The sequence below is a fragment of the Corvus kubaryi genome, unplaced genomic scaffold, assembly GCF_017639235.1.
Source record: "Corvus kubaryi isolate FWS band 111438036 unplaced genomic scaffold, C.kubaryi_AGA036_p1.0 137, whole genome shotgun sequence".
Lineage (NCBI taxonomy): Eukaryota > Metazoa > Chordata > Aves > Passeriformes > Corvidae > Corvus > Corvus kubaryi.
Window position 1 is genome coordinate 29,941,593 of NW_024580671.1, and position 72,089 is coordinate 30,013,681.

At 41.9% G+C, this 72,089-nt stretch overlaps 1 protein-coding gene across 1 annotated transcript; it reads right to left on the bottom strand.

Moving 5' to 3' along the window:
- Positions 1-12,223: 12,223 nt before the first annotated feature.
- On the bottom strand, positions 12,224-49,228 carry CDHR3 (cadherin related family member 3). Its single transcript, XM_042018362.1, has 19 exons — positions 49,098-49,228; positions 44,288-44,490; positions 39,427-39,595; positions 37,074-37,159; positions 35,276-35,370; positions 35,067-35,171; positions 31,359-31,507; positions 29,834-30,023; positions 29,400-29,568; positions 27,836-27,935; positions 27,592-27,690; positions 26,761-26,987; positions 24,932-25,103; positions 23,236-23,480; positions 20,494-20,666; positions 19,112-19,125; positions 17,633-17,664; positions 16,189-16,237; positions 12,224-13,438 (listed from the first exon to the last, which is right to left on the bottom strand). The coding sequence occupies exons 1-19, from the start codon at positions 49,165-49,167 to the stop codon at positions 13,125-13,127; spliced, it is 2,661 nt and encodes an 886-aa protein (XP_041874296.1). The 5' UTR covers positions 49,168-49,228; the 3' UTR covers positions 12,224-13,124.
- Positions 49,229-72,089: the final 22,861 nt, after the last annotated feature.

Here is a 72,089-nt window from a genome sequence, read left to right on the forward strand (position 1 = left end):
ACTGTTTCAACAAAAACTTAAGTTTCATATGCACTCAAAGACATCCCTAGTCTCCTTAGGGCTGAAACTTACCCTCATGCTTTTTGTAGAAGAAACAGGTGCATCCCATCCCCAGAGTGCTTTCCTTCAAAAGACAAGGAGATAGAACGTGGCAGGCAGGACTATAGCTAGCAAAATAGAGACTCACAAGTAAGTGGTTGTGTTTTGTCGAACAGACACACAAGGCAGCCTGAATTTCTACAGAGCTAAATGCAGAGCCAGGTTGCTGTTAACAGGCCAAGGTAAGTGTGATGTGTAGTCCACAGCAAGCAAGATTTTGAAAAAGGAAAAGTAACCCCATGTGCGCTTCTGGTTCATTAGAGTAAAGCTTGTTTCCCTTTGCAGGGGGGAGGGATTGATGCAGAATACTGCAGGCTTTGATGGCTGCTCGAGTCCTGCAGCTGAGATGAAATGGAAAGCATCATGCAGCAGGAGCAAGCAGCTGCTCTCATTTACCCTGGACTCCCACAAAGGGCTGAGCAGTCTTTGCCTTTGAATTAACATTATATTTGTGCTGGCAGCACCAAAACATTCAGTATCTTATTTACTCATGGCAGGGGAGGGGGAAGACTGTCTGATTTACCAGCTTTATCTTGACTGCACAAGAATCACCATTGCTATCAGGAGATGCAGTTTGCTTGATCCCTCTGTACTGAGGGAACAAAGGGCCTGGATCTCTGCCAGCTCTCTACAGGTAAGTAATCCTCAGCTGGCAGCAATTTTTCTTGCAGCCATCAGTGGAGCAAGCTCACAAAAATCCTCTCATACTGCAGGAATTATTCTGGTAGCAGGCTATAGTTATGCAGCCCTAGCAAGTCAAGTGCTGTATGATCCCTGGTGTGATGCTAGAGAGGGGGATTTTGATCAGAAACCCATGGTGGGAAGAAAGGCTGTAAGGTGGCTGTGAAGGAAAATAAAGCTGAGGGGTCAGCATGGGGTAGTAATGAAGATCTCCTCAGTGAAGAATAGAATCCATTAGCATTAGGAGGTGTTTAAGGAAGCAAGTATGTTGTGGTTTAGGCTGCTGTGACCAGTGATGTGATGGTCAGGCCTCTGTGACAATGCCGAGAAATGTATATTCTGTGTGTGCTAACTCCCAGGAGGGTCCCTGCCGTGGGAGCTGGTGTGGTGTCAGTGTTGGCTGACAGCTTTGCCACCAACCTGCAGGAAAAGCAGTCAGAAATCAAATCCAAGAGAGATCTGGCAATGTCAAATCCCCAAGAGCCAGTGCTGACAGTGCAGAATGGAGTTGCTCTGGGGACTGTGTCCCTTAGGCCCTGTCACCCCAGTGAGCAAACCCATCTGCAGCACAGGCTGGGGCTGGGACACTGAAGCAGCAGCTGACAGGCCAGCAGCACTGCTAGATTTGATTGTACTGGAGCCAAACGGTGCTTTGTGATGGGTGGTGAATTCCTCAAGGCTCTGGCTCTGCAACACACTTGGCTAGCAGTGGAAGCTGTGAATGTGGAGTTTGAGAAAGAAGACAGATGCCACTTAGATGTGAAGAGCTGTAAGACTGTGGGTTCATCACCTGCTCATGGACACAGGGTAGCTGCAGCCTGTTCATTTTTCCCCTTTGCCTAGAACTGAGCAGCCCATAAGGCTGGGACCATGGCAAATAGTGGGGGGTGTATTTGGACTGTGGTTCTCTGTGGTGGTTTGGCTGCCTGCTCTACTGCAAACTCCTGGGGAGCTGGTAGGGTACCTCACGCTTGGAAACTGCCTGAAGATGGTCCCTGATGCTTCCACAAAGGCCCACTCTTAAGCAAGTCATGACAGCACATCAAACACGGGTCATGGATCATCTACTTATATTCTTGTAGCAGTATTTTGTATGTGTTCATTCCTAACATATTTGCTGTACTGCCTAAAGCAAAGTTGTTACAGAGACCAGAATCAGAAGCAAGATTTTGCTGCTTAATCACCTTGAAATACTAAGCTGAATAATTAATTAGTCAGAAGAATGCTACAATGTAGGAGTGCATCCCCATCCCTTAAATACTCGGGGATGAGGGAGGCTTCTTCAAGTTTAGGATCCAGTCCATGTACATTAGCAACACTACAGAGTTGCATTTTAGAGGCTGACTGAAATGTGGAATTCCCTTCTGTGATGTCGAGTGAATCCAGGTGTACCCTTATAAACACTGCCTTCCTACAAACTCTACATATTTAGACCAGGGAAAAAGAAAGGAGAATTTCAGACTTGTGTTTTTTACAAATATTCCTTATAATTTTCAGTTGCAGTTTCCAGAAACTTGCCTGTACTCAGTAGCACTCCTCTTCCCTGGTTATTTTGTTCATCTCAAGTTGGGAAGGCAGGAATATAGAGCTGTGTTGTGCTATCCTTAAAATTTGTTCCCACATGGACACAGTCAAAGGTTTTGCCCTTTGTTCCAGGACAAGCGCTCTAGGTGTTATGGAAATATGTGCCAACACTGACCATATTTTTCTTTCCTTCTTTCCTTAAGGAAATCTGCCTCTGCCAGCCCCTATTCTCAGCTATCCACGTTTTCAGTTAATGTTTCACTGTGGGTTCTGCTTAGCTGACACCGGAATGCTCCCTCAGGCTTTTTTTTTTTTTTTTTTTTTTTTTTTTTTTTTTCTTCTCCTTACCTCCTGGACCAAACCCATAATAGTAAGAGTATTCTTCTAGCTGTCTAAGTAGGTTCCCCGTCATTCTGCTACATCAGCATTTTCTGCAAATAGTGGGGGTGTATTTGGACAGCTGGTTGTGATGCCTTAAGAGGCCTCCTAGAAAACAGAGACTAGATAGGAGTAAGGGAATAAAAGAGGTATTTATTTGAAAGGCCTTCAAAGGTACACCCTGGGGAGCCTGAAGCTATTCTCAAAATGGACCCCAAGATGGACAACAGGTCAGGAGTTCTTCCCCCTTTTATAGGTTTGGTTCATCTGCATAGCAGGTTTAGTTCTCCAATTAAAGCTTCAGTTTGCCCCTCAGCTTACTCCCCCCTTAGTGGCTCTTTGGTTTATAGTTTTGGCCTAGGACAGTCTTGGTGTCCTTGGAAAGCAGGGCTGGAGAGGCTTTGTTATGTCTACCTAGCATGAGAGCAGAAATTAACAGGCTACAAGAAACTTCAGAGTCACACACCAAGCAGTACAGAATTTGAAAAATACACAGGCTAAAACCTAAGGCGTCAGTTTTCATAATCCATCAGGCCCATGGAATCTGGTTGATTTTTGTTGCTGCCAGGTGATTGTACCTGTTGCTTGCAGGTACCTGTGCCCTAGCAGCAATGGGTGGTTTCTACTCACTGTTAAATCCTGTCAACAATTGAGCAACTCCTCATTTATTCATAAAACATGCTCTGTCTTTTCTTGGCTTGTGACTTCATGTTATCGCTGTCAGCTGTGTTTCCTCCTTACCTGTCTGTGCAGCCATTTGGCTTAATGCAGTCATGGAGGAGGCTGTATGCTGGAACTTCACTCACAATCTGAGTAAAAACCAGTATTAGCACAAGCTTTAATCAATTCACCTGTTTCATTTCAATTTAATTCAAAGTTTGAGGTAGCCCACACTCAACTCCAGAGTTGTTGCTTTCTGTGGCCTAAGATTAGTAGCTGAATCCTCTGGGTTATTTCTTGTCATGTAAAGCAGTAGTCATTTTATGTGCTGTGCCCCCCTATCTTGGGATGGTATTCTATCTGTTGTTATACGTGCTGCTCGTATCAGCTTCTTTTTATTCTCTCATTTATACATAACAGCCCCTAAATCATCTTCCTCTAGTGACTTCAAATCTAACTCTCCACCACTTTCTTCAGATACAGCAGCTATTTTTAATTTTTGCATCCCAATCTGCTTTTGCAAGCATCTAATTTTAGCTTCACATTTAATATGATCAGGTTCCCTTAGAGCTCTCCTTTGCTTTGGGGTGAATGGCTGCATTGTGCATGCTAATCCTTCTGCTGGATTCTCCTGCTTTATGCTTCTGTGGCTTTTCTTTCCCTTTTTCTGAACTGGAAATACTATATTTCACTATTACCTTTATGAGCCACTAGACTGTACTCCTTTCCAAGTTTTGTAGAATTTTCTTTTTAAACAGCTTTCAGATCAGAGAAATTATTTTCTGCTTTTACATTGGCTCTAGCAGAACAAAATCTTTTAGCTGCTGCTTCAACAGTCACATTAATACAGGAATTGTGTCCTCAGGTTTCATTTCATAATGACTCTAAAGTAGCTAGAGAACACTTATTCTATATTGTGCCTGATTCTATGAGCTGAAATGGCACACCTCTTCTTCCATAGGGAGGTGGCTATAGCATGGAAGATCTTGGGGGTGTTTTTTTGTAGATTCTCTTATATTGCTCAGATTTTCAGTTGGCATCTGGGTGGCATTAGTGGCTCGTCGAGGTCTCTGCCTGCAGTGACATAAAGATTGCTGTCCAGCAAAGAAACAAAAGACTGTGCAAACTGTAAAGGACAGATGCTGGCCATTCAATGAAAAAAAATCTTTTTCTGGTACTATGAACCAGCTTAGTCTGCACACAGCAAAAGGAGATTACGATGCCTTGAGACTGAGTTTGACCTACTCTTACAGATGGGCTTCATGGAATATTGCATTGGGAGATTTCCCTCTCTTCAAAAGGGCCAGCGTTGGCTCTGGGCCCTTTACTGACATGGTGTACTTCTACTGCCCTGGAACAGATCCTGTTTACACCATGGAAACAGCCAGCAGCTCAACTGGACATTTCACTTTGAGCTGACCGGCAAACAAAAGATCCCTGATCACAAGCAGAAGAGGAGAGAAAAAGACACAATATTCTAATAATGAGTCCAAAGGAGAAAAACTGTGATAGAGTTCTTCAAGATGCAGCAGCTCAGAGCCAAACTTGGGGTTTTCAGAGGTTCCCAGTAGTGACTGTGGCACTTAAGGCATCTTTATGACAGTGTACAAGCCGTGATCCCAGGCACAACACCAGCAGTACCCCTGGAGAGGACTCATACAGAAATTGGCATGGTACTGGAAAGGTCTCTTCCTAGAAGATCATGAATGCAGGTAGATCAAGCAATTATGGTTAGAGAATAAAATAGTATGTGCTAGTAGAGGAGATGAGAGTGATTATTTTTAGCTTTAGTTTCCACAGAGACTGTGCATCAAAAGTAATGAGAAAGGACTGGCAGGCACAGGAGGCTTTTTGCATTCAGCTCCACGAAGAGCATCTCAAGAATGAACCTAGACCAAGAAATGAATTTGAGAAATACTTTGCTGAAGTAAAAAAGCCAAAGGGCATGTATTTCCTTCTTGTCCTGAGGCCCTGAAAGTTCTTAATCAAGGAAGTAATTTAATTTTGAACTTATTGTCTTGTTTAGTATGTGGGCACTTCAGAGCTTTCAACATTTTCTTGCTGGAAATAGAGCAGGACTGTGGGAAGCTTGGAAGATCTCTTCTTTCTTCTTCAAGAGACCATGAACTTATTTTTCCATGAGCTGAGTAGTTACTTGTATGGATTTACAGCAAGTGCAATAGGCCTCCAGGCTGGAATGATGGAGTTTTACTGGCCACGCATATGCGCTGGTGCCCCAGAATGGGGAGGAAGGATCAGTCCCTTCTGGATTAACCCCTTGAGCTACCATTTGGTTGCAACCCCCTGTCATGACCTACAGCTAACAAAGCTGAAAGGACAGTGAATCTTTCATGCAAGAAGAGCCAGCAGAGTGATTACAGCCAAGTTCTGGCTGGAGGCACTCTGGGGCTGGCTGCTGCTTTGTTTTGTTAAGCGGGTAAGTTCACGCTCTTTTAACTCTTTGGGAAAAGCTTCTGGTTCAGTGATGGGGCAGGGTCTCTTCAGGAGCATGTAAGAACATGGTATTGATTCAACACTGGCTCTGCATCAGGAAATCCCTGTCCTGACTTAAGTGTCAGAACAACACTGAAGTGCTGTCCTCAACTGTTACTTTAGTTCTTTGTTGATCATCTGAGCTGGCTCCCTCACTCCATGTGCAACAGTGGTAGGGAGGGGACAAAAGGGTATAAGGTACAAGCTGCAGCTCTTCTGGTCCTGGAGGGCGCACTGAAGTGCGTTAGCTGTCAGCTGTCCCACGGACACCATCCACCCTGTGCGGACAGACAGGGAGAGCTACACCAGTGCTCTGCTCACTTCCCCCTTCTCTCTCATTCCCTCCAGCACCAGTGGGGTTGGTAGGATGCCAAAATGCATCCTGGCATCAGGCAAAGTAGTTTGGGAAATTCCTCACTGAGGTTTGTATATCACTGAGGTTTGTATACCACTGAGCTTGACATGTTGCTGTTGGACATTGGTGGGACTCTGGGCAGGCTCAAATGGGGTGTTCAGATATTTGGGGAGGCTTTTGGGGTAGTGATTGACAGAACAAGGTGTCAAACTTCTTTAGACACTTTCAGAGCTGGGTAGTGGCTGAATAGGTGAGGTTTCATGTCTGGATCTTAGTCCTCACCTTTTAATATTTCATAGCAAGCAAATACTACTGTATTTTGGTATAGGGACTAGGAAGTACCCTTTGGCAGAAGGTCACTGGGGGAAACTGGTGTCCATTTTGATCTCTTTGAATGCTGTCACTTTCCTAAACTGCTTTTCCCCCCCCCCCCCCCCGAAATTTTGGGGGTGTCTGATTTCATAGATGCTTCTGCCACAGGCTGCATGCTTTTACATCTGTAAGGCTGTTTCAGAGTAAGTGTATTAAACAGCTAGCCCTGGTGCTAGTAGTTAACAGAGAAACCTCAGCCTCCTCTCTAGGTGTCAGTGTGGTTATACTGCTTGCATGAAGTGGGAAGATGTGATCAGGCTGGATATTGCAGGGAGGAGTGTTTAGAAATTCAGTGTGAAAATGGATTGAATATGGTTCCCTCTTGCTTTGGTGTCCATGGCTGTGCAGAGAACTGCCAGAGCATCCTTCCCTGCCTGCCGGTTGCATCCAGTCTGTGCAGATGTAAAAGAGTAGGTGATGAAGTACAGGAGCATCCATTCTATGTCTCAGATAAACAGCAAGGAACGGGTCCAGTTCAGTGTGGCAAAGGGAAGAGCTCAAAGCAAACGGAAAATAGGTCATTTGATCGTTCCTGGAGTGACCCAATGTGCTCTGCAACGGATTAATCCTACAAGGGGATCATCTCTTTCTGGATACGGCTGCATTGCTGTGGTGCCTTAGGCTCCGGCTCTTTCCCCTCCCTTTTCTCAAATTTACTCTTCCTTCTGCCTCACCCTGTCTCACGGGCCCTGCAGCCGCCGCCCCTCCGCTGCCCGGGCCCTGTGCCGGTGCGGGGGTGTGCGGGGCAGCCCGAGAGGAGCCCCGGGGCCCGGAGCTGCCTGTCCCGGCCGAGCGCTGGGCTCGGTGTTTCCGCGGAGCTGCGGCAGCGCCGGCGCGGCTCCCAGGGCAGGGGGAGCCCGGAGCCCCGGCGAGGGCCGGGGGAGCCCCGGCAGGGAGCGGGGCTCAGCGGGGCTGCTCGCATACCCCGCAGCCGCGCTGCCGCGGGGGAACGCCCCGCCTCCGCTTCCCCGTCTCAAGTGGTCCATCTCCTGCCTCCCCTCTTTGCCAGCAGCGCCCGGAGAGAGTTTCAGCTGACCAGTCACTGTCCGGACGGCACAGAGCCCTTATCTGCCATCGCTTTCAGTACCTGAAGGAAAGGAGAGGTGGCTGGAGGGAACTGGGACCAGGCCAGCGAAGGGGGTGCTGGGGCTTCTCCTCCCCCTGGGGCCGGTGTGGCCAGGGGTACTCATGTTGTTACGGAATCGCAGAATAATTAGGGTTGGAAGAGACTTTTGGAGAACATCTAGTCCAACCCCCTTGCCAAGTCAGGATCACCAAAATCAGGTTACACAGGAACGTGTCCCGGTGGGTTCTGAATGTCTCCAGAGAGGGGGATTCCATGACATCCCCGGACAGCCTGTTCCAGTGCTCTGCCACCCTCAACATAAAGAAGTTCTTCCTAATTTTGAGGCGGAATTTCTTGTGGTTTTTTATGGCCATTGTTCCTCTTCCTGTCACTGGCACCACTGAAAATAGTCTGGCACATCCTCTTAGCATTGGCCTTTGAGATATTTATGCTGAGATTCCCCTCTCAGTCTTCTCTAGATTAAGCAGGTCCAGCTCCTGCAGTCTCTCCTCATGAGAGGTGTTCCAGACCCCTCATTGTCTTTGTTGCCCTTTGCTGGACCCTCTCCAGCAGCTCCCCGTCTTTCCACCCTCTCCCCTCACACAGTGCTGTGCCCAGAGCTGTGCTATATGGGCAGATACAGCAGCTTGTGTGTCCACCAGCCCTGCTGCCTACATGGACAGGAACCAGCCTGCAGACCCTCCCTGGGTGAGGTTCATGTGCACTGGGATACACACAGCCCCTCTGGAAGCAGCTGGCTGTCACAGCTGCCCAGCAGGCAGTGCTGGGCACAGTGGGGCCAATCTAGGTGTGCCCTCTGCAAACACAGAACTGCTGCTCCAGTCTGCATGGCCCCAGCTGGTATCCACAGGGGAAGGAATCGAAAATGAAGCACAACTGCATGGCCAGACCAAGCCATGCCTTGCCCATGTCATTCACCTACTGCTCTTCTCAAGATTCAGAATTTAAGCACGGACCCTGCCCCAAAATCAAATCCCAGGCATCTATTGACACACAGCAGCTGAAGTTTGGTAGCAGAGAACTGCAGAGTGGTACCATCCTTTAATACAATTCAGAGTAAGATGTATTTATCTATTTGTTTTGCAGGTATGTCTTTCACTCAATAACACAGAGCCTGCAGCAGAAACTTTCTGAAAGCTTGTATTTGTCTTCTTTAATCTCCTGGCCAGGCCCATGCTTTTCTACTGGGCTGCTTTCACGCACATCTCGTGATATCTGCTTCCAGGGGAAGAATTACCCCAAGATAGGTCCCAGAAAGCATCCTGCAGACCTTGGAGCACTAACAAAGTGTGGGTGGTGCCCCATCTCCTGGGATCTGAGCAGGCAGCAGCAGAACCTGGCTGACCTCCATGCTCAGTATTTCCCTCATTTTCATCTTCCTCAGGCACTGGTGCAGTGGCACAGACCTGCCCTCACCTGAACAACCTGGGCTGAGACTCAGCTGATTTACCTTTGTGTGTACTCTGTAGGCATTGATATCTGATCTAGGCATCCAGAAAGAGCTGCTTTCAGGGCACAGTTCATCTGATCTGTTCTAGATGTCTGCTTTTTAATAAGTCACTCCTAATGTCTCTTTCTCCCCTGTGAGAACATGGAGAGCTTGCAGGGACTAGTTCAGACAAGGCATGTGCAGAGAGAGCACAGTGGAGGCTGAGCTTGTGTTCAGCTGTTCAGCTGGAGCTTTGCAAAGGGCCCGTTGTGGCTGGGGGTGTCAGACCGCTAATCAGCTGGGCCATGTGCAATATGCAGTTGCGGCTGCTTGCTGTTAAAATGTTAGTTACATTATGGTGTTGCAATCTGGGTCTCATAAAATAATCTAGCAGCCAGATTCTCTGCTCAGGAGGAGAAGGATTGCTCCCCCTGTATGACCCTCCTTCTCCGAGGGGATCCAAGCACCATCTCTTGCTCCTAGTGAGCAGTCACAAAGTGGCAGCCTCCTGGGCGGACACTCTCCATCTCTGCAGCTGAAGTTGTTCTCATGCGTAGGTCTCTTTGAGACCATGAAGAAATACAGTATCAGCACTTTTATAACTCCTTGGTATAAATGAAGTTACATTGCCAGAAGCTGAGACTTCTGATGGTTATTGCAAGTGCTATTTATGACACCAGCATGAAAGCAGAGCATTTATGCATTAGAAGTACATTCACTTAGGAGAAAAGCACAAAAACCCCAGTAATGTGATCACACATAAACTGCTTTGGGGAATTAGACCCTGTCAGGAAAAGTGACCTGTGCTCTTTCCTAATCTCTCTTGAGACTTTCAGAGCAATGTCAGTCCAGAGGTCTGGAAGCACTTCAGAGATGTGTAATAGGTGGAGACACAGCAATAAACAGCTGTGGCAGACCTCACACTGATTTTTGTAGACTTCAGTTAAAATTATCGCACAATGTGCAATAGGCAGCTGTAGGTCAGGAACTGTTGCCCCCAGCCACTCTGCTTGAACCACCAGGTGCCTTTCTTCCTCTTCTTGTCTCAGCTTATCAGTGTCATCACTCTAAAATAAATGGCACCAAAGTTCACACCTTCTATCTGCATTCACACAAACTAACAGAGCTGTTGGAGAATAGAGAGGCTGTTCCCACCATCTAGTCTGACTCTCTGACTCTCTACAGCACACAGCAGCTGTTCTTGACTTCTGAAGGCTCCAAATGATGGAAAGGGCCCATGGTCTTAGCTAATTATTCCAATAATCAAATGCTTTTATTGTGTAGTGCTGCACTTAATCTTTGCTCTCCGTCCATCTAGTGGCAGTTCTAGACACTGACTCTGTGTTCTCAAAAGACACTTCTGAATAAAAAGAGCACAAAAGCTCATCTGACAATGAGAAGAGGTTTCTAACATTTAAAGCTGTGCTGCACAGTGTATTATAATCTCTATTTTATGAAAATATATATGTTGCTTTTACATATATTCAAAGTATCTTTTCACATGTTATAATATGTAACAAGTGTACATCTGGGTTAGTCAGTTCTACCTTCTCTGCTTTTGTCCTACCAAAGACAAGCCAGAGACATAGATGGATGTACTTTGGCTCAATGAGACCTGAATTCATTCTTGATTCCTTCACAGGGAGGAACATCGATAGTAGTAGGGGCAGCTGATAGGAAAATGGTGCCATTTTAGCATAAAGCTAATGCTCGTATAAAACCTTGTAATTCCTTGATTTTGTAGATCCCAAGCAAGGAAAGTAGCCCTATGCATGTCCAAAATAAGGTTTTATAGGGAAGGTTAGGATGAAGAATGAGTTGGAGCTGGAGATCAGCATTATGCATATGGAAGCAACAGTGTAAGGAAGGATGAAGCTGTGCTCTGTGGTCAGCACACTTGTTCCCTCATGCAGAGAGCTGCATGGAGCTTGCAGGATGCTTCATCTTGCTTAAACTTGCCCCTCCAAATGCTGAGTACACCAGCTAAACCCACCAGGTGCAATCATTCTGAGCAGTGTTAGTGCTTGGATCTGGCATCTCTTGTATCCATGGTTCCTCTGTTCAACTGTCAGGTTTTCTGAGGCTGGAGTATGTGAGCACCACTACATCAACAGCTGTTTTTCACCCAGCTGTTGCACGAGCAGCACTGGCCATGACACTGTGTTTGCATACATGGAGTTCAGAGCTTGCTGTGGTACCAGGTTATGCTGCTGTTGGGGTTTTTTCCTAAGAAGGAAGGAAATAAGTATGTGCAGTTCAGCAGCAGGAACAGTAGTAAAGAAAGTCAAGTACTATCTCTTCGCCAGTTTCCTGGCTGAAACTACAGCCTGTCTCTGCCTTCCCTTAAAAAAAAAAAGTATTTATCTATTAATCACCGAGGTAGAATGAGAATAATCAAGGAAGCAAAGCAGCTGCCCTAGATAAATGCACAGGAAAGTAAATACAAAAACCTGTGTGTCTTCCTGTCATGAAAATAATGCAGTTAACTTCTTCAGGGAATAAAATTTAATGTCTGGAGGTGCCTTGGTGTCAGAGTGCTAGGAAGATCAGAATTACAACAGCACTACCAGTTACTGCACAGTTTCTCTGTCACAGGAAAACCACATGCATAGAAATTTAATGTGTTAAATTTACAGCTGACAAATGCAAACAATGGTGGGTTGGGCCACTGAATGTGTGGCTGGCCCTGTTGGTGCTGGAGGGTCAAACAATGCTATGACAACTGCCATGGACACACTAAACTGATAACGTGCTCAGAGAGTATAAATCACTTTTTCCTACCTGTATCATTGTGGTGTTCATTACACGCTGGGTTTCTGACTGTGCAATGAAATTGGACTCAGGATCATTTGTGTTTGTTAGGGAAGTTGCTCCTGAGTCAAGACACTCCTTTGGAGCACAGCAAAGAGCCACAGCACCATGAGGGGTGCTTTTTTGAAGTGTAGGATCCTTGGTGAAATTACTGTGGATTTCTCCATCCAAGTCCTTCGTTGTATGACAAAAAACAATGTATGTGAGAGACTGAATAAAATCTTCATGGACCGCCCCTGCTCAAGTTAAACCAAGATTTTCTTTTGCCAACTGATAACAGTCCCTCTTTGTCAAAAAACTTTTTTGTAATCAGGAAAGAAAACAAGGCAAGACATGGAGTATTAAGTCATCGTTTATAATTGTTTTTCTTCAGATTAAAATAATTTTATAAAATCTTGTCAGGTTTGCTTATTTTATGTGAGGTTCTTAGACAGAACTTACATTATACATGCTCACACTCAGAAAAGATTATTTCACCCCGTGTATTTACTGTCATTATTCTTTTGAGTATGTTCCACTTGATTCTGTAAAGCAGTAAATGTGCCAGAGGAAATATCAAAGGTGAAGATATTGAATGCTGCTAGTGTTACGAAAGATAAATAAGCTGAAAGTGTTGACATGACAGCCTGAGATACCACAAGAAGCTGTGGGTTTTCTCTACTCCAGAACTGCTTTCAAGCCATGGTTTTTCCTACAGCAAGATGGGAGGGCAAGGAAGGGCTGAAATAAAATACTGAATGAAAAGAAAATATTTTCAGCTTTTACCAGCAAACATTTCTACCCTGATGTGCTTTTCACTCATTTGGTTGCTCAACAGGGACAGGAGATCTCATTCACTGGTGAGAAAGCACATCTGTGTATGCTGCCATTCCCAAAGGCGCTCAGAGGATGTGACCATGTCTGCTGGAGGTGCAGAGCTCTTCTAGGGGAAAACTACCACTGGAGGAGGCAGTGGGCACTGAATGCTTCTGTCCGTGACTCTGCTTTGTTTCCTCTTCTTCTCTCCTGCTCTTACATGCACCTGCCAAAGGTACATCCAGATTCATCCTGCCTTTGGGTCCGGTTTGCACACCTTATGGCCACCTTTTGCTTTACAGCTGAGATAGAGCGAAAAATCTCATCTGACTATTTGGCTGTTCAAATCAGGGGTCAGTTGGGAGGCACCTTGGAGTCTCATGCACTCTGGCTTAACAGCAAAGCAGAGTTCATTTTGGGAGATGAAGTCAGTTCCTGCCTTAAGGGGCTGGTGAAGATAATCCCCTGTCCTCAGACTCCTCTTTCTGCTTTTGCAATCTCAGCCCAGCCTGGCCTGGTGTTTCTGATTGCCATGCTGAGGGCTTGGCAGCCGGTTTTGTTGCTGCAGTCAGCTCTTTCCTCTTCTCTGAAGGCTCTTTTTTGCTTGATGCCTCTGGTCTCTCTGTCCCTTGGCCACTATTGTCTGTGGCACTGGATGTTACCTGCACAGCTAGCATTGGCTGAAGGGGCTCATTGCTCTTCTTCCACCTCCGGGCCCCCGACTGTGTATTGAACTCGTACATTCTGCCAGTAACTTGCAAGAACAAAAAGACAACAGGGTAAAATCATTCTTGCTTTAGCAGATTGGGACATGGCCATTCTCAGCATGGGGTTGAACTGAGAAATGTGAAGCACTTGGAATTCAGCCAAACTGGGGAGGTGGCCCTGAAAGGGAAAGCGTCATTTCTATGGGGACCTGGGTGTCGCAGTGGCTGCTTAGAGGAGACGCTGGCTGTTCTGCCACTATAAGAATTGTCTCTGCAGTTTGGGGAACAGAGATATTTAAAACATTCCCATTCCAAAAAAACCCTCAACTTTCTTATCACCCTATAACTCTATCCAAGTTCCAGCTACCAAGGATTAACATGGGCAGTGTAACAAACACATCCATAGTCATGAGGACAAAACTTCTATCTTTGGCCATACTGAGCACGACCATTATATATGTCTGTGCCTATTTTGTCATGTAGAGTTGCCTACCAGAGGCAGTAAAACCTGCTTAGGAGCACAATATGCCACATACATCTTCAGCTCATCCGGACTGACCCAGGATTTGGAGATCCAGTGAGTCTTGGCTGCATGCGTTCCTTCTCCATTTGCACAAAATGCTTTCCTCCAGGCTTGCCATGCGCATTGCCGTTAATAGAGTGAAGCACTGTGTGTTTTGTACAAGTACATATTCTCTCATTTATAAAAAATATTGTTAAATTTGTGTTGTTTAGCACACATGTCTAGCTTTCCTTGTCAGAAAGATTTCTGTCTCTATTCAGGGTTTATGGCTAATTTCTACTTGCACATTAAAAGCAAATATATCTTCTCCTTCAGTTCATTGCTACTAGAGATAAGTCAAAAAATTGCTGTGTGTCCTGTGTGATTGCCTCACAGTCTAAAGCACTGTATCTTGCTAAACAGAGAATCAGGAGCTATAATGGCACTTTCTGTAAACATTAGTAATAGGAGACAAACAAAAGACCATTAAGGCTTGGAAAGAAACAGTGTCTACGTGTTACTACATGTTGCAGTTTGTATCAGAATTAATGATTTATGATGCATTAACACAATTTGAGCAACTCAAGATGAAACTGGATCTCTTTACATGTTATTTTTTCTGACTGCTTACAAGGCAGACATGTTAAAGCAGCCCAGATCAGAAAACAGCTTCTGACCATCCCTCTTAATCATATTCAACCGATGATGTCCTGGGAATTATTAAATCTCATTTCCAAACAAGCAATTTTGATCCTCTAGGGTTTGGGATGAGCTGTGGAGAAGAGAGGGGAGGAGTGGGGAGCACACATTTCCCTGCTGCCCCCCAGAGCTGTGTTGCAGCTTAATGCTTGTGTCAGGCACAACACGAATGCTGTGGCTCTGCATGACAGTTTGGATGGGCTCAGACATCCTTAAGTCCAGTATGGTCAGGTTTGTTGAGAAAGGGAGCCCCAGCTATCCTGCAAGAGCACTGGAAAGCAGCTCTTGCAGTAGCCTAGAGACTATCCATTTTTAGTATGTTACAAATGCAGTTACTCAGGGAAAAAGCAGGGATTTTGGAGCCCATTCCTCCAGATCTCTATAAATAGCAGGTGAGCTTGGACCTGGATCAAACTGGCCTTGAGCAGCCTTGTGGATGGGCTTAATTGCACAGTAGGGTCCCACTTGTTTGCCCAAACTGTGTTTCAGTCTCCATGCCTAGTGTTTCCCATTAGCTCAAGGCATCCAACAGCCCTGAGCCAGCTAATAAGAAACACAAGTTACAGGCACTTGGGTGGAAATTGGCCAGATGAATCCAAGCCTTGAAACAAGCCTGCCTTCTGGGTGATTTCTAGACCTATTGTTTTAGACCTATTTTCAGATCTATTTGTTAAAAACCTATTTTGACTGATTGTCACATTTTACCAGCTCCCCATCTCTATGCTGGGGCCATCAGCCCATTAGGGACAGGGCTGGGCACCCTAATTCCAGGCCAAGCATCAAACTAAGGGGCTCAGGCAGGGGCTGTGTTTCAGGGCAATGAGGTAAGCCAGATCAACCCTTAGGAAAACAAAAATATTTTTCCTGCAATGAGCTCTGCTGCAGAGCAATGGCCGTCACCTGGGGAGCTGGATAAGCACACACCTCCCAGATCATCCTGAGGTTTGTAGCTTTTGCCTTATTTTCGCTTTTCTCAGCTGGTTAATCAGACATGCTCAGAGTCAGCACAGCTGGAGCCTGGTGACACAATCAGTAGCTGTTGCCAGCTGATGGCCTTCCCTTTTCTCCCCAACAAGCGATGCCTGAGCCTTGGATAAACAGCAGCAATGCACTGTTGCTGCAAGGGAAGAGGTTTGTACAGGAGCCAGTAACTCACCCACCCACCCACCCTGCATCCAGGGAAAGGTTTAGGAGACGAAGGCAGTACTTCTGCAGTGACATTAACCTCCTGGCCATTTCCCAGACATGAGAAGAGTGAGACCACGTAGTTATGACAGCACCAGATCAAGAGACTTGCAGCAAATTCCTCCTCCTCTCCCACCTTCCTATACCACATCCATATATGCCAGTTTAGCAGAGGAGTAGTGAACAGTCTGACCATCAGATGTGTGCTTTCAAGGACCATAAGTATATTCTACCATTATGAATGCTACTAAGGCACTGTCTTGATTCTCACTATCTGTGAGATATAGCTCCCATTCCTTGGAAACAGCTAACCTGAAATATGAAAAACCAATGTTGAACCATATTTAAATCAACTAATCCAGTTTGTTTCCAGCCTAGTATTCATATTCCCTGTTAATTGCTTTTTATTACCTGGGTCTATGGCTTCTCCATCAAAGACAGTGTTTAGCTTTGTCATTGTCTGTGAAGAAACACAAAATGTGAAATGAAACCTGTGAATTCGTCAAGTCAGAAGGAGGAGCAGTGACTTGGAAATGGTGACCTACGTGAATGGAGGTAGATTTGTATGACTTGTATATTGCATTCCTTTAGGATGGGTTTAATCTAAACCGGCAACAAGAGCCATTTGTGGTGTAGGGTTTCGCCACTAGATGTTCAAAGGAGAATTAATAAGACATGCTAAATGCCTCCACGTGTGTAGCCACAAGAGGGTCTCCTCCTGTAGATACAAAAATGCTGCTAGCAAGGATTTTCTTGCTATTTTCTAAGTCCGTGAGAGACTTTTCTCTCTCACAGAAGAGGTAGCAGAGTTCTGTAAACAGCCAAACACCTGCAACCTTGAAAAGTCTTGTTTATGGTACAGTAGAAAAATATTTTGACAATGGATGTTTTAGGATTTTAGACAATCACCCCAAGGGGTGGCTGATCCTTTGTCCAATTAGACTATGAAGAAAAAAGTCTACAAAAGAGTTTGTAAAATAATTAAATAAATCAATCTTGCTGCACAATTCCTGCCTGCTGGATCTTCTCCTCCTCCCTATGGCTGCGGGACACGGTGATACACCCTAGGGCCCAGGCCTGCGGTAATATTTGGTGGGGTAATATCCTCCACCCAGAGTGGGCTTGGGAATCCCCTCTCTGAAAAACTTGGGGGGAGGGAGTTCACTAATCAAAGTGCCTTGCATAGATTCACAGAATATCCTGAGTTGGAAGGGACCCACAAGGATCATCAAAGTCCAGCTCCTGGACCTGCAAAGGACCACTCCAGGAATCACACCACATGCCTGAGAGCATGACAGCCTTTGTGCAATAATGTCTATGAAAAGCAAGGAGCCCTGAGATCCAGGAGCAAAGAAACATCTCCAACAGTGGAAACATCTATGATGTTTTGCTGCAAACAGCTTATCAAGGCCAAACTCTTTACAGTTTGGGTATGCTGGCATACCTTACTGGTTGCACTCAGGTGGGTCAGAGTTGGCTGCACAGGTCAGTGGTGTCTCAGCAGTGCACCACTGCCATCAGTGAAGCTGGGGCACTTGTCATCCCACCTCTGCAGCAAGTCTCCCTGTCCCTGTTGTGGGCACAGCCTGCCTGACCTCCCAAGTACAGCATTTTGGCACTTGGAAGCAAAGGGGCCCCAGGGCAGGTGAGCACCCCGCACACCCCATGTTGTTTCCAAACACAGAGGCCAGTTGGGACAATGAAATGTTTTGCACTTGAGGGAAATCCTTTTTTCCTTGCCTATCATTTTTATATTCTCTGGAAAACAGACACCTTTCATAGAAAGGGTCCTATGATCGTATTGCATGATGAGGCTGGCAAAACTGGGGTTTGTTTTGAGGCCAGCAGTACTTACCACAACCACTTCTTTCTTAGGCTTCTTCTTTTCTACAGAAAGGAAAATGCACATTATTAATAACCAGAATTTTCTGATGATGACTATAGACACTAAAGCCAAGATATCCTCAAAGAAATAGACATTCTTGCTACTCAAATGCTGAGACATCTTAAATGAGCCTTACTTCTTTTCAAATGCTGAGTGACAATCCACAGTTGCCAGTGACTAATCAAAAGTCTAGCCTTGAAAAGTCAGTAATGAATGAATAACAGTGGTTTATTAAACAGGTTTCCATTTCTAAATAATACAAACAAATACAGAAATTCACCTTTGGGAATATCTGAACAAGAAATGTAGATTATTGTTTTCCATGAATGTTTGTAGTTGCAAAGCTTGTGTCAAATATCAGCTTGGAGACAAAACATGGAAGAGCTGCATTTTCAGTCAAGTAAAACTCGGATTGAAGAACAATTTGGTTGTGTGTCAATTTGCCACACTATTAACTCATCCCACATGCAAACAAACACAGCAGCAGTGCCATGGGCATCTCGACAGCATGGATTTGTGGATGATACCCAACTACTTGCTATGATTTCTTCTTGCTCACTCCTTGCCAATTTGTTTAATGGCCTTTCTTTGGAGAACTGTGCCTGACCACAAATGTGCTTTGTGGCCAGGTGTGCAAAACTCTGAGGTGCTGCATGTGGATCTCAACCTGAGCATTGATGGGAAACCTGTTCTGTCTGGCCTTTGCTGCCCAGCATCTGGGAACCAGTTTTTCAGAAAGCAAAAAAAATCATTTTTTGGAAACCAGCCAACACTGAAATGTCTCAAATTGGGCAACCAAGAGAACAGTTAATTTTGTGGGGTTTGTTAGTCCTGTGTTTTTTCCAGTTGGGAGACACTGACTGAGGAAAGGGGGAATTACAAAACCAGGGTCCTACTGAGCCCATATGAGCAATGCTCTCTAGCAGAAACGTAATGGGACTAAAAGGAGCAAGACTCCTTAAAAAAACCATGCTTTTCCATGTGCAATTTATCTCCCTGCTAAGTTATACAACCCCTTTAAAAGGACCAATACTTCAAAATAAATCTTTATGTACATGAAGTAATGGTGTCAAGGGAGAAAATGAAGGGATCAGAGAACACGGAATTAGAGTGGAGAGGACTTTTGAAGGTGCTATAGATGGATGAGATTATTTTTTAACAGATAGCGTATAAATTGTGTGTGAAAAATACAGTTATTCTTTAGCATCTGTGCCAGAATACCAGACTGGGTATTCTGAATCTGGGTTTTGCCTAATAGCTGATAGATTTGAAGACTAAAAGGGCCATGAAATCACTTTGTCAAGCCTCACATAATTGGCCAGGATTATCTAATCTCAGTACCCTTCTACTGTGTCAATTTTTTATCTAGAAATTAATTTACATATTTTACACTGAATCAAAAACAAGGTCTTGTTCTGAAGCATTAAAATAAAGAAAAGAGGTACACACCTGGAGCGTTTATCCTGTAATGAAAAGAAGATTAAGAGTGTAGTTAACAAATGTCATAGTTTTGCCTACACAAAAAAATCATAGTTTTTGTTCTCTTTCACTTGGCAAGAAGGATGTGTTTCCTCAAATTCTGAGATTTGCTTGATTTGTTTGGTTTCTGGTTTTGCTTTCACAGAAAGCCTGTATCATTTAATGCCTCTCTCAAACAAGAAAACAGCCCTGAGCATTGCTCTAACAGTTCTTCAAGAAGGAATGCTATTAAAATAATAAAGTCTTATTGATGATAGCATAATGGATTTATGTAAGCTGGGAAAATATATTTTCAGATATTGTCATTTTTTCCATTCTTGGAGGAAGGTCAATTTTTTGGATCTGATGTGCTCAGAGAATACCTTTTAAAATATTTGAAAGGTTGTAAATGTTTTTGAAAACATAGAAATTGCTTTTTAATGGGAGAGCCCGGCTTCCAATAAATCATTTCCCCAATTAATAAATAATAGCAGTATCTTAGATTCATTTGTCATTTTTTTTCACAAGCTGGTAAATGCTTTGCACACACGATTTGAGCTATAGTCACAGTCATATAGTACCTCTTTACATTTAATCTAACTTCTAAATTGTTGTCCAGATCCTGAGAATACTTCTAGAAATCCCGGGGTTTTTTTAATTCCAGCCACTTAAAGGACTGCTTATCTTTGTTTTGTGAAGAACAAAGTCAATTTAGAGGCAGCCAGGTTCCAGCCCACTGAGAAGGCAGCAAGCAGGGATCTCTGCACTTCCCACAGTGACTCAGAGCTGGTCCCAGGTGCTTCCATGCCTTTTGCCAAGCACGAGCACTTAGAGGTACTATGAAGCTTTATGGGCCAGAGCCTTGTAACTGGCTTGGGTAAAACTCCCGGAAATCAGCAGAAGTTTTGCCAGAACAACAAATCTGGCATGAGAACCAGTATTTGCAAGGAACACTGGGATCTGTAGCTGAGAGGGAGGAAAATGCATCCAGTAACTACCTAGATAGGAGCTCCCTTGGAGTGGGAGTCAAATACAAACCAAAATATTTGTGGTCAGCAGAGTCTGGCACAGGCTCTGACTGAGGCTCATGAGCGTAGTTGCCTTTAGAGGTCATAATTGCTAATTCCACTTCCACCTTCTGCTAACGTTAATGTTACTAAACCATGAAAAAAAAGCCATGGACACATTTCCTGGATTTCATAACATTAACACAAATATCACTGTAGCTTGTATTAGCGTTTACTGCAGTACAGGGCATGCCGCTATAAAAGATTTAAATCATCGATATCATCACGGCTGAAAGGCCTGAGCCATTTCTGTCATTGCCAGGTGCTGCTGGGGACTTCCCCAGGGTGACACGTAAGAGGACTCACAGAGGCGCTCTCCCTGCCGGAGGGCAGCGGGTGCGGAGCCGCGTCAGCAGCAGGAGCCCCAGGTAGCCCAGCAGCCCGAGGAGCAGCAAACTGCCGAGGGTGATGACGAATGGCACGTACCACGCCGACGGAGAGTAGAGGTTTTCCCTTTTTGTCACAACAGTGAAGCCAGGCTTTTAAAACAAGACAGGAAGAGTTCCTCAAGGCTGCGTACCGACACCAACAGCACCTTTCATCTGGCTGAACTTCTGCACTGAGGCACGCGGCCCGAGCTTGCCCTGGGGCTCTGCAGATGATGGGCAGAGGGAGATGGAGGGAGACAGTGATTCATCCTATGTGCCTGCCTGCTGACTGCCAAGGCAGCTCAGATGGCTGGGATGGACCACTGAGCTCCTGGGGCAACCAAAGGCAGGTGAAATGGAGCCCACCCACAAGGAAAAGGGGAGGTTCCAGATCATGTTTCAATATCTTATATTAACACAAGCATGTCATGGAGAAGTTTAAAAGCCTGAGAGGCAGCCTGTAAGCACACTGTTGGAGGGTGGGCAAGTTCAGGGAATACTACCATTACTGAGATAATGTTTTCTTGTTATCTAAGGCAAAACTGGAAGTAGGTCATCTTCACAGCAGTGATCATCCAGTCTGCTTTGTAAGAGTTGAACCCTAAGGAACTGGGTTATTGTATAAAAAGAAATGAAACTCCTTCTTTTTTACCTAGTGACTTGTTCCAGAAAGGAAAAGCACACTTCCTGAGCAGTTGCAATCTCCCACATCTTCCTGAGTGTCAGGAGACACATCTCTGAGCTGGCATATCACTTGGTGCTAGCAACCCATTCATTAAGGTCCCATCATGAAACTATCCTCACACATTTCAGCCATTACTCATTTGCTCTACCTGGTTCATTACCTAGTGTGGTACTATTAGTTTTGATCACCTACTGAAGTTTTTATTTAATTTTCTGTAAGACGTTTGTAATAACAATGAGTACGAAACTGAGCAGGCTATCTATTTCTTTCTAGTTTAAGGATAATTTTGAAATAACCTACTTAGTCTTGTCAAAAAAAGATACATCCAATGCTTAGAGAAACTCTCAAATAATATCACCACCACCACCACTTTATTCTCATTTGGACTAAAGTCACAAGAGACTTTTTGCGACGGGGTTTCTTTTCTACACTACCAGCTTTCCAGTATCTGACTCACTGAGTCGCTGCACTGAACACATGTAAAGGGTAGTGATGGGAGAACTTGCTCTAATGGAAGGGTTCTTCTGGAAAATAGCCTGAAAGTGGAAGGCTGGTATCTCTAGGGAGACAGATTTAATGCTGTGGTATGTGGTTGAGACTGTTTGTATTTGTGGTAAAGCACGGGAAAGAAATACAGAATAAGTTTATTCAGCTTAACTTTTCATTTCCACATCAAGTAGGGGAGTAGAAGGCAGTGAAAAAATCATTTATTCCTTCCCAAAAGAGCATTAGATAATAACAGGGTTATTAATCAGTCTGAAAATTTGGATCTAAGCATTTTCATAGCAAAGCAACCAGACTTGCATGTGCTGTTAGCTGGATTCTTTGGTTCTGGCTCAGTTACCAGTAGCCTCTAGAAGATCCAGACCATTTTACTGCAAAAGGGTCTTTTACTACTTCACTTGGAAACTCATATTTTCATTCCTGCATGCAAGAGAGAAAAGGGTAATGCCATCTGCAGGCAGGCAGGGAATGGATGGACTCTGGATGATGGACGATGGTGCAGCCAGGCCTGAAGGGGTGACTGCTACAAGGATAGGGACAGAGTGGTCGGTACCCTGAGGCTGTGTTACATCTATAGGCAAGACAAAAGCAAGCTCTCTTCACATCATGCACCAGCCTGATGGAAATCAGCTTCAAAATTAAACTGGTAAGCCAGAGCTCAACTGGGACGGCTGTGCAGAGAAGTGAATTCTATTGCTGGGACACAGGCCCACACCTCCACAGGCTGTGCAGGGTTAGATCCCACTCGGGCTGCCAAAAGCTGTGCAGGCTTCCTCAGCTCAGCTATGGACCACCATATGGGCAGGGAGCTCAGGAAAGACCCATCCCACCCCTCTGGATTTGCTGTCTGAAACCTGCTGAAAACTCAGTGACACTCTGAGGCTGTGCACAACTGCATCAGTTCTTGACATGCTGCTCCAAGTTTTACACGACAGTGACCTCAGGGATGGGAAAAGGACCCTTTCAAGTGATGAGGATTTCTTGTTGTTGTTGTTGTCTGTTTCAACTTTGGTAGGCACAGATTAATGTGCTCCAATGATAAAGAAGCACAAAGAACTGCAAGGCAGCTGGGGGAGTGAATAGCTATGAATAAAAAAAGAGGTAGTGCAAAATGCATGAGGTAATTTTAAGGTTCCAGACAAAGGTTAATCCCTGCTCTTTCCTTATTAATAAAGCTGCCAAAATCTTTAACTTTCCAGTTGCATGGTAATGGCAGCATGCCCGGTCCTCTGGCTTCCTGCCCTTTTTGTTTTAGAAACTGAAATACAAAACACATGTTATGACGCTGTACCTGGGACTAATCCTTCATCACTAAGCACGTCAACCATCTCTGGCTTCATCATAAGAGCACAGGGCTCAGAACCTCCCAGCACTAGATGTACTCTAGGTTTTTGCTTTCCTTTTGCATACATCTATCCTCTTTTTTCCACTCCTGTGGAGATTAGTCCATAAAAGAAATGCAGACCTGGACAAAAGTTTTAGTGAACTTACTGTAGTGGTAGTGACAGTAGTTGGGTTTGGGATAACTCTGATGCTTAAAGTCACTGTTCCAGTTTTAATTGAGTGTGTAGTTTTGTCCCTGGCAGATACTAAATTGTCATCTGTTATGTGGACGCGGAGACTGTAAATCCAGTTTGTATCAAGCCCACTCTCATAGTCAAACTTTGATGCGAGAATCAGACGAGATGTGTTGGAGCCAGCACTTGGTGAAAAGATGAAATGATTGTTCTTATTGCCTGCAAAAAGGTAACACCAATATGCAAAAATATTTACTTTAATTCCACATTAATGTGTGTAACAAATGGTGAAGTGTGGTGAAATGTCAATGGCAAGAAGGGTTCCTTGAGCTGCCTTGTACCATATAAAATAATTTAAAACAATGCAGTCACAAAAGCATTACAATATAGAGTAAGACCCTCTATGGGGACATAGCAGAGAGGAGGCTGTGGAAACACTTCAGAGCCATAGGGCACACAAGAGGTCACCTGAATGACCTGAACTTACAGCCTGGGGAGCACCCAACAACAGCCAGCTGGGGTCAGGACCCTGCACTGTGGCAGGGGTCATTCTGCTACTGGGGTGTTCCTGGAGTGTAGCTCCAGCCTCTCTCCATGGCTTCTCCATCTGCCCAGAGGCAGTGGCCTTTGAAGAGGTCCCCCAGAAGAGAGTTCATGACTCAGTGACATTGGTTGCCTCCAGTGCTTTGTCAGCAGCATGGGGCAGGGAGGAGAGTTCAGAAATACTGGCTCCCCACCCCTTGCTTTCTGTCCATTGTAGCTGGAGAGCTGCTCATGGCCTGGGCTGCAGGCAGACTTGACCTTGAAGGCCATGCCTATTTTACAGTGCCTATTTTACAGCCATGAGATGCTCTGTGGCTCAGAGGACAATGCATGACACAGCTCAGGTCTGTAGTGCCAGGACACCAGTGTGGTCAGACACTGATTTATCAACATAGCCATTGTATGGATTCATGTGTCAATACTATGTCCACAGAGCTCCTTCTGTGGCATCAAGGGACTGCAATAGGACAGATTCTCTCTTTTGATGCTCACAGCTTTTTACTGACACCTGGACATTCTGCTCCCTTCTTCACAGCAGTCACCTCAGCAACAAAAGGAGGAATTGCCCCAAGACAGTGCATTCCCATTTTTGTGAAGCTGTCATCCCATACCACTGCAGTTTTCCAAGTGGATGCAGCTGATCATGAAGTTCAAACAAGGATTCTTAAAATGAGGGTTTATTGCATATAGCATGGACCTACGACATGCAGGTTCGAGCAGTTGTTTTCAACAGTGCACCAACATCTAGAGGTGAGATATGCAGAGTAATAGAACTTTCCATCATTTCTCAAGATTTACTCAGCAGTAGTTGGAAGAGAAATTTGACACTGCACACCCTTCCAGCTCATTCTTCCCAAGTTCTTTTCAACTGTGTAATTAATAGCTGATTAATTAATGTGGAATGCAATCCAGCCTTGCAAGGGAGTGGTTCTAGCTGCTACCACCAGTAGTACCAGTAGCCAGCTTGTGCAGAGAGCAGCAATGTAATGATGCGCAAAATTTGTGGATCACAGCTAGCTCACCATGAAAAGTAGCACACAAACTATATTAGACTTTTGTTTATAAATGTAAGTGCAGCATCTGCATTCACTATTTTTTTTCACTGCTCCCACACTGTGACACAGTACCTTCATTAATGAAGTAACGGAAAGACCTGGGATCAGAATCACGATCTTGACATTCAATCCTGAAGCCATTAATATTGGTCCCAACAGCTAAGCTGACTGGGATTTGAAGTGAGAAGAAATTGGGTGAACAAACTGGTTCTTCATCATTTACTTCCAAAACATTCACAGTTACCTGGAAGAAAAGAGGAATAGCAAGCTGAAGCTGCTCCCATGTGCTGAGACAGAATTTTATTCATTTCAGAAACTGTTTGGCTTTGCCCATTTTGTTCTTTTGATCAACAGCTTTTGAAGAGCACTGAAGTCCCCTTTCAACCTAGTTCCTGCCAGAAAATGTCTGTGATTCAATTCTTGTGATCAGCACTCTTCTGGGATCATGTTCCTTAACCTGAGCCATCTTCCAAAAGTGAGGGGTTTTCAAGCTGATATGTCTGACTGTTTGAATAACCTGAATTGTGTTATTGTTAAAATGAGATATAATAATAGTAACACATAATCATTAAACTCCCTTCCAAAACTCTCAATTTGCTTCACAATCATTAGTTAGGCTTCTTAACATATTTAATAACCATTCAGAGCATGATCCATGGAAGGAAGAGTGTTTATAGACTGTTCCCAGTGAGAAAGAAATGCTGGTAATGGCCTCCTGCATGGCTGAGAGCACCCACAGAAGCACCAGATGTGTTTGATGTCATCTGGGAATAGCTAGATAAAAGAAAAAGTTACCCTTCTTAAAGTCCTTTCTTCTAATGTCTGTTAGTCAGGCAACAGACAAGCTTGACATTGTTAAAAGCTTCTGATGCTGAATTGTCATTTACCATCACCTTGAAGCATTATACATGATAAAGAGATTAAACATCTCCTAGCTAGCAACTCTATGGGTGGTGCTTGGCTGGAATGAAAAGCAAGCCTAGTACCTGTGTCACCCCAAGAGATATGCAAAAATCAAATGTAAAGCAGTCATGAGGGGGAAAATGTGAAAAGAAGTAAAAGTGAGTCTGTCTGTGAAGGACAATGGGGTTGTTTGAAAGAAATAACTATAAAATACCTTTGTGGATATACCATCTGTAATTTTTCTTCTGAATAAAATAGGTCTGGGCAGCAAACCTAAGCACAACCCTGCTGTTTAAAGTTATCTTGGTACCTGGCACGGTCTTAGCTCCTGCCAGACAGCACCATCAGGGAAAAAAGTAGATCATGGTCACGGCAAGGTACAACTCCAGCAGGCCAAGCAGACACAACTCTACTGGGCTGGCCCTCTGACATTAACCCAAGAGGCTGCCCAAGCCCTCCTCCCATCCACATCCTCTCTGTACTGCTCCATCAAAACACAACTCTGATGCACTGCAACACAATTCTCACATGGACACTTTGCAGGGAAAGAAAAATCACAGACAAAATCAAATGTGTATTTGAGGGCCAAGGGACACTACACAGGTTCCAAAAAGGATTTGTCACTAAACATGGCTACAACTAGGTTGTGCTACCTGGCTTCAAGACCCTGTCCTTTTTCTATTTTCTAGTACCTCTGTATCCATAAAGAGTAACTTAAGTTGTCTAGGGCACAAAAAACAATTTCACTGCCAAGATAAAATAAGAAAAAAGTCTGAGAAGCAACCACAGTCAAAAAGATTAAAGTATTATTTTATCCTTTTTGTAAGAAATAAACCAACACTGAGTGAAAAACACCTCTTTCATCTGAGTGATATGACTGGGAAAGGTTTGACTTGCCTTTTACAGACCAAAGTGCTTTGTCCAGTGTCTTACTGTTCTTACCAGGAAGAAGAGAGAAAGTGTAGATAAAGGGGAAGAAGTAGAGTGGGTTTACTCACTGATGCTGTTGTAGACTTCTCTTGGTCTGAGGCCTGTACTGTGAACATATGTTTCTGAGTTGTTTCATAGTCTAATCCAGCTAAAATCCTCACATCTCCTTTTGTTGGGCTGATCCAGAAGATATTTGTGTAATCCCTGGTGCCTGCTCCAGCCACAATGGAGTAAGTGATGACATTAGGTGGCCAGTCCTTGTCTGTGGCATGTACTCTTCCAATGCTAGATCCAGCTGAGAGACAGAAAATCCATATTTCACTAACATTTAAAGTAACAGAAGATACAGATGAAACTGAACTAATGATTTGGTTTAGAGTTTTTCACCCAAGAAAATTAAAGCAACAGCGTGAGAAGCACTATTTCACTATGGTGTGCTATGGCTTCCCTGTGCATGGTCTGGTAGCAGCAAATACCAAAACACAAGAGTCTGTAGAGAACCTCAGAAGAAGTGCTCTGTGGCTGGGCCAAGGGAGTCCTCACTCATCTGTGTCAGTCTATAAAGGTCTCTTTGCACCACCACAGTCCCTCCAAAGGGCTAATTTAGCAAGAGCGAAAAGACAGTCTAAAACAAGACATCTGAGTTCAGTTCCTGGCACTGTCACAGATTTCTTGTGCAATTGCTGAATTTGTCTGTGTCTCAGCTTCCATCTGTACAATTGGAGTTTTTGCCAGTTTAGTCTATTTAAGGGTAGTAGGTGGTTGTATGGTGAGACCCTAGTTGAACTGGAACTTTGAGCCATTTGCCTTATTTACATATATGAAAATTCATTTAGAGCAAAAATGCACTTAACAAAATGACAACATTATTTCTATCATGTAGGTGCTACTTACTGTACCTTTAGTAATCTCTGAAACACTAAATACATAAGATAAATTACTGAAGACTGGAAAAAATTCATTCACTGGCTTTATCCTGATGTAAATGTAGATGATATCTGGAAATATAACAGAAGATTAAATCATAGTTAAGTATGGCTGTGAAATTTTCTCATGCATATATTCAAAATACATATGGTATTCCTCTCTCCATGCTGTTACAGCACAGAAAACTATGAAAAGAAATGTAAAAGGGATACTTGCTTGAGTAGTTAGGATGGGCAATATCTTGCACCCTGACAGTCAAAGTATAAACTTCAACTCCTGGATTAGCTGGACTTTCTAAATCAATAGTTCCGGTCATCTAAGTTAGAAAGGAACACAATTGTATTTATACTTCCATACATGAAATCACAGTACACATGATGACAATTGCTATTTTCAGCATTCTGTAAGTGTGATCTGCCCCTTGGATATATAGAACTGTTCCATAGGAATAACACAGGCTATTAGTCAATTCCAGGATTGAATTCCAGGATTTTCCTACATGCTCACACTTCTGCCAACAAATTTTTTCCCCTTAAGTGCAGAAAGTTTTATCATTTGGATCATAAGGTCTTGACCTTTACCTAGTCAATTCAAAGCATGTGTAAAGAGCTGGCTATTTACCCTGCCCTTTGTTGGCTAAACAAGGATCTGTGATTGCTAAACAGTAATAGTTACTCCTTGAGCTCATGCCTGCAGACATTAAGCAAAGGTATCAGGTCCAGCCACAAGTGCTTGTCCAGGAACCAAGTTATCACTAAATGGTGGCTCACACAGATTTAAATCCTAATCTCCTGAGCTCTCTATCTCGCTGTAGAAGCCTCATAAACTTTGGGGCAGCAGGACTAACATAGAGGCATCCACTGCTGGTTGTCTCTGCAGGGAAATTCCTGGAGGAACAAGTTACTTCACATAGTCTGTACATTGTGCATACACAGTGATCAAAGGCTTGATTGACAACAGTCATACCCTGTGCAGCAAGGAAAATGCTTTTTATGTTGGCAGATGAAGCAGCTAAGGGCAGTGCTTATTGACAAGGAAACCTCAGATCCAAAATTAAAGTAAACCATACAAAGCCATTTTACTGCTCCTGTAGCACTCTTGTCTTTTAGACAGAATGCCTATTTTTTGTTGTTTCCCTTTTTCTGCAGTTGCCCACAGTTCTTTCTAAAGTAACAAAACAACCACCATTGCACATGTCCAGGAACTGGTGGGGTTCTGGCCAATGCAAGTTTGCCAGCAGCTATCAGCATAAGGAATTCATATTTTGACATGCAAAATCACAGAAGTGCAAATCCCACCACACTTTTGTGAAAATTTGCCACTCAAAGTGATTTTACAATTCTGACCAACTACTGAGTTACTGAGTGTGAGATTTCTCAAGTATTTAAATTCTTCATGCTGAGTAGCAAGGATCTTCCACAGTCTGTCATGAGTAAATGGGTATGAAATGGCATCAAATTTCTTTGTTTATCCATATCAAAGTTGGTGCTTCACACTCCCTAAAAAAGAATATTTTTTTTCAATCATATCTAGCACATTTATTTAAAACTGGAGGAAACAGTCTCTGTTCACTAAATTCTGTAGAATCCTTAGAAAGCATCCTATCAAGGGGTATATAGTTCACAACTAGTCAAAACAGTCATTCTCCACATCATACCTACTGTGAAATGGATGACAGTAATTCTTTTTTCTTGTACAATGAATTTTAAAAACCCTTATAATATTTCATAACTTGACTTTTGTAATGGGGTAATCTAATATAAAGCCACAAATGACTGACCACAAGTCTTCCAGACACAGTGGAATCCAGAGAAAAGTTATTGCTTCCAAAACCAGATAATCCAGTGAAACTAAATTGGTTGTTTGATGGATCAACATCAATATCTTTACAGTAATTTCTAAGATCAACAAGAAGTGTCCCAGGAGCCATATTTTCATTTGCTTCTTTCCTGTTTAAAACAAGAACATTTCCCGTCAAAGTAACTTGTATTTCTCCTTTTGAACTCTTCATATATCACTGGCCAAAACATTGATTTATTTTCTAAGTGAAATCCTAGATCAAAATGTGCAACAATGGAGGAAGCAACCCGGAATTTGACCCATATGTTGTGATGGACAACAGCCCTGCAGAATGGGCAGGCTAACAATAAATGTCCATCTGCACACTGGTCTGGGGCAGCAAGGCAGCACCAAGGCAAGGGAGAGGCTCCATACCTGAAGGCAGAAGGATTGCATTCTGGTGGGTTGTCATTGATATCGTCAACAATGATTGTGACCTCCATTTCACTGGCATGGCCACTGCTGGGGCTGTCCTCTACCCGGACTATCAGTGAGAGGTTAGGATGGAGCCGCAGCGGAAGCGCATCCCGGTCAATTCTCCCAGTCACCTGCAGCACTCCAGTTGCTGTCAGAGAACAGCCAGAAGTCAGATATTCACCATGGGGGGAAGAAACAAACAGTCATGGTGCATGTGCAAGAGGACAGGGCAGTTCAACAGACAGGTAGCAGAATAAAAAGTCTTCTGTTGTGTGCAAATCATGGCTGGTTTAGTTATTTTTTTAAAGTGGTACAAAATGGCTCTGAACATTCTGGGTAAGATTAATGGCTAGATACCATTGCTCAAAAATACACCTTAGGAGGCCTCAGCAGAGGGTTTGTAAAGCATTTAGGTTTCCCTTACTCTCAAGCTTCTAGTGCAAGCCAGAGTCGAGTGCCTTCACAGAGCAAGGACAATGAGCTGCTAATGCCTGTCCTTGCTCCCTAGCTAGTAAGACAGCTTCACTTTCCACTGTTATCATTTAAGCATCCTTCAGCACCTCCAAATCTACTCATACATCAACAGAGCTGCTCTTAGCTGTGACAGACTGCACCAAGTGCTCTGGTCAGCCATGCACTTAATACTTTTTTTCACTTCTGTTAGCCTCTGTTCAAAAAGAGAAGGTTTTTATGGCACAGTACAAGTAGTATTCTCAGAGCACAGAGTTGAAAGAACAGTGCATATATCCTCTGCCTTTTATAGTGTAATTGAGGAGGAAGGTGGCAATACAAGGCCAAAAGGCATAGGGAATTCAAAGCATTTAAGGATCATCCTGATCCCCCACAGCACTGTGTTTTGTGGCACTTCTTATAACTGTGATAGGCAGTTCTAAAGCAATAGCAGACAAGGAGCAAAGCCATCACTGAATGCCAGCCCTGGAGCAAAAACCTCTGGGGAACAGATGTACAGATCCCAGACAGTATGAAGAAGATAGGATCACCACGAGAAAGAGGCCTCTTTTGGATGGTCTTGCCTGAGGAGTGTCGTGAATAGAGCAATGAACCTGAGATGTAGATTTGCTGTGCACTTAAATGCTAGAGAGGATTTCAGGCAGGAGGGAGGACTTTATGGTCTAACTACCTGAAGCTGTTTCAAGAACCCCAGAAGGGTCACTGCAGTCCTCAAATATTAGAAAGAAGTCAGCAATCTTAATTCTGCCCAAGGAACCATCACCCTCGAGCCACAAGTCAATATTTGTCAAGAAGTCACCTTTGGTCTACTTTCTTCAAGATATCTTGCCAAGTCTTGGTCAGCTGACCAAAGAATTCGACCTTAATAAGGGACTGTGCATTCCTTTTTGCTATAAGGAGCCACAAAATAAAGTAAGTCTATTTAAAACTAAGTCAAGAATAACTTCTCCAAAGTAGATAGTCTTTTTTTTTTTTTTTCAGATGTCAGAAGTCACATTTTTCTTTGTCTTACCTGGATTTATGGAGAAATGTCTGTCAGATGACTGGATGCTGTAGAAAAGTCTGCTGGGAGAGTCTTCATCATCAGGATCTTTAGCTGTTATATTGGCAACAATGGTGCCCGGGTTTTGTTCCTCTGGAATCCTGTAGATCCTTTGTTTTCTACAAGATAAAATTCAGCAAAGCGTGCGTCTTGTTTGCAAGGGCAACTGATTACAGATTTAGCTGAGCAGCCAGTTGTGGCAGCAGAGCCATGGCCATGCTGGGCTCAGAGATGGCTATTTGCATGTCTGGATAAATACCCCAGGCATTGTTTCTGCCAGCTGGGCATGTAGCAGTAGCTGAACTGGCATGTGTTCATAAAGCATGACACAGCCACACAAGTAAGTGTTCTTTCCTTACAACTTTTCCACAGTAAAAGCAATTTGACTTTCACAGAACCATGGAAGTTGAAGAGGTAAGGGGCTGTTAAGTCATGCCATCCATCTCCTACAGAGCTGCCAGCTCATAAAGCCATTTGCTTTAATTTCTTCATTTTGCAACAGAAAAGCAAAAATACAACAAGTAATGTAGTCAATCATCTTTTGGAATGAATGCTGGAGCCTTCTGGGGGGCAACAGTATTACAGAAAAGCTGAGTTGTCCCTGCAGTAGGTGAAGGCAGGAAGGAGCACTCTTCTGGGTGCCCAACAGATGAATGTGCCTCAAACTCCCAGCAGCATCTGTCTGTCTGATGCATTTTACATTGGGAAAATGGTTCTCTACTGCTGCTGTTTGGTATGCCAGTGCTCCCAAATTTCCCATTATTTTAGTTTTATAGGTCAGATATGGTCTGGCAGGCAATTGTGCAGGATTCCTTACAGTGGTTGCAGTTTGATGTTCACGTGGGTACTCAGGTGGACAATTACAGTACTTGAACCACATGCAAAAATAGGCATGGGCCAGAACCCAAAAATGGTGCAAGGAATTTCAGAAGACTGGTTTATATTACTGAAACCCACACGAACACACACACATCTGATTCTAGAACTCAAGGAGAGTTGAAGGTCATCTAGAGTTAAAAAAAGCATTAGAAGTGTGTTAAAAGACTAAATCCTTTTTGCCGTTTTTAAACATCCTATGCTGCCACTTAGGTAATTGACTGGTCTGTAGTTCCCAGTACAGGAGAACATGAGTCCTTTGTTGTTCTCTGAAGACACACATCATAGGGCACTTAGCAACTGGAGCAGAGAATTGCAGAGACAGAACAGAAGATGTCATGTCTCAAGGCCTCCACTTGCAATTTTTAAAATGGTTAAGAAGACACACTATCTTCAGCTCTTCTGTCAGATCATATGAAAAGAGGCAAGCATACAGGAGAGAAATCACATGGATTTTCCCAGTAAAAACACCTAACTTACAGCCAGATGAAAACAAGGAGTTTATGAAACCTGTTGTGTCAGTGTATTTACAAACTTTCTATATCAGTCTTGGCACTGGATCTCTTCCCTCCTTGTTCCCCTGTTGCTTCCTGAGCCATGAAGAAAGAAACAGATCCCATTCACTCCCACAGCTCTAACTGGTTTTGGCCCAAAGTAGGAAACTCCCTAGGCCCACTGGAACCCCAGCTCCAACCTCTCTGTGAACAGCAAACTCACCCCAGCTCCACCCTCACAGCCCTACCAACCCTTCTGCACCCTGCACTGGTTGTTGTCCCATCCCCACTAGACCTTTTGGGAAGAAGCAGGACATTACCAAGCACATCCCCATAACACAAAGCACCAGGACAGCTGGAAAGGAGTTAGGGGCTACCTCCTACACAACTACATCTGGGAAGTGTCACGTTGTCCATCTGTCTGCCACCTGCCAGTAGCTTTTCACAGGATGGTTCAAGCAGATATTTTAGTCACTGCAATGTAATTGCAAAGGAAACGTATGTTTGTTTTCTTGCCTTCTCCTTTGTTTTCCTGACTCCACAATTTTCCATTGATTTTAACAGCCACAATTTCAAAAGGCTGAATGCCAATACAGTGTTGTGAACACCAAAACCAGATGTGCTTGCATATACTATGGGAACAATTTAAAAAACCCTTTGAAACTCTATCTTGACATCTATGATCAGGGTAAAATAAAGGAGGTTTGCTAACTCGTCAAGTTTCCTCAGCTCCCATTCCAGCACTAATTATTACAGTGTCAGGAAGTACTTAGCCCCAGCATGCAGCTCACATTGTAGCAGGAGACAGGCCATACATGTGCATATTAAGGACAGATCATGAAGTGCAATTTAATCTAAAATTCTTTGCAAACAGAACTGCTCTTTCTGGTCAGTAATGTCAATCTAAAAGGGAGAAGATTCAAACAAGTACCAGACTCTATTTGTGCCATATGAGTCTTGGAACTTAGGTGTTACAGATTCTCAAGTCACTGCAGACTTCACTGATTCAAACAAGCAGATAAACATTTTAAAAAGTTCTTTTAGCATTCCAGACACAAGGATGAATACACAGAAATGGCAACATTAGGAGGGAATAATCAGTCTAGAACGCAATATGCAGATGTTGGCACTGGGAAGAGGATTCCTCCTGCTTTCAGAAGTACAGTAACATGGAATGAGCTGTTAATGTTATTGTTTATTGCAGGCATGAGGTTCAAGCATTAAATAGGTAGCAACAACAACAACAACAGCAACAACAACAATTCATGCCTATTTCTAGCATTTAATTCTTGTGTCTTCAGATTCTTCACCCCTTTAACCATCAAGGTCCAGATCCTTGGTCTCAGCCCAGGATCTGTCTCAAGAATGCTCTGGCTTGAGAAAACACCCAGAAGATTTTTCCAAACAAGTGGTTGGAACCTCCTGGTGTGGCCCCAGGTTCTATCTTGTCTTCACTTGTGCAGAGATGGCAGGAGAGGAGCCATCTTAAATATTCTCAGCAGGGATCTTGTAGAGTCTCACAATCAGGAGACATAATGACAGTGCCTTAAATCCCATCAGTGTCTCATGCAAGTGACAAAGATAGATCAACAACAGAGCAGATCAGCTGTAATAATTGTCATGCTCCTGCTTCAGAAACTACCATCCATTGTGCTCTCTTTCCACTGCAAAACAGCCTGCTTGTAGCACATGCATATTAGTTCCCATTTTTCCAAATTTTCAATATATCCTGACTCCTTTAGTCTTCAAAAGCTGTTTCTGACTTGTGTGTTATGACACAATTTCCTGCTTATGACACAGTAAGAGACAACATGTTTCAAAGATCACCAGGATTGTTTACAAGTGTGTCTGGGAAGAAGACTGATCAAAAGGGAGACTTTTTATGTCTAGACATTTCTGCATGAATAAACACCATTATGGTGAAATGCAGACCTGCATAAGGAGCAAATCCTTTATGATTGTATTCACACTGGGTGAAATTAAGCTCCTTGTCTGAACTTGTCCACAGATCTTTGCATAACTTTAACCTCTGTAAATGCTAACAAGTAAAACAAGCTTGTTTGGCTGTTCTTAGCACAAAGGCAGAGCCTCTTTAAACTATTAAGAATACAAATAATAATTAATGAGGGACATTAGGATAAGGCTTTCCAGTATAAGAATAGGAATCATAGCAATATTAAAATACTTTTTTCAGTAGTGTTTTGTTGTCATAGTTATTTGCCCTTATGTTAAACCCTCCCATAGCTGCCAAAGCAGTAAGCCTGAAAAAACACCTACATTTTGAGTGCAATGGAAAATTTTTACTCACGTGGTAAAGTAAGGCCTTTCATCATTGGTATTAATTATATATATATTCACTGTTTTAGTTGAGTTGAGTCCACCTGGATCTGTCACTGTTACATTTAAAAAGTAACTGTTAAATAAGAAAAACAGAACAAGAATAATTCCATGTATGTCAGAAAATATTTCTCTGAATACTATAAGCTAATAGGCCACGAGCATAAAACACATTCTCACCAATGCGGATCTTTCTCATAATCAAATTCTTTTGTGGAAAAAATGTCTCCACTTTCCCTGATCAAGAATGGTACTGTTGCAGGGAGCAGTGAATACTGAAATGAAGAGAGTAAGGAATTAGTCTTTTTACCTTAAAACACCCTTCCATTCATTCCTTGCCTTGTAGAACAGGCCAAGTTACAGTGCAGCATTTGCCCCAAACTGCATAACGAAATGCTGACACACAGATGCCAGCACACCTGCTCACCACACCCTGGTCATAAGTGCTTTGCTTACAGCCCATGGAGAGTCACAGGCACTGAGCTACATTAGCACCCACTCTGTTTTCTACCTCTGTGGACTCCAGGTCTGTAATGAGAATTTCCCAGAGAGGGCAGCCAGCAGGACCACAGTGCTGCAGGCAAAAATCAGCTTTGTGGTGGCAGTGGCCCGCATGCACAAAGGAGAAGTGAGAGAAGGGGCAAGGCTGGATTTGGCTGGACATAAGAGCTGGAGGAGGAAATTAAGTTTGGGACTCCAGATGATTGAAGAGGGCAATGAGGGGAGAGTGGACTTTCACAGAGTACATGAGGGTGTAAGGCTGAAGGGTGTTCACAACAGCCTAGTGCTAAAAGAGGTAGGACACAGCATCAGCCACTTTGTGCATTGCACAACAGCAAGAGGTACCACACCACTGCAGAGGTTTGGCAGGGAGCAGAGCATACCCACACTGTACACAGGAGTCAAAATGCAGCACTGTGCTCCCTGTGGCCACGAGGTAGCTACTACACACCCACCATCTCCTCCCCTCTATCTTTCACATGCCAAGGCAGCACAAATAAGCCCTCAAGGACATTTTCTTTACTAGTCCAGGCGTTACTAATACACATACAGTCTGAAGTACGCAACAACAGAGGGTCATGCACCATGCAAATAACCTGCAAATGCCACTGAGCAGACCTGCCCAAGGACGTAACAGCATTTCTTCAATTGCAGCTTCTTACGCCTCAGATGTTTTAGGGGTTAGAAGGCACACGGAACTCACTGTCATTGCTTTCAAACACAAAGCAGAACTAAACCCCCACAGCTCTGCTTTACTTCTCACCAGCTCAGTCTGACTGGGCAATGACTGAGGACAGACTTCAAGCTAATTGCTTTCTTGAATATCGCTAAATATTGAAATAGCATCTTTCTGTTCAGTCCTTGAATGTGCTGTATTTTATAAAGCCAAAGTCAATAAAGCAAAGATACAACACAATTCCTAGGTAAGTGCACTTACTTTTCCCCAACTACCAACTTATCACTTTCCAGAAGTTTTTCTGAATACCAAGAGTATTTTTAGATCAGCCAACACATTTTCCCAACTGAAGGTCACAGTTTGTCCTGGGATTGTCAAAAACCTGAGATTTGTTTGCCTTGTAAGTGATTTCTTTACTGTTTCATTTAAAAGAATTTACATTGTGATACAGAAGGTTGAAAATTTTATTTACTTTTAGTCACTCTCATCTACAACAAACATTTTGCGAGCTTTTTTTTTTATTTTAAATTCACTATTTCTACTGTCTCTCTGATTAACTGTATCAAAATCTGCCTTCAATATCCCTTAATTTTGGAAGGCTGAGAACTTAAAATACAGTTTGTGTCCAGGCATTAAGGCTGTTTTTTCTTAGTTTAGTATTGAGAATGCTTCTTTTTTTCCAGATTAAACCTTTTACTGTGTTTCTGATAAGGAAGGAAGTTGTTGAAAGATGATGGTAATTCACATTTCAGATACAGTGGATTATATAATCTCTGGGGTTTTTTGTTTAATACAACTTACTTTGAGTTTTGCATTTTCAGGATCAGCTGCATCAACTTGGTAAATGCGTCCTGGAGGTATCCCTTCCAACATATAGATAGTCACAGCTGCATGGATAAAAGTGTACTGGGTAAAAGTAAAGGACACAGCAGCAAAGAGACTGATGCACTGAAGCTGTCAGGACATATTACTGCCTGCTGCATCTTCTCACTCCACAAGTGTAATTCCAAAATCATCACAAAGATCACAAATAATCAAAAGATAAAAAGAGACTAATTACATATCTGTAAACAGGCAACCATCACTGCAAGTTTCAATATGAATTGTCCCTTCAGGGGAAAGACTGATCTTTCCCTTGAGCTGTTCACAGGTTATGGAGTAAAATTATGCATTTGGGCTACATCTGTAGGGTTTTTTACTAAGCAGATGGGGAGAACAGAGTCCTGTCCTAGGTCCTCATCACCATCCCCTTCCTGTCCACATCCTGTGCCCTGCCAGGAGAGCTCAGAGCCTTTCCTCTTCATTTCTGCTTTTGCTTCACATCTGTGAGGCAAATAAGTAGTGGATGGTCTGCACTGACTTACATGTTTGCTTTACTAAGGGTGATAATTCAGCGCAAGGTACATTTCTTTCCATGCCAGGGATTCTCACAGCTGGGCTATCCCATACTGGACCACTGGCAACAGGCTTATCTCTCGTTGGGCAGAGCAATTAACAGGACAACAGATCTTTAGATCACATTATTTGCTTTATGCCCTTTTGTGTCTGCTGGATCTGCTCTTTCTGGACTATTAATTTCCACTGTGACCCCTACTGCCTGCTGCTTCTCATCAGAGCAGTGGGAATCCCAGAGCAGCATAATGAGTTGTTCCCAGAGGACAACAATATGAATATAAAGTTTAATGAGAGGGAGATGCTTTTTCATAAACAGCAAATGTGCAATTAGTGTCTAATTGTGGCTGGTACTGTTAACTAAAGCCACACAGTTAGACAGATCAGACATCTGTGCTCACCAATTTATGGCAGCTCTAGCTGAGAGTTAAGCTGATGCATTTATTTGTAACAAGCTCCCACGTAGTGTGTTTCATGCTGTGTCGATCCCCTGAAGTGTCACATTTAATTATTATTAGATTCCAGTGGCACCCATGATATGCAAGACACCAACTATAGCAAGAAGATGACACAGCCTCTTCCCTGGGGGAAGCTAATTTGCTTTACAAACTAAGTATTGTATGGAATCGGGGATGTCGGTGTGCTCAAGAGGCACCAGCGAGGAGGGCTGAGTGTGAGCAGGCTCTGAACCCCTCCGTGTGGAGCAGGCAAAAGTCAGGCTGCAGCCGTGCTGCACTGCTCCAGTGTGGTCAGTCCAGACCTGGGGGGTCAGCAGCCAGCTCTGAATACCTGCCACAAAGGGATCCCAGTTTAGTTTTCAGATTTTTTAAAATTGCATATTGAAGTGTGCTTGGCCATACAGTCCTGTTAGGACAGCCAGTCTTCGAACAGGCTCTCAGTACTTTATGGAATAAACTGAACTGTTCTGTCTGCTTGTGAACATATAACAAATCATTATATTCTGTTGCATCTGGTACAACTTTTGCAGGTCTTCTTCATTAGTACATAAGCAAGATAAGATCTCTCAGAGAGTAACACAGTTACTTCCTATCCTTTCTATTGATGGCAGTGTCACTTGCATCAGGTGATGACCTCGCAGCATGAGGTGCAAAGCCTGCACTGGCCACAGCTGCAGCCCAGGCTCTCCAGCCTCATTCCTAAGGCTACTGCACATTCCTCCCATTGCATCTTTGCCCCTGGTCTAAAAGTAAACTCGGTTAACATCAACTGCCCCATGAAGGAGAAAAAACTCTCTACCTCTTTTCATTTGCACCACCATAGATCACAATCTCTGAGGTCTCACTCTTAAGACTAATTTTCCACTTAATTTCTCATGTGAAGGTGCAAATGCAATATGCAGATATAAAACATCTGCAAAGCAATGTTTTTATGGTTTTCCCACAGAAATTCTTGCACATACAATATACACTTGCTGAAATTTATCTTGCTTGTCCACATACATATTTATTGGTGTCATTTTTTTTCTTTTAATTCTTCAGGTGCTTCAAAATGGTTAAATAATTTTTAAACAAAATTTCAAGAAAAATAAAAGGACATTTCCAGAGATGAAGCATACCAACACTTGGTGTAAAGCAAAGCTCTGACAAAAACATTGTCCTGTTCCTCTCTTGCTTTCCTAAAGGAAAATGCTTAGACTACTTTAGCTAAAGGCACTGTATGAACTCAGGTTGGTTTTTTTTTAAGCTGATGACATTGTCATCTTTCCAAGTATGGTTCTTTTCAAATTCTACTATTATCTTACTTTGAATTGCGATATTTCCTCGAAATACAGGATGTTCATTTTTATCTGTTACTTGAATAGTCAATATGTTAAGGTCAGTCCTTCCATTTGTATCTTCAACAAAAATCTGCAAATCAAAGCTTTTTGGCATCGTTTCATAATCTAGGACAGGATTTCCAGTGGTAACAACCTGAAAATAAAAGATTATTATTAGCACGTGATGCAAGAGATGAAAGTTATAGTCCAAATGAGTGAATACAAATAAAGGGAAACTTTCAATCAGTAAAGACTGAATGTTTTAGATAATCTTTTACTTGTTGGCACATTCCTCGTCAGTGGCAAAAATGTGACAGAAACAGAGTGAAGAGAGCAAAATGTTGTGGCTTCATGGAGTAACTCAAAGATTTTTTGTGTGAGGAGCACTTTGGAGAGGAGAAAGCCTGGAAGGAGCTGCCCTGCCCCACAGGCAATGCTTTGTCTTCAAGTTCAGGACTACATCTTGCAGGTACGTGTCTGTGCCAAGTGTTTTCCTTTCCACACCAAGCTCCTGGAGCAGTAAAGGCGTGAGACTGAGAATTCTGAGGAAGCCTTGCAAGACACAAGGGCAGCTTCACTTTTTCTGTGAGTGAGGAGCATGAGGAGGAAGATCTTTTACTTGAAATCAGGAGTGTGGAGGCAGGAGATCGTATACTCTAGCAGGTACCAGAACCTTTCTTGTGTACCCTGTATATGGGAGAAGACCTGCAGGAAAACCACAGAAGAAGGGAGCTGTTGGGGTCTCCCCCTGCCATGGGGTCCTGGGAGAGGGGCCCTGGGGGGAGGCACGGGTTTTCCCTGCCCCTGCTCAGCCTCGTTCCCCACTGGTTGTTTTGTGTTCCCCTGTGTGGGCAAAGGACCCTCGGGTCCCGTGATTGCCACAGTTCCTCGGCAGATTCCAACCATGCGGCTGGAGAAATAAACATCTCTGAAACATCTATCAAGAATCGGTCCATATATATTTCTTTTCCACAGGCCTTGTTGTCTGATACACGTGTTACAGTATCTGCACTGTAAGAGGGAGCTTCATGGGTACGTTGTCTGAGAGAGGCATCAGAACTGTTTGGGGAAAACTCTGAACTAATAGAAAAAAAATACTCTACGCCTTGAGTTTTGCAAGACTGATATGGCAAACATTTGCTTTTTTTTGTTTCCATGTTTTTTATTTCAAAGGCTTCCGGCTCTGCATATTGCCTCTTAACACAGAATATGTACAAGCACAAGACTGACATTCTATGAAAAAACATTAAATGCAATCATTCTGGATTTAGGATGAGTCCAGAGCAACAGGAGGATGCTGAAAGTTGTATGCCTTAATCTTCACTGCTGAAGTCAATAATAAAACAAGACCTTTCCTTTCTTGGACAAGAAACAACAAGGTGACAGTTAAGTTTTTTGTGTAGCTAAAAAACTGTGAAACTTGAACACAGAAGCAGGGTGCTGTGGAACTGGAGAAGGAGAACAGTTGGGGTTCATGAGTGTGTGTGAGGAGTAGCATGTCAGTGTATTACAACACTCCAGAATAAAGGGGACTGAAGAGGATGCAGAATGAGGACAGTGAAATAAATCCTTGGGTTTAGATGCGATGCTGTCAGCCGGAGGACAAACACAAAAGTGATGTCAGCACAGTTCGAAGACAGAAGTCAAAATAGAGCCAATTGACAAAAACAGTTGGAGGAGAGTGAACGGAAGCACAAATGTTTTGTGCCTTCTGGTACATAAAACAGCTGCTGTCTGGAACCTCGTGGATCTTTCTGTTACAATACTGCAGGAGAAAATAACTGTGTCCTGGATGGTGTCCTTTCCTCCTATACTGTACGGATACAAGTTTCCCATACAAGAGATGCTAACACAGAAGAAACATTATAAAAAGCTTGTCACACCAGTGGAAAGGTTGATGTCCAAAATGAATATTTGATGGAGATCTAAATACAGTAAACACATGCAATTAATTCAACATTTTAAATTGCCCAGTTCTAAGCAGAAATTATATCCTCTGAAGATTATCCCTCCAGTTCACAGCCAAATATTTTCATTGGTGTTGTAACTACAGCCCAGATAAATGTGTCTAAAAATACACCCTCATTTTTAAAGGCCTTGGAAGTGAAGATGTGAATCTAAATGGTCTCTTTCTAGTTTGCTTTTGAACCTTTTTGGAAACAGCATGCCACTGGCATAGGCTGTGAGCCACCATTCAGCTTTCCTTCAGGCAGGAGCAGAGCTTACTGATGAAGGCAGGACTGCACACACTTGAAGAAGATGCAGGCTTCATGAAAGGCGATCCAGAGTCACTCCTAAACTGTCTATAACTCATCCCACATTAGAATTTCATGGCTCCCTGCTCCCCGCTCCACCACCAATATATTCAGAGTGCACCACTAAGAGCATCCAGGTAGTTTCAAGCAACAGCAGGTTTTCATGCATTCCACACATCTTCTGCTCTTGAGAACCTTCAAACAGGAGTAAGGTGAGGAAGAATGGACAGGACTCAGATCTCAGAAACTGTGACTTTCTCAGAAATCTCAAAATATATCAAGAAATGTGATATTGCTTTCTGTTGCTGCAACAGGACTAAAAGTGCTTCATAAATACTGAAGAGCCTGTCCTAGCAGGTACTTAGCTCATCTGAAAATCCCATAATTCATTCATTAAATACTGCCTTTTTCTATATCTTAGCAAAGATTTAATGGCAGTCGATAGGGCTGAGGTATCTGGTTTTGGATCACATAACTTTTGTGAAATATTGTACAGATCTGCTACAACATAGCATAAGTAATTAAAAGTAGCAATCTTCAAACAAATTAACTAAGAACACCTGTGTATTTATTCTTGCTCTGTGACTTGTAATTAGCACTCGTCTGCTAATTTGCAGAATTTGTATGTAGCTTGCTGTATGATTTTTTCATGACTGATATTCACTAGTTCACACTCTTTGTTCTAGTCCTCCAAGTGACTTAGGAAATGTTGAAAAAAGCTACAGTTCAAGCAGAACATAGAAAGGTTCACAGGCCATTCTGGTAATGTGGCTATGGTATGAAATGGATACAAACTGGCACTTTGGACGAAGCAGTTTCCAGTCTACAGCTTTTTTGGCCACCCATTTTCATCCTTGTGTCACCCTGCACTGTGCTAGAAGAAGAATTTCTCCACTATCCTTGCCATGAAAAAAATACAAGAAGGACTTTTTGTCTATTATTTTTCCTCCAGATGAACTTCTCAGTCCCACTCAACAAGCAGCAATATAAATTCTTGTGCATCATAACACAAAGATGATATGGGACAGGAGGAAGCAGGTATAAAAAAGGACTATGTTTTGTTTTGCAACAGAAGGGACAGCTTTAATTCAAAATGCCAAAATAAAGCTTAGGGAGGGAGTCCTACATTATGGGTTCTCTGTCAGCAGAGACAGTTTAAGGGATGTATCCATTTCCTTCTGACTGTTACACAGGAATCAAGGAAAGAGCATGAAGCAGAGTTAGGGGAGGTTTAGGTTAGACATCACCCAGAAAGTGGCTGGACACTGGAACAGGCTGCCCAGGGAAGTGGTCACAGCAGCAAGGCTGGGAGAGTTAAAGAAGCATTTGGACAACGCTCTCAGACATCTGATGTGACTCTTGGGGTGTCCTACATAGAGCCAGAAGCTGGATTTGATAATCCTGAAGGGACCCTTCCAACTCACCGTACTCTATAATTCTATGATTTCTTCAGATGAGCCAGTCCATGTGTTTGTCCAGACACACCCTATGCTTCACAGGTGAAAGAGGGCTTTTTTGAGAGGTTTTTTAACCGTTTCACTGACCTGGCTGGGAGGCAGTAAAGAGCCAGCAGAGCTGGCACAAGTGATCTTTGTACTCTGTTGGGAGGCTGGAGCATGGGAGCCACAGCAGCTCCCCACAGGCACATCAGATCCATGAGCCAATACCACCCAGGGCCACAGACTTACTATTCCCAAATTTTCTCCCAGAAACACCAGCAAAGAGAACAAGAAAATAGCTCTTGTATCAGTTCTGTGAAAACCTGAACTTCCTTCCAAACACTCAGAAAAGGATATTCAAATCACCTTTTTAAGACTCTGCACCATTTCTATCTGTATCTATTAAAGCCACTCTTCAGTGTCACTGTTCAGGCTCAAACATACAAGCAAATTGCAATGGAATGACAAGTTATCATGCATCTGAACACTCATTGCCCATGACAAATGTGAACTAATACTTGCTAATTTATGCAACAATGAAAATCAGCCTGAAGTAATGGAAATTTCTCTGCATTTGCCATAGGACAGGAGGGTGCAATGGATAGAAACAGGTCATAGATGTGTGGAAGGGTGATAACTTCTTACCTCAAGATAACTTCCTCATGTGTCACAGCCTTTGTTCAGAATTAAAAATTACCTGATTCAGCTTCATTTATTTTGGAAATGAGACAAATTAACTTCAATTCTTGGTGAGAGTGGCCAAATGGAAGCTGTATGTGGTTTATCAAATCCCCTTTCAATTCACAGTGACTTCATACATATTAAGCTGAAAAACTATGGATAAAACCTCAAAACAGAAGCAGGTCCTCCATGTCCTTCTTCACCTCTTTTTTTCTAAAAATAACATTTTTTTCTATCACACAATTAATGGAATTATTGTGATGAGTGATTTTTCCTAGATGCAATTAAAAATCATAATCACTATTGCTATTCATCTGTCATATCTATTGCAGCATTTTCAAATACTACCACAGTCTGCATTTAAAACGCTTTTCTGATTTAAAAATGAGACACTGTGCACTCTCAGTGCTCAGTAATACAGGAAACATCAGCCTACAACTGAAAATTGCTCAAGCTAAACTTAAAACTCACCCTGTATTCAAGACCTCCTTTTGATTCAATGTCAAAAGCTTCTGTAAGTGGATTTGAATTTACTATGGTAGGAAGAATTGCAACACCTCCAGAAGCCAATGGAGAAACAGTTACATTAAAGCTATAGACTAAAACACCAGCTGCTGAGTTTTCTTCAACAGTGCTTGTTGCAGGTAAGCCCTTAAGCAACTGGATTCTTCTTCCTGCAAGATGGAAAGGAATGTAAAATTACTTCTGGGAATCTTGGGCTAGCAAGCACAGCTTTTGTCACATAATGAACACAAAATGCCCTGACTCTCTTTTTACATATGAGTGGGGGCATTGCATGGTAGTAAATCCAGCGTTAATGGCAAAAGAATCAATCTTTTCTGTAATTCAGTCCTATAGTGTTGTCATCTAGTGTGGCTATTGTTAAAGTATTATTGTTACTGCCTCATTTGCCTTCATATATGTCTTTATACAGAAGCAAAGAAGTCAAAAATGTTTCTATTTTTACATTTTGCTCCCTACACCAATTGCTGCCTCGGTTCACTATCCCATCAAAAAGTACCTTGAATCACACAGACCCAGATACTAAAGAAGCAATGGTTTTTTGTAGACTACAGTATCTGCAGCACCTATTTCCTCCGTTTTCCGTCTTCTAACTCTTTCTACGGCAGCTGTGTGCGAGCCTGGCTCTTCAGTAGTGTGAGTTAGTAACAATTTCAGGGGTGGTACTGTCATGTCTCCTGCTTTGAGCAAGGAAGAGCAATCTGGAGTCTCTGGAGAAGATGCAGGGCCACAAAAGCACCCTATGGTTCAAAACTGCACAGAAGCTGCACATACTGGTGAGGCATACAACAGATTTGCAAAAGCTCCTTGCTTATCCAGACCTTTGGACTCCCCAAACCAAACTTCTCACTTTTTCTGTCATTTAGCTTCTAGTGTTTGCTATTTTTGACAAAGGCCTGTTGTGCTTTATCTTATGAAGAGTGTCTAGAAAATACTAATCAGGACTGCTTTTGATGCCCTGAAACAACACCTTAGTAATCTCACATGTCTGAACCGGCAATGTACCTCAACACTTGGCTATGGTAGGCCTGACTGTTGCTTGGGGATGCTTCACTGGCTCATCCAAAACACTCTCCAAGCAAGCTGGCTGTGTTCAGCCAGACTTCCTACACATGGTGTGTGCCAAGAGGGAGACAAATACTGCCCACTCAAGGGCGTGGACAGACTGTTCATACACTAGCAATTACTGTGCAAAAGCCCCATTGAAGCCATGATGATTTTTCGCCTTTTCTTTTATATAGCTTTTATATATCCTCAGTGCTCTTAGCATGCATACTTCTAATTCCTTAAATCCAGTAACTTAGCATAGTCCTAATATTCCGTTAAGCCAGGAGACCAAACATCCTGGAGGCCTCGCAGTTGGAGGCCAGAAAGCCCTATGCTATCCTGAGAAACCAAGGTCCTCTCTAGAACACATCCTGTAAACTAAGATAGGCCCATCCAGGGGGAATTCCTTGGGATGGGGGGATATCACGATAACCATTCAAGCCTCTCATTGGGGAATCTTTAGATATGATATATGCTAATTTGCAAGGTCTATAAATTGTATACATGATCTATCGTGTGTGTGCATTTCAGTGCATTCCACCTTGGTGAAGTGGTTGTAGTGGTTTGGTCCAAAATACTCATTACTGTTTATCTGCTGTGAGATAAGAGTTAGGAGAAATGCAAAACAGGCACCAAACTTGGAAGAATATAAAGAAGTTTATTAACAGACCTAAAAGAAGAAGGAAAAAAAATTATACCACCTTCAGAACTCTCCTCCTCCCCCCACCTTCCTCCCTTCTCCCACTGACAATGTGAAAAGACAACCCTTAAGATGTTCAGTCTGTTTACCACTTCCATAATAACCTTGTTCAGTCCATTTAGAAAGAGAAGTCTCTTCTTGCTCATGCTATGAAAACATTATCACAACGAGACAGCCACCCACTTCCAAATATTGTTCAGTCCATTTAGGAAGAGGAGTCTCTCTGCCTGCATGTGAGTCCTTTCCCCCGACTTGCAGCTTTTCCCGCAACTGCTTTCAAGGGTCCACTCTTGAAGTTTTCTGGGGTACAATTTTAAGGTTGAGCCGTTCAGAAACAAAAACAGAGGCCCTTCTCCTTCCCTGGGAGCAAAGGGTCTTCATCATCTTCATCGTTAGGACTATCTCTGGGAGCATCTCTAGGGACTGAGGTTTTCTCCTTTCCCATTTGGAGCAAAAGTCCTCATCTGGTTCATCTCTACGGACTGAGGTTTTCTCCTTTCCCGTTTGGAGCAAAAGTCCTCATCTGGTTCATCTCTCCCTGTCCAAACTTCTCATGAAATTACAGCTGCGTCAGCATCTGCCTATCTCAGCGCAGGTGCTTTTGCTCACGAGTTGAACACTCCACCCCCCATATCTTCATGAAATTACAACAGGATACTCTGATATATCATAGCTTCACAACAGACTTTCAGCTTTAAGCATCTCCTCTCTCTCTTCCCTCAGGTTTTCAGCTCTTCACAGCAATAAAAAGGGTTAATCTCACCTCGGCCTTGCAGCTTTGCAGCTGGAATGTTGTATTTTTCTTATCGCAGTGGAGAGGGGGGAGAGCCGAGCCGCTCCGGCTGCCCACGGCAAGGCAGTGGGGGGGGTTCCACGGCTGGAACAGGTCCATGGCTCCAGGATGGCCGTGGCCCGGCCCGGCCTGGCCCAAGCAGGGCCTGGCCGGGCCCGCTGGCCCCCACACGGGGCCTGCAGCCACTTGTCCCAGCGCCGGAAACGAGAGAGAGCTTGGAGGGGGAGTTTGCCTATTCTTAAATGTGGATCACAGAGGTGATCACAACTTTAAGTGGCTTAGAGAATTGTCCATATTCAAACTGGCCAGCTGATAGGTTCTATCAGTTCCCAGAGGAAACTGTAAGCACCCCTTAGCAAGGACGTCCCTTCCGGGACTATGCTTGCTAACCTATGACAGTGGTGTACCATAAGGATCCTTATTAAATACCGAGATAAAAACCCTTTCTTCCCTTAACCGTGTCTGGCTCTTAATTTTTAAGACCAGGAAGAGGCATCACCATGAAGTCTTTATTTTTGCTGCAGAGCTGCAAGGTAAAAAGCTGCTACAGGAACTAGTCTGAGACCACTAGGGCTGCAGCCTAAGGGTCTCTCCACAGCTGCATGGAGATTCCCATGATCCCACACTGTAGATCATGGTTCATGGGTCACATAGCAGGTTCATGAGTCACTGATCTGGCTGGGATTACTCTGGCATTTGTGGAAAAAACGGTGTTGGAGATACTCTACAGGTACAGGCTGGGATGTGGGAAATGCTGAGGTGGGAACTGCCTGGAAGAGTTAATCTGAGCAGGTCATATTGACACCCTGGTAGGACTGAGTTCAGCTGAGCTGTTACCGATTTATGTCAGCAGGAGCAAGACGCAGTGAAGGACTAAGTTTTTATTTCTGTTCTTAAAGATTCTGGAAATTGTCAACAAAAATCACCCATGCAAATGAGGCTGGGTTGAGAGGGACTTCTGGAGATACCGTAAGTGGAGCTGAACTTTGAATGTAATCTCCTGTGGACAGTACTTGATGAATTCAGTTCACTCATCAAGCCACAGTTCATTAATGGAAACCATTTATAAAAGCAATGAAATCATTTACAGCATTTAGAAATTTAGAAAGGAGTTGCTATTTTTGTATTATCTCCAAAGATTTCATTCGCTGTTTATTCGGAGTATGTCTTTCTAAATCAAAATTTCTTACTTCTTGCTCTTTATTTTGAACTGAAATTTTAGATGCTGCATCTAAATGGCTTCTTTTTCCAAACAATTTTATAAAAGCTCTCCTTCCATATTTACAAGTTCTTGCTTACCTCTTTACTTTGCAGAATGAAATATTTCTGAAGCAATTTAATTTTTTTTCAGAATTATCAATGTCAATCATTGACAAATGCTAAGTCCAAGACAAAGCAATAATGAAACTAGTTTGGAGAAGTTTATGCATATTTAAGACTTATTTATCTGTGATGTGCTAGTCTTTAGAGTGTGCTTGAGCAATACCTTCAAGATTTTCTCTACCCACAACCACACAGGTTAGAAAAATGCTGTTTTTCAAAGAAAGACAAAATGGGCAGGTAGTGTCCTAATCACAGTTTGGGGAACATCAGGAAAACCATCAAATACTGACAGGTTCCTGAGGGATGGCAGAAGTCTTACAGTTTCTTGAGAGCAAAGTGACCCTACCTGAGCAGGCAGCTTGCACCAGTGCTTTGTGTGTCACGCAGACTTCAAGACAGTTTGAAGATCTACTAAGTTGCTAAAGTGCAAATACTCATATTGGCAAATCTTCCATGTATTTACACCAATCAATGTTAGTGATGTTATCCTACTAATATTCTTCACAAATTTCTTTCTGTTTGGTCCCATTTGGTTGCTTGTTTTACTTTATCAAAGAAAAATGTTACCAATATTTGAAAGGGGGATACTGGACTATAATTACTAGTTATTGCTTCTTGGAGAGCTGGCCTCCTTTCCCACTCCAGTGCTGTCACACTGAGCAGTGGCTATTAGAAATGAAGTGCCTCATCCAACAAAGTGTTTTAGCAAAGAGTCATATTCTCTTCATTATACTGCTATAACCACAGAGCCCAATCTATTTCAGTAGGAAAATAGTTGTTACTTGATTTTTCCCATCCATGTCTGATTCCTAAATATGTATTATAAAGTTCCCAAGAGAAAGTATAACAGCCAACAGCATTCTAATTTTAGTAGCATAATGAAATCATGTTCTTACCAGATACTACTCCTAGCAAAATTAGGAAAAGGAGCATGGTCTTCATTGCCTTTATGACACTGTCCTTCATGTTCCCAGGCTGCAAAACGAAGGAAGATCATGGTATCTTTTCCTCAGTTTACTTCAGCTCCACCTAAATTCTTCCTCTTTTTCATGTTGTGCAGTGAGAAATGAAACAAAGGACTTGTGTCTCTAAGGGAGTTTCCAAACACTGTCAGCCTGTTTGCTTGTCAGGGAACTGCTCCTTGCTGACACTTCATTCACAGCCCTGGTCTGTACTTGGGAAAACAGCCATTAATTGTCCTTTCACTATAATCATCTTATTCAATGAAGCATTATGAAGAGAATCTAGTATGTTTTAAATCTGGAAATACCATGCTGCTTTCACCACTCTGGCAATGAGGTGCTCTCTTCACACACCAAAATAAAATACTCATGTTTTTTTACTCAAACCAAGAACCTGAAGTTTTCCTATTTCTCTATCAGAGAATCATTCAGACCACACACACTGCATACTTGGAGGTGCAGCATGTGTACATGATGAAGTTTGTACATGATGCAGCTTTGCTGTAGCTGTCTCAGGAACAGCATGAACCCCCATAGAAACGCACTGGCTCCCTTAGATTAGGCATTTAACTTGCTAGCCCACAATACAACCAACTTTTTTTAAACTAAGGGCAGTCCTAGCATTATTTCATGCAGCATAGTAGAGAAGTGACACTAATACTGGAAGTGGATGCAATATATAGGTGCATTAGAATCAGCTCATAGAATAATTTAGGCTGGAAGGGACCTCTGGAGGTCATCTAGTCAAACATCCTGCTCAAAGCATTAAATCAGGTTGCTCAGGGATTCATCTAGTTGATTCTCAACACCTCTGCACAAACTTAGCAGCTCTGCTAAGAGGCAGAATTTTGAGATTCAGATTTAACACAGCTGTGGAGAAACCTGACTGATTTGTGACCTAAGCTGGCATTTCTAGATGTTTCTGCATGACCATCCGTGGTTGTTCCACTGAAAGCTGACAGTAGCTCAGAAAGTTCTGTCCCATGCTTCTGCGTTTTGTGTAGCATGAACACGTTAATTGAACACGCTAAACACGAGCAGCCAGTTTAAGACTGGGGCAGGCGTTGTTTATGCTTGCTGCATTCACACCTTAGACTATGTGCCCCAGAGAATGCTGCTGATACAATGGACCTGGAAAAGATCAGGAAAACCTACCGATTGGAACTGAACCATACCTATGTATCAGATACTGATTGGACGAGTCATGAGAAATACTCATGTGATGGCTAATCTGCATCTATTTTAAAGTGCTGCTAGGACTTTGTGATGGTTTAATGTGGATGTGGCCACAACATATCATCTGGGAATACAGCCTGTAGTACTGAGGAAGCTGATCCTCCTTTGCCCCAGGAAATGTGTGCCTAGACTTGATGTTAGTAAAAAAAGCATATGGAAAATCTCACTCTTAAATGACCTAGTTATATTGATAATAATGTAAATATGTTTATATTGGCAAAAAATTCTAACCTGTTCCTTTACCTACCAGGTCTTTGCCCATCCCTTCATATGCATTTCCTGAGTTCACAAAGAAGCTTTTGATCTGACTGGATATCTCACAAAGATGAGGTCTGTGTGCACAGGCATGAACCAGACTTGTACAATGTGATATCTTGTACAGCGATCTTCTAGTAATTACCAGAACGCTGTAAAATGCTCCTAGCTTTATTCCCTCCTTTTAGTTGCAATATATAACCTATCCCATTATAAGGCTGTTTTTTTAAGCCTTGAAAAAACTATAGAAACATGTGGGATTCGTTTTAAAGTCTTTCAGATGCATTTCTAAATTTGTTTTGTATCTGCTTTGAGTGATAGGACTGATTCCATCCTACACTCTGAATAGCCAAGCCTTCTCCAGAACTCAGAGGTCACAGTTTTATCCTTTATTTTCTTTCTCTTCTTCTTCGGTTGGAGTTTGGTGGGGAGAAGGGAGGACTGGTTTCGGTGTGGTTTGAGGTAGTTTCTTCTTCCTATAAATACGTTTCCCAGCTTCTTTATTTTGACCTTCCTTCCTCTAACAATGTACACAGATCTACTTTCAACAAGGGTTCAATGTCCATATACATAAACCAGACATTATTTGATATAGACACTATAGAGAGATACAGGAGACATGTATGGGAAGGGCATCTGGAACATACACATGCTTGAAATGCTAGCCTTTCCCAAACTTCACCTGGAAATGGAATGGGTAACTATTTCAGGTGCTAGGTGAATACCCATGGAGAATCTCTGCTTCTTCTCTAAAGGCCAGGCCTTTCAAGTAGTTTCTGTTAAGCCTCATGGTTCAAGTATGTTGTGAGAAGAGACTGTAGAGGTGACCATGGAGATGAAGGGAGAGCTAAGTGTAGCACACAGGAAGGAGAGTGTGGAGAGGAGCTCATATGGGTGGAGTAAGGGTGAGCAGAAAGGGCTCTGGCTCTTCTTCCTTGAGTCATTTTCAATATGTCTCATTACTTCCCTTAGATCACTCATTTTTTACATTCCTGTGAGTAGATTTCTCTGGTTTTCTGATTCAACATGCCAGGTTGTGAGGCATGAAGTGAAAGGGCAGCCAGAATTTTTAAAAGAGAGCCCAGAAGGGGTTGAAAATCAAGTAAAAAAAAAAAGCATATGAGCTGATTAGGAACAGGTGAATTAGGAAAAGGTGAGCAAGGAAGAAGTTCACTGGCAAGTTTAGCAACAGCAGCACTTACACTGCAAGAAGTTCAGGAATGAGCTTCCTGTGAATAAAAAGCAACTAGATGAAGAGAGGTCAAGGCAAAACAAGCAAGAATACAACCAGGGAATTTTCAGGCAAAATAGAGGGAAGATTAATTGGAGAAAATGAAGACATCAAAGTAAAAAAATGGGGTTTCAGTAATTCTTCGGTTTTCAAGATGATTTGAAACTTTATTTGGGTACTTTGGAGCAAAAAAAATGCAGTTCTGAAAATAATGTCTTCTGGATAATCAGGTAAAGTGGAGAATATGAGTAAGATGCTACATCTTGCAAGAAATTAAAGAATCCTGAGTCCAAGGAAAAGGTCAACAGTTGGGAGTATACACCGGTCTTAGGTTGGGATACAGAGAGAAAGAACATGGGAAGTGAGGGATATGAGATGGGAAAGAGCAGAACTTGACATGCAAGCTTTCAATTGCCTGTCCTTAGGAAAGAGAGGGATTTCAACAGAGGCCAGCTTCAGAGTAGTCTACTTGCATAACAAAATGTGTGGGTTCAGGATATTCAGCTGTTTTCTATGCATTTAATTCTCCATCAGCTTCCAGTCTGTCAGCATGAAGGAAATGTTCTCTTACTTTTCAAACACATCAGAGGTTCAAGACATAATTTTCCCATTAATGGTTATTTCAGCCAGAGTAGTGGCCCTCTTCTCCTTAGCCAGCTCATGGGAAAGTAGACATTTTGCTCTTACCGTGGTAATTACTCACCAAAAATTAAGCAGCCTAAGGAGAATTTTCATGTACCCGATCCAACCTCAGCTGATGATTATTTATTATTTTTATTTCATTAATTAAATTACTGAGACTGTCAGGTTTTATTTTCATCTCCTTTATCTTTAAACATTACAGCTTCTCCATCCACTGCCCTGGTAACCCTTCCTAAAATATTAAAACAGTACCTTAGCATCCTACACCAGAAATTATGCACTTTCCTTCAATTTCTCAGCTAAAAGCTTCCTCTGTATCATTTGTGAGTGACAAGAACAACATAAAAGTCATGGACTACTACCATGCTACCTTAATCTCACCTAATGCAATCTCATACTAGCAAGGTCAGTAACCCATACTATTATCAAAAAAGTCCCAGACAGGTATTTTTCTAGTATTGACTTGTAAACATGTAACCCCTCATTAGTCACTACCTTGATAATTAGCTTGAAGTGTTAAGTGTTTGTTACACAGTGTTCGTATGATTCCATCATGCCTAGTTCTTTTTTGGAGGTCCAAGTTTAAGTAAAGAACAGCCTAAAATCTGGGTGAGTACACACAGAAGGCTGAAAATTATGCTGTTGTCTGTGCTGAAAACAAGTCCTCCCAGGACTCCAGCAGTTACACTCTCGAGAGATGAAAGCAGATTATTAGAGAGTCCTTAAATGTCAATATGAACGCAAGTAAAATTGTAAGAGCTCAGATTTAGCATACACAGAATAAGATTCCAATTCCATACAAGGAGGAAGAGGAGTTTGTGCTTAGTTCATGGTTTGAATTTGAATATTTTCAAATCATCTATTATTATTGTTATATATTATTCAGAGAGAAGAAGGACTCCTGAGATTCCTTCTGTCTTCTGCAACAAAGATTTTGAGCATTTATTTTAGGACCACTGGGAATATGAAAGGCATTAAGTTAGCAGAGACTGTTCTGATCCTTCCCATTCCCTCTACTCCATCTAGACAAATGGGGACTGAGGCAGACAGATGATTACAAGGACGTGAATTCAAGAAAGCTACAGAGGTACTTGAATCCTCCCTACGTAAAGATCAAGTGTCGTCAACAAGGCCACACAGAAACTCCAGAAAAGCCAGAGGCCTTAGTCCCACTCCCAAACTCAATCATGACAACTGTAAGACACCGTGACTGTAAAAAACACATTGTTGCCAAATGTTTTTCTCTTTGAGAAGTTCTTGTGCTGCTTAAAAATACTACATTTTCTTCTGCCTTATCAAAACATGGAAGTCAGTGATAACAGCTTTAATATTCATTCACCCAAGCAAAAGTAGATGTTATCAGCAAGTATTTTGCGTTTTATGGTTTGAGATGAATAATGTGTTGTGGGTAGAACACTTGGTGCCTGCAAGAAATTATGTCATTTGTCCATATCAGACATGTATAACACTCGAATTTTAATCATGTCTTCCAAACTAAGTTCTACTGCCAGTGAAGATAGAGTGAAAAATATGTTGAGGCCAATGAAGTCTTCCTCCTGCATTTACTTGTTATTGGATGAGGGCCTGAACCCATGCAGCAATACTTTGTACTTCATGATACAACATTTCCTGCATATTACACATCCGTTGTTGTAATTGCTTGGCCACCTGAGCTGTTTGGTAAATACATAAACAACGATGTGAATAGCAAAAGGTACAAATGCAGCAAGAAAAAATGCTCTGGGAAAACATGGGTACACAAAATCTAAGGTTTCTATGTACACAGTGTGATGCACTTCACTTAGTCAAGTATTTACTATATCATCAAGAATTACTTAAACAGGCCTTTGCATCATGAAACATGAAATACATTCCCTGTTTTATCAGCAAAAGGCATTTGATTATTTTTGCAAAAGCAATCTTGCATTTTAGGACAAATACTATTGACTTTGAAATAGCAACCCACAGAGAAGTGTGCAACTAATACAAAAGAGCATGGCTGGGCACAGGGTGAGGGCTCAGGTGGTGGAGTTTCACTTGGAGATAGATGGGTTTTTACACGTAAGTTCCTCCATCCTTTGAGCAAGAGGAGTGAGAGTAATTCACTGCTTCCTAACAGTGTGAAATTTTGTTTATGGTTTCAAGAACTTTGAGATTTTCAACTGGGCTCTGTGGCTCTCCAGGGAACCAGAAGAGGGGTGTGGTGTGTAAGGAGGGATGTTTCACTCTCCCCCTTTGTTCCAGAGTACTTAATTATTGGAAAATCATTAAAATGATCATGGTCTCACAAAAATCAACAACAAGCCTGATTTTGAAAGGAGCAATTTCAATAGACCTGGACCTCAATAAAGTGGTCCAAAGGCAAAAAAATCCTACTCACACAAAGGAGATATGCAATATTCATTGCTGGCCCTGTTCCTTGCTGTCTATAAGCTCTTTGACTAGACAAAACCTCCAGAAATATCACACAGGGAGAGGGTTAAATTCATCTGGGTACAGACACAGAATTACTTTTTTACAGTTGCTGAGTTTAGATTATGCTGATTTTACATGAGAACAAACATGAGTGGAAAAATAATCCACTTACAATTGACATGAGGCAACATTATATCTGAGTAATGACTTGACTGAATCTGCCACCACATTAATACACAAAAGGCAGCAGGAAATCAGTGCAATATTCCGGCTGTATATATTTCTTGCCTGTGGATTTGAGCGTCAACACCATGGAACAGTCCAAGACCATAAGAGCTTTCTTAATGAAACAGAAGATCCCACACAGTAAATCTAGTGTCCAATAAATGTTTTGACAGAGAACTGTGAAGCTGTAAAGGTAGGTGGATGAATGCACAGAGATTTTAAAAAAACCCTGCAGCCCAGATTGAGCTTACTCACATAAAACCTGGCTGTTATAATATGAGCTATGTGGGTGATAACAAGGAAACAAGGTCAGGATGTGTCCCGTTACTGTGTATGGCTCCCCTGACCATTGTAGGAGCTGGGGGAATATTGCCATCTAGTGCCACACAGAAATCCAGCTGTCTAAACAGAAAAGAGCCATTTAATTCATGTAGGCAATGGTTACAAAGCATCCTAAAACCCAGGGATATTATGTGCCCGGGACATCATTTTGGTCAGTGTTTTTGCCAGGCTTGTTATTAGAAATGTTATATTTTCTCCTTCTAAAAAATGCCTGTGTCGTGGGAGCCAAGTCATAACACTTTTGAGAAAAGGCCCTGTTCAGTTGTTCTGAGGTCATGAAAAAAGTGCAAAATATTCTCATAGCAGTTTAGCAAGTAGCTACCAGAATGAACAGGATGCTGCTGAGAATGGGATTTATCTTGCCTGCCTTGAATTTACTAAAACATGGACCTGTATATGTTACTGTTATATGGTCACCCTGGGCTTCTTTTGGAAACAGAGGCACTACTAGGGCACAACTGGTGTGACCAGCTTTAGCTGTTGCTTTTAGGATGGGAAGTGCTGTACTTCTGAAACATCTGTTTCTCTGCAGAGACAATAAGGGGGGTTTGGGATGTCTGGTTCTGATGTTCGGATCCTTTGAACCTTCAATGCCTGTCTCTCTGTACCATTTTTAAACCAGATAGGCAATAATTTCAAGGACTTGTTGGTGGAAAAATAAATACCACTTTTAGACTTCTAAACCCCACGATCTCAGTAGCATGATTCTCATTCAGGTTGTGGGGAACACATGTACTCACACAGAAGCTGCTGCTGGCCTGTAGCACGGTGCACTTTCTGCTGGGCAGGTGCACTGGGCCATGACACACTTCACATTCACCTCTGTGTGCAGCAGCATTATGAAGTTGCTCCCATTGTCACGCCAGAAAAGACCCTTAGGGGTGACAGAGCTGCTCAGTTCCCTTCAGCCAAAACCCCGCTGAGCCTGAGTTGAGGAGGTTTTTAATCAGTGCATATGTCTGAGATACTCTTAAGGAGGCTATCAACTCACTTATCTATGCTACCAAATACGTGCCAAATTACAACAATTTTCAGTCATTGCCCATCTGGAGCAGATTCAACCAGTGGTGGATTTTCAAAAGCAATTTGAAAATCAAAATCAGTTAAGTAATCAAATCTTCCAGCTGCAAATAATGTCCAGATTTTCAAGCTAGCAACATCATGTTTATATATGTTGACTTAAAATTACTTAAAAGTCCCACCAGTACCTCTGAGGTAATTGCCACGTTATTGCTTGTGGTTGTGACTTTTCCACTATTTCTACTCACTAGCCATGTAAAAGAAAGGATTAAATCACAAAGAGAATCAGAGTCAATAATGTAAAAGAATATTGTTTTTCAACCTGAGAAAGTTTTAGACATGCACCACTCCTTTTCTTTTAAATAGCATGAGTGCCAATTAAGCAAGAGGCTGCTAAGTTAATTGGCTTCTATTTTAAAAATCCATTATTTCACATCATCAGATATAAATCCCTACATTAAATATAAGTCCTTTCCTTTTCTACACTGATTTTAAAGATGTTGCAAAAAAATGTGTATTTGAAGTTCCTCCAAATGAGGAATTATTTGGGTAATAAAATGTCTCACAATAATAGTAGTGTATAAAGTTACTGATGTCAAACTCTGCCAGGATTTTTAGGATTATTTTCCTTGCTTTTGTTCATTTGGCAAAGTCCTTGTATGCGGTATTTGAAAAGAAATAGAATATGTGCACTCTCCTGAGTGTCCATAATGTGAATTAAAATTCCATCTAAGAAGGAACCTGAAAAACAAAGGTGGTAGATTTATAAACACATTTTAAAGCACCTAGAAATGTGACTTTCCAAAGCCCTCAGTCTTATCATCTCAGTTCCCCATAACTAAGTTTAGCTAAAAAAATTCTAAGCTAACAGCTTCCAGAAATAAATAGCAAGAAACTGGCAGCAAATTCTGGAATTCCCCCATACCCCTTAGTCCATAGGGACACAGACTGACCTTTCAGATCACAAACCCAACTGATTTCCTCGGCCTTTTGCATGAAATTAAGCCTGACTCAGACAGTTTGGGTGTTCTAGGCAGGCAGGAAAGGATTACTAACATTAGCTCAATATCTTAATTGCTGTACTTAAGAGGCTGCATACTGCTGGATCCAGCACAGAGAGAATGCTCTCACTGACTTCACAGGGATCTGGATCAGTCTTTTTAAGTTTGAAGGAGCAGGGGAAGTGGCAGGAAAGATGGATGGCAGGTTTTACCTGCTGGTACAAACTGTGTGACTATACTGACATTTGCACCAGCTGACCCTTTATGCCAGGACCTGCAGTTTTATGAAGCTGTGGCGTAAAATAGATTCACAAACTGCTTTCCTGTGCTAAGGAGCAGCAGTGAGATGACATGCCAAATCTCTTTAAGAATCAAGAGGCGAACACCCCAAAATGTCCACACACCCAGCAGTCCAGTTGGACGAAGTCTTAATGCAAAGAAGGGTGATGTCCATATAAGTTGAACATCAGCACCTATTAATCTTTTGTTTTAATCTACATTAATGGCAAGCAGCAGCGTTTGCCTAGTTTGCTTTACTGATATTTGCAAACCTCTGAGATTATTTCCTTGCATAAAACATTTTTCTGGACATGGACATTTTTGTTGATAAAACCAGACTAAGCAGCACAGTCCACTCAGTTGTTTCGTATCAGTCTGGGCTTTGTCAGGCTAATATACCTGCACAACTGCTGGTGTTACTACACAGAGAACCGGCTCCACGAATTGAGACCAGATAAGAACTGAGCAAGTGGATTACTTATCCAGGAACAAATGGCCAGGAAATAGGGGTCTGGGCAAGAAAATTCCTGTGGAACCACAACCTGAAACATGCCCTTTCTTTATGTTCAGAGGTATGGAGTAATGATGGTCCAGGTTGTGGGATACACCAAGAATGGGTTTTAAAGGTCCTGAAGCCTCTTATGTTGTTGTTGTTTGTGACTACAGAAATTTAGCCTTGCTTCTGTTTAAAAGAAAAAAAAAGTGCTAAACATTATAATGTTAGCTTTTTTCTGTTGAATTAAATGCTCTGTGAAATAGCAGAGGGCCAGTCACCATGTCCCAGCTAAATGATTTGTTTGTAGCAAATTATTTTCTATTCTTAAGGAAAAAGAATTTAATCAAGTGTCAGAAACAAACTACGTCTTGACAGATTAGCAGGGTTGCTGCTGTTAAAATAAATTTGTTGCCAGATTTGTTTACAAAACTTATTTTTTCAGGGATGGTTGAACTTCCTGGAATTTGCCAATCTTTTGAATAAATATTGTAGAGGATTTGTAAAATGAGAATTAATTAAAACTTTTCCTGTCAGTGTCAACCAGACATTTTGCTCAGTGTAAATAAATTGCTTGAAAGCTAAAGGGAAGACTTTGAAGGAGATGGGTGGAGAGGCAAGGAAATTTGAGCACTGTCTTTCCTTTTCCAAACAAAATTTGGGATATAGCAACTATGACTAATACAGGAATTATAATTTATATATCAGATTTGATATATCCATTTTTAACTTTCTTCACAGTTCTGAACTGACTTCAAGATATTTGACTTCAACTTTCAAATCCCTCAGAGATTTGTTTATTTTTCTACAAGTCTTTTTGCTTTGGCTGATTCTGTACAATACGTGGCAGATGTGCTCATTTCTGGATGTGGAGCTTTTTGATACTGGCTCCTACATATGATTTGTGTTGCTCTCAGGAAGCCTTTCAGTGTTAGCTTGGATGGGTGGTATCAGACAAAGAGATAAGCTTACTGTCATCATCCATTCATTCTGCTGGGGTAAGGGAAAGAATCAGATAATGAAATGCTTGTCCTATCCAGGGAGAAAACAAGGACAAGTATTTGCATTCCACCTTTTCATTCACTGCAAGTTGGTTTTACTGGTGGGATTTTGGGAATTTTATTATTTTTATAAGTGATCATGACAAAAATATTCTTCACCTAAGAAACAGCAGACAGCAAACCTTCTATTCTTTCATGCATAAAGTCAAGGAAGGGTCACTAAAGATCCTTAGAATGATTCTTCTGTGACTCCATTGGAAAGGAAATCCAAAGATAGATTTTCTAATAAAAACACAAACATTCCTCCCATTTAGACTAAGATTGTTTACTTTTTTTTTTTTCCTGGCAGAATGTCCCTAACCTGAGAAATTAATCCGGGACCAAAGCCTTCAATGCTACAATTTGGAATACCTTGTTTCTGGCAAAGCCAGGGGCAGATGTCAGTCTGTCAATGGATAGTCTACAAATGGCAGCAACAACTTGAGGGACACCATCACTGTCCAGGCAAATTAAGCACACAGGCCATCAGTAAGTCCGACAAATAAGTTACAAAACAGTTCATGGATTTCACAGAAGACACAGGATTTTAAACCATGCAGTATTCAGGCAAACAGTCTTTCTTTGATTCTTTAGGTATCAAATCAGAAGGATTGATTCTTCCCAGTCACCTTTCCCTAAAAAAATTCCAGCTTTTGAAATTACCGTGATTGGTCTTAAAGGTTTGATTGGTTAGAGCTACCACACACTGCTGCTGTACTAATTAAATTAAACTCCTCTGGGTCCATGCTTCCAAAGCCTTGTGCATTTGGGCAGTGTTTCCCACGGTCATATGTATGAAGCTGCATGTTGGCAGGATGGATAAGCATCTCTGCTCTAAAGACAGCCTCAAGCTTTTGCTTAAAGAGGCTAACACTGCCACTGACAACTAGGAAATCCTGGCAGATAGTCCACATGAATATCTCTTTCTATATTTGCACAATGTCAAGCACACTATCAGCACTGAATAAATAATAATCGTAGAAACCTGGAGTCAGCCAGGAAATAGCTGTGAATGAGACATTCATGTTTTAAAACCTGAAACTGCAATATTATTGTGTTATGATTCTGGGAAAACTATTCTTCTCCTTTTTCCCTCTTGTTTTCTTTTCCTAAAAGAGAAGAAATGCTAATACTGCTGCTAAAGGTACTAAAAAAAGCTTATTCGGTCCTGTATTACAACATTAAACATCTGAAGTGTTCTGGCTGCTTAATACATAAAACCCCTTTAAAGAGCAAAATGGAGAACAGTCCTGATTTTAAATCCAAAGAATTTATTTCTAAGTGAAAAAAAAAAAAAATAGAGATGGAATACAACTGTATTATATGGGAGAAAAAGGGAGAGTAGCTGAAAAACAGTTTCACAAGGCAATCTTGCTTTTGATAATGTCTTGGCAAAGCTGAAATTTTTTCTAAATTTAATTGAAACTCTCTGTTTAAAAGGATTTACATTAGTCATAAATCTTTAAAACAATGAGCAAAATTCATGAGGAATTCAGTCTCCATCTCTATGGAAATAATAATGAAGAGCAATTCCCTGTAGTAAAACTGGTTGAAATTGGTAACTCTTATTTAATTCAGACTCCTGACAAACATTCAGGGTTACTCCTTCTTCACAAAAGAATCATTTATGTCTCCTTTTCTGTTCAGATGTAGGGCTAAGCATGTTTCAAGACTGTATTTTTATGGTTACAGATGAGAAGAAACAGATTCTTACTTTAAAATCTGATTTTATAGTTGCTGACAGGGATACACACACAGGGGTTTTTTTTATATATCGGTCACCTTTAACAGAAATGCAAAAAGATCTGAGATCTGAGGGCTGTCTCAGTATAATCAAATTGCAATTAAGTTAGTCCAGAAGCATTTGTCAGAAGATATAATGGCAAGGATTGTAAAGGAGAAGAATAAACTGAAAACACAGAATGCCAAAAATCACCATCTGCTGAGATGATGGGAGTATCACGCTCAAAGCTGTTAAGGTGTTACTAGAGCTGTTGTCTGTTACAACATTAAACAGTTAATTGCAGTTCATGGGTTTTAAGTAAAAGGACTGGGGACCGCTTTTTACCATAGCAACCACAAAAAAGAAATCTCTTCCAGCACGTATGCAACACGCGCCAACAAAAAAGCAAAGAAAATAAATATATTTGGAATTCAGCATTTTAACTATAATTATTTGGAGAAATTCTTCTTTCCAAATTTACATTCAGAGCATCCTGGAGAGAATTAGATGCTCATTCCAAATTTATCAAATGTCTTTCCTGAGGGACAAGAAGATGTATCACATTCTGTATCTTTTCCCACTAACAACTGCTGGGATGACTCGTGCTGCTTAGGTAAACAGAGTAGGGAAGTGAAAGAATACAAAGGAAGGAGAACTTTATCATGTCACTAATATGTGGCCACTTGTGCTGCAGGCAGGGCATGGGTATAAACGCATCAGTCAAGAACACACGTGTACCACTGCTTACCTTCTGCCACTCCAGCATTTCTGCTGTGTGCTGAGGTCAGCCCACTTGTGATCTTTGAGCATGAGAAACATGTTACAGTGACAACATTTCTGATTGTTTACTCCCAGGTCAGATCAGGTCAAGTTGGAGAGAAGGACAGGAGAAAAGGAAAGTGACAGTGACATCACCATGCATTAAATACTAACAATCATGCCTTAAATACTAACACATAATATTTTGCTGCCAATGGAACTTCTTATCCATGTTACTTTTTGAATAAAATGCTGATGAGTTCAACCATCTTTCCAGACATAGTTCCATTTTGATGGAATAGTTGTTTTGAGGCATGATTTTTCTGAAGCCTTTGCAAAGTCCAGACAACTGAAGAGGCAGCAAATCAGAGAGGCAGCCCAGAAAATTACCAGGAACAGTGACCTAAAAGGTGAGCCAGGCAGGTGAAAAGCAATGAGGAGTGAGAAAGAGGGAGGTCCTGCTGGCTGCAATCCCTAGAGGATGTCCCAAGGGCAGGAGACAGTAGGAAGGATTGTGTTTCACTAGCCTTGAACTAACTAAAGGTTTGAATATGGAAATATTTTTAAAACATCTATTGTAGCTGCTGAAAACAATTATGTCTGTGGCATCTGCCAACTCTCATAATTATCTGCTGTTGTTTTAAAAATGTGTTTGGGAAATCTTGCAAAATCTAGGACCAATAATCCCATGGCTGACACAGCATGCTCTTAGACTCTTACACCGCAAATGTAGTGTGAGAACTGAACAGAACAGTTGGCTACATTAAGATTCAGATTGACAAAGACAGACTGACGGGGTTTTGTCAGCTGACATAAAAATTTCCATAGGCAAAAGTATTAAACCCTGAATAAATGGAGAAATTCACCCACATATGAGCACTTTCAGAACCCAGAGATGCCTTTCAAGTTTTCCCTCTACAAATCCAGAAGACACAGGTTCATGGCTCTGTGCACCTGTTAAGTTCTCCAGACAGGACCATTTCTAACCCCTCCAATGTAGACTTATCTCTCAATTTAAATTCATATTGTACTGCTATTAAATATTGTGTTATCAAGGCACTGTTGTTAGGTCTTTTCGCCACCAAATTCATTTTGTTTCCATACAACCTCTAACTTTGTATTTGTTTATAAGAGCATGACATAAGTTTTGCTCCATTGGTTACAAACAACTTTAGAAATACTCAGAAGTGCCCAACTCTACTGTGACATGAGCACATAATTCAATAAAATGCCACTGCTTATGCTAATAGATTTGAGTGAGTTGTATCAATTGTGCTAATTGTGATGATGTGTGAGAGCACAGAAAAAGGGCTCCACTGCTCCTGTAAACAGAAGAGTAGACATTTCTTTTCATAGAGAACTGACAGTCAATATACACTCAGACAAATAATCTACTGCAAAAATTTTCAGCCCACTATACATAAAACATCCTGATTTTGCTAGCTTTAATATATCACAGGCCACAATTGTAATAATATTTTGAAGTCACCAGTAGCTGCAGTGCCAATACTCTTCTTAGTGGAGAAGGAAACACAGGCATAGTTGTATCAGATTATTAGAGAGTCCTTAAATGTCAATATGAACGCAAGTAAAATTGTAAGAGCTCAGATTTAGCATACACAGAATAAGATTCCAATTCCATACAAGGAGGAAGAGGAGTTTGTGCTTAGTTCATGGTTTGAATTTGAATATTTTCAAATCATCTATTATTATTGTTATATATTATTCAGCAGAATTAAACACAGACAGTGGGAATCCACAGATGCCTGCTGTCTCCTAAAGGAACACCACTTTTTTATCTGTCAATTGAAAGATTTGCAAAACAATAGCCAGTTCTGTTTATAATCTTGGATCAAATGGGTATCTGAAGTTGAATTACAAGATTCTCAAATGCTAATTTTGTCATGATTTTTAGTTAATTTTTTTCCCTAAACCACTATTGTTCACTTTTCATCAGTCTTGTAACTTTTGCATATACCAGATGTCACATGCTGAGTATCTACAAGACTTGATTCCATGCACAGATCTGCACCACTGGATGTTATTAGCCAGTTAAAATGTTTGATGGCCATAGATGTACATAGATTGTCTTAATCTGAGCCTGCAAATTTGCGTCTTAGCTCACAAGCATTTCAGAAGTATGCACCCTTCATAAGTAACACGGGATATTTTTAATAATGTCTGAACTTTTGTCTTCTTTACCAGCTATGGTTTCCATTTAAACCTGAAGTATTATGAGTAGCATGCTTATACTTGGATTGCTTAAAGGAAATAGTGCCTCAGCAACACTCATCAACCACAGGTTTCCAAAAAGTAGACTAGCAAATGACAATGTATTTTTATCATTAAAAGGAGGATTTAATTAAAAAATTTTTTTGATCTGTGAGACTGTAACTGAGGACCATCTAAATCTGGTCTCTGCAACCACATTGCCTTTGTAAAAGGTCTGGTTAAGTCTGATGACAGAAGTTCAAGGTGGCCCATGAGAGGTTTATACAAGTCAATGCTTAAGTATCACATTTACTTTGGGTGCCTTTAGCTGTCAAGCACATCACTAACTATACTCCAATTCTTGCTAAGGCCTTTGAGATCCATTTTGACTGAGTACAGGACTTGCAGTGCTTATCAGAAGATACCACCTTTAACTCTTCCAGGTGGCAATGGGAATCTTATTAGGACAAAGCCCCTTGCAAAGTTAGCACATTGATGCAAGGAGCTACAAGAGAATTCCCTGTACAATGGATGAGACACAATTGATTTCTGGCACTCCAGTTGCAGCCTCAGCCAGAAATACAAGATGAACAGGCTTGCTTTCTTCTGTGATTTCAACATGTCCTCTTCCTGTATGAGCTAGAAGTAGGACATACTGTAACAACAGTCAAAACATTTCAGAACCTCGAGCAAGGTGTGATTGGAGCCAGCTTCTGGAAGCAGCAAGGGCTTGGGGAGCCATGTGAGCAGGCTGGGCCCTCTCTGCTCTCTGCTGATCCACGGACCAAACGTGACCTTACCAAAGGCATAGCAGTGTGACTCTTACTCAAACCTCTTTTCTGGGCGGCCCCAAACTTTCACAGCCAGGCTGAAGGACACTCGAGTGATTCCCAAACACTGAGGGACATCCTTCCCAGGCTGAAATCTTCTGGCAGCCCATGGGTGCCTGCCCTCAGCCCACTCACACATGGCACCTGGCTCTGCCAGAGATGAATCCTTGTTTACAGCGGGGATCAGTGAGCTGCTGGGAGAGGGAGACAGCCAGGGCACCAGCACTTGTGGAAAATGAAGGAAGTAGACGCAGACCCCTGTGTTGAGGCCAAGGAGCTCCAGCCAGGGCCAGGGCAAGGTCGGGAAGGAGAGCTGGCTGCTGAGAGGAGGGGAGAAGGAAAGGGGACTTGCCCCAAGAGGAGAGGAATCATTTAGAGAGGAAAAGAGGGCAACTCCAAACAGCTTTGTGATGGAAGAGGTAGATCACAGGTGGGAAGGGGAGAGGTGACTCAGGACTGGGAGAAACCTGTCCTCCACTGAGGAGGAAAGGAGAGGAAAGTCTCCTAACTGCAAAGTAGGGGATAAAAACCAAGGCAGTGTAAATTGAAAGACATGGTTGCCTCTGGTGACGCAGCTGGGCCCAAGTGGGAGGGTGGTGAGAGTAGTTGAGAGTGAAAAACAGGCCCCAAACTGGTGTTTCAGTGGAGTAACCTGGCAGGAGATGAAAATGCACCATGCAGGGTTAGGGTAAAGTGACAGAGAAGTGGGAACAAAATCCAGAAAGGGAAGCGTTTGGGAGAAGGAGGGATACAAACAGGACAAATATGGCATCTATGTTGAGAAGGTACAGGAGAAAATTGCTTACAATGCATTGAGGGAAAGGCAGGAAGCTGCTGTTGTGTGCTGCCAACACACACAAATGTGGCTGGTGAATGGAAAGTTATAATATACATTATTCATCGGGGCAAACTTAATTTTTAATGGAAGAATATTTCTATGCCTACCTCACGAGAAATGTGTGAAGATCTTTGGGGACTCATGTTTTGTGGTTTTGGCTACTCACATGGGCATAGTGAGAGAACAAAGCACAGGAAAGCAGCACACTATTTGAATGCAGACTTCATACTGAGGCAAGGTAACTTTCTCCATGCCCAAGTGGTTTTATATCTCAAAATCTAAAGAACTTCACTGTGTCTTTCAAAAATGCAGGGAACTCCTACAAGTTTCTTTCTTTCTGTCTCAACTGGACCATTAAGAGCCTTCCTCTAAAATTTGGATATGGCCTTTGAAAATATTATTGCTACTATTATTTACCAAAAAACCTCTTTCAAATTAAAAAAAAACAAAAAACAACCAAACAAAACTGATAAATATTTAGTAAGTATAATACAAGTGATCTGCTGCACCGGTGGTAGATACGTTTAATAAATTTAAGAAACAGTAAGAAACATGCAGCGACGATATTTTAAAATAATTTTTCTGTGATCTTTTCTGAGTACCTGCCAATACAGGCAAACTGAATTTTTAGCCTGTCAAGTACTCTGACCTGTCATTCATGTCTTCCAGTTTCCAAAACATATGCACTAGTCCTCACTCTTCTTCAGTGAATGCACTCCTCTGACCTGGTCTTATCCTCAGTTTCTTGCCACAAAAGCAGCTGATGAAGTGTTAGACCAGGGACTCTGGGTAGTGTGTTTTAAGAAGAGAAATTGAGATCCATGTTTCATACAGTCTATACTATAGCAATGAGACTGGATGTTCAGGTGTTTGGTGGAGGTCAGGACATGGGGAATGTTTTCGAGGGAGACAAAACTGGCAATTAAGATGGGTCTGAAACTGAATTCTCAGAGGCTCCTGACTGAAACCCGAAACTGTTGCAGTAAAAAAAAAGAATCTGTTTTGCTTCTCAGAAGCAACTGGTAAGACTTTGTGTCTAGTGAGGATACGTGTCTGCACTGCACAAAGCCCAGTGGTACACTGATAGTTACCATTGCCAGCTTTGGTATGACAAATACTCCAGCAATGGTAATAGAGAAGAAAATGTATCTGCTTGAAAAGACAGTACAGTAGTAGGTTAATGCATTTAGATGACAACCAACACCCGAGAAAAATTGTTTAGAACAAACTTTTAGGCACTGGAGCCAAAGGACATGAAATTTTTTTCACAGCACTTGCATAACTCTCTTGGGTTTGAAATGTGCAGTAACTGTTGATTTCAATCTCTAGTTCATAGCCTTTTTTTTGGTAGAATTTTTTCTTTAAACTTCACAGAGTCCAATGTAATAAGTTACCTAATTGTCCATCGTCTGTTCATAAATCTGTGTGGTACACCTCTCTTTAGACTTCCCATTTCATTGATTAGTGCTGCTGTGGTGTTTCAAGCATTGCTTTGTATTGTGTGAAGCAATTTGCAACCCTTTTTTGAGAAACATGTTTTTGTTGGGATACAAGAGTATCTCACTTCAAATTTCTTTTTCAGTTCTCCATTTTTTCTGACTGTTTCTTTTTTAAGTGCTAGCTTCTTTGGCTAAGATAGAACCGAAAGCATAATTCAGATTTTTTTTCTTGTGTTATTTCAGAGGACATTTCTCTGCTATAAATGTCTATTTAATACAGTTTTCTAGCTCAAGTCATCTATTATGGTATTCACATAGTGTTTGAGACACCTTCTGAAATTACAAAGAGGTCAGAAATAGTACAGGGACTGCACTTTTTGCCAGAGAGGCTCTAGAGAGACTGGCTCATAGTGGCTTCTACATTTGGCTTGCTTGCTAACTGCTGAGTTGTTTTAATAGCCATCCTGTATACATCTTTTTGCAGAAACTTAGACACAGACTTTTTAAAAAGTATACAGTTTATTACCGAATTCAGCTACTCTAATTATCACATAGCATAGTAGAATGTTACATTGTATTTAAAAAGTTTCAGAATCAGTCTGGATGGAGAAATGCAGGACTACCCATTTGGTGTACTTTGCACCGTCTCAAGACAAACTTTTCTGGTAACCTGAGGTGTTGCTGTAGTATTAAGTAGAAACTTCATTTATCCACTGTGGAAAGAGAGACTGCAGATAGATAATCTACAGGTTTAAAATTAGCAAGGGTGTAAAAATCCACTATAAAAATCGTTTGCACACAAATCAACATACAAGTTAGTTCTGCACTCCTCAAAATGCTGAAGGAGGACTGAAATTTCCGTACCCCTGTGACTGACAGCCAGCTACTTTGCTGGTGCTTTTCTTATGCAATCTCCATCACTGACTATCTGTAAGAAAATCTTGTGATTCATTTACTGCTCCATTCCCATCAAAGTAGATACCTGGGTTCATAAAACTGTCTGCTAAGTAATAATTTCTGCTATATAAAACAAAACCACTACTGTGGTAAATCCATTGCAAAACAGGATCCTGGGAAGTACTAATGAATCTCCTGCCAAACTGCTTAAATCATGACTTTGTCACAAGCATCATATGTTTATAATCTTGTTATAATAGTGAAGCCTTATACAGCAGTTTCTCTATAATACTTTTGTAGCCAGTTTAAAGCCATGTGGTGCATGTATTTCCAGGTATACATTATTATGCTGTTGTTGTGGCTACACATGCACCCTCAGCACTCTCATGGTATTTTCTCAGTGTACAACAGTATACTTGAAGTTAAATCATGTCATAATTTATTTGTACATGGTGACTACAGATGATGCTCCTGATAGCCACATGTGAGAATTCCGTTTTAGCTTGTTATGTCTTCACATTCAGATTCTGAGAATTATATAAAAATAGTGGATTGATCTCCAAATAAGCCAAAGACTGATTTGCAGCTTTGGATCTCTGCTAATGTCATCATTTTTACTGTGCTTTTACAAAGCCCAAGTCTTTAACTATAATTCTAATAAGTAGGTATAGGAACACATGATTTTTATCTTCTGGTTACTTAGCAAAAAGCTTGCATTTGGAGATCATTTTATTAAAAGACCAATGATATATGTATTAAAAAGATTAGAGTTGAGGTTTTATCTGTATTTTGCCATTTATTAATTAAAGGCCATAATTTGCTTATGGTTTACCTTTTTAATACCATGTTATGATTGGATCACTGTAGTATTTAGAAGCTGCAAACAAAATCAAGGCTGCATTACCTTGAATTCTGAAAAACCACATAGTAAAAGGAAGCTTCTGCGTGGCAATTGAAATAAAAAATCCTCAGAGACCAGGGAGGGAAAGAAGGACCTTTCCTGACTGACTTAATTATTTTTCTGTGGCAGAGTGACTTGTTCAAGGTCATAGAAGAATTACATTTCTGTATTGGTGAGCAGGTGGGAAAAAAAACAGCGGATGTTTATTCTGCACTTTTATATGTAGGTTTTTTTACTTATTTCCTAAGGAAGTAAGTCTTCTGTGACCATGTTTGTGCCTTTCCCTCATTTTTTTTCCTCTCCACCCATAAGTTTTGTCCCAACTGATTAATAAAGACTAATTTGAAAGAGGAGTGAAAGTCTTAAATAGAATTGTCTTTCAATGAATTTTGTGGAAGCAGATGCCAGGAGGGAAGAAGAAATCATCTGAATGTTCTTGCTACAGTAAAGCTGCAGTTCAAGTTCACATTCACAAGACAGAACTACATATATTCCCAACAATGGGAAAACTTCTAAGATGTCAGATCAGTTCTCTTCCTATTTTGCTGTAAGGATCTGGAGCACAATGCACAGCTGTCCATGTAACATACACTAGTTTATTTGGCACCAATCTGGAGTGAAATAACAGGTGTTCCTGGTGCCGAAGTGAGGATACTTTTCTACAGCTTCAGGACTTGCACCCTACAAGCCAATGGAGACAAACCAATGGCTGGTTTGCTCAGGGATGGGGTTATTTCTTGGTGCAGATCATAGAGGCAGCACAGATGTAATCAAAGCTGAACTCACACTCTTTAAACAAAAGATGCTGCTCACAGGTAAGTCAGGCATATGTGTAGATGTGTCACTTAGGGACATGATTTAGTGATGGAATTAGGGTTAATGGTTGGACTCAATCTTAAAGGTCTTTTCCAACCTAAATGATCCTATGATTCTGATTGTGGAACCATTTGTTTAACGGTAATGTTGTTCTTGAATACATATGGTAGGGAGGAGAAATTCCCTGGGGAGGGCTTTGGAAACCTTCCTCTTTAAGTCACCGGATTGTTTCTTTTTAGGAAGGAATTGGTACATCTTGAATCTTTGATTTTATATTAATTTTCCTTCATATGGTCTGATTCTGTTAAGAACCTAGACAGTAGCTCTGCAGTGTGTCATGGTAAACAGCATGTAGGTCGGTGCCATGTGTTAAAGCTGGAAAGTTTCTTCCCTTTTTTTTTGCTTGTTTAGAGGCAGCTTGTATTAAACACTTTCCCCCTCCCCTTTTTTCTCAGTTGTATGGTTAGGAATTGCTTTACTACTTGTATATCCTGTGGTAGTGTTTAATACTAGTTAGACCTTTGGCCATCCATACTTCCCTGAAATCTAATGTTGGTTTTCATTGCTGGGGATTTCCTGGGTGCTCACATGCCTTTCTTTCATATCTTGTCTCCAGATTCACATCTTGGGCAATCACACCAGTGTTATGGTATAAGCTGTGCAGTTTAACTTCTCTAATTATGAGACTATTTGGCCACTGTCAAGACATTTGCTCAACTATCTTGCAGTGAATTCGAACACAAGTGCTAAACATGGTTAACTATTAACTTCATGTCATTATCGTTCCATCTAAGGAATTCCATCTTGCTATTCCTGACCAGAGTTTTTCAGTATAGTGGGCAGAGTTTTCAACCTCAACATAAGCAGTTTATGTCTATTCTTTATTTTTCTTCCTCATTATGATCATGTCCTTATAATTAAAAACAACAAAACATACTCACTACCAGCTGAATTTTGTTAGACTAAGTAAAACTCTTCTCATATGATAGAATCTTAATTCTTCTATCTTTCTGGTAACCCTTTCCACACTTTTATTTTGTAGGAAGAATAATTTAAACTGGTAGATAGAACTGTACTTAATATTCCTGAATAGATCTTGCCAGGGCTTTGTATTACACCACAACTACACTTCCTGCTTCTGGAAATTCCACATGCAGTGTATCTAAGGTCGTGCATCTTATACCTGCTTCATGATGGTTGCTAACAACCCTGTTGTGGTTGCCTGGTTTTATTTGAGGGGTATTTTGGTGAGCTTTCTGCTTCTTTGATAATGTTACTGAAGTTTCTTGTAGCTAACGTTAACTTGACTGGAGGCACTCCGGCTAGGCCATACAGAATGAAAGCTATTAGGCTCACCTCCGGGTATTAAGGATGGGACCTGTATACTGCAGCTACTTTTTGGAAGAGGTGGAGCATGTTGACAGCATACATAAGGCAAAAAGTGTCCGTCCTTTGCCCTACACCTTTATCCATTTTAGCACTGTAAAGAGCCTAGTCTTAATGAAGCTGTGGGAAATTTACTTAAATCCATTCTAGACTGCAGCACCATACACCTTTCAACAGGCAGCAGTGCTTCAGCAACTCCTGTCCTTCCCCTCTGGCCACAGCTCCAACTCCTGAGCAGGCCTGAAATGTTGGTTTTTGAGTCCACATTAATTCCATGCTCTACTTCAGTATTGCCTCACAATGGTTTGAACTAGCAAAAAGTGAACGAGTGTCTGGGAAAAGATGCAGGACAGGAATGGGACCATGCAAAACTGATATCACCACTCTGAGACGTGTCTGTTGAACCATAAACTTCAGTCATTACCACCCCTAACGAGACTGCAGAGCTGTATGAAAGATGCTACATGTGGGATCTGTGAAGCTGCTTACATGAAACCAAGTCCTTCACCAGGAGTGTTTATGTTTGGCTTAAGAGGTGTGAGCTGAAGCAACAGGCTTATGCTGAAACTCCTAACCTAGATCAGGTATACTGAGCATAAAAATTTTCACAGTTATTTTCTATTCTTACCTCAATGGAGAAATAAGCAAAAATGACACTGTCCTAAACTAAAAGCTTGTACGTTCCCTAGGCTATGTAGAGCGAGATGAAAACCTCAGTATTGTTTAACAGTAGCAGGACCTGCGAGTTCAGAGCTGCTGTATCGTAGCCTAGAACACCAAAACGAGAAAAATCCCATTTGCAAACAGACGAAGCCTACTACAGATTAGGCGGTATTTGGACAACAAAATGGCTGTGGTTGTGGCTATAGGTGATCCACAGGAGCGCAGCTGGAAGTCGGGGAGCGGGGGAGCCCCAACCCAGCACTCCGGGTCCGATTCGCGGCCGC

Coding starts and splice junctions, on each gene's coding strand:
- CDHR3 (XM_042018362.1), bottom strand. CDS start 49,167: ATGAAGGACAGTGTCATAAAGGCAATGAAGACCATGCTCCTTTTCCTA. Junction 37,160..39,426: donor AGGAAATATCGCAATTCAAA/GTAAGATAATAG, acceptor TTATCCATGCAG/CTGTGACTATCTATATGTTG. Junction 31,508..35,066: donor GAAAGGCCTTACTTTACCAC/GTGAGTAAAAAT, acceptor TTTATCTTGTAG/AAAACAAAGGATCTACAGGA.